Consider the following 65453-nt stretch of genomic DNA (forward strand, 5'->3'; position numbering starts at 1 on the left):
GTTACATTTTTAATATGCAAGCATAGGCGGGGCATCCATAAAGCTAGGGGAAGCTTTTCCTAAAGTAAATTGAATTGTCAAAATCAAATAGCCTTATTAGCCTACTCCTCTGTCTATACAGAAATAAATAAAAACATTCAAAATAGGCTACTAAATCATGACTTGGCCACAGAAGATAGGCCTATTTAGCTTATTTGAAACAAATTTATCGTGGATTGTTTTAAATTGCATCACCTATAGTTGGAAGGAAAGGCAGCGGCACAATATTTCAAAATACAATTGGGGAAAACAGTTTGGAAAGCAAATGGTTATTGCTGTAAATAGAAGACAATGAAAGGACTAATCTGTCTTTTAGTCATCAAAATTTTCAACTTAATTGAGCATTAGTATAGCTTATCAAATTGTCACAAGCAGAGAGCATTGGCAATATCCCTGGTGAGTGCCTACAGCTCTTTATCATTGTTTAGCGCTACTCAAGTTTTTGGGGGACAATAATTTCTTCCTCCAGTTTAGATGGACGTCATATTATATTTGCGTCTCCCATTTTAGTAGGCCTATTATATGGAGAACGTATTTTTTATTAATATATTTGTCACTGTCAGCAGAATAGTTAGGCTATCCTTTAATTTGTCATGTTAATAAAAGATTCTGATAATGTCTCCAGTCATATATAACGTTTTATTTTTTATAAAGGCCACATTTTTCCCATGCAAAGAAAGAAAGAAGGAAGGTATCTGTTATAGCCTAGACCTACCATATGCTTTTGGAAAGTATTCAGACCCCTTGACATTTTCCACATTTTGTTATGCTACAACCTTATTCTAAAATAGAAAATATAATTCTACACACTATACCCCATAATGACAAGGCAAAAACAGTTTATACATTTTTGCTAATTTATAATAAAAAACGAAATATCCTATTTACATAAGTATTCAGACCCTTTATTCAGTACTTTGTTGACGCACCATTGGCAGCGATTACAGCCTCGAGGCTTCTTGGGTATGACGCTACAAGCTTGGCACACCTGTATTTAGGGAGTTTCTCCCACTCTTCTCAGAAACTTGTCCCGAAGCCACTCCTGCGTTGTCTTGGCTGTGTGCTTAGGGTTGTTGACCTGTTGGAAGGTGAACCTTCACCCCAGTCTGAGGTCCAGAGCCCTCTGGAGCAGGTTTTCATCAAGCATCTCTCTGTACTTTGCTCCGTTCATTTTTGCCTCAACCCTGACTAGTATCCCAGTCCCTGCCGCAGAAAAACATCCCCACAGCATGATGCTTTCACAACCATGCTTCACCGTAAGGATTGTGCCAGGTTTCCTCCAGACGTGATGCTTGGCATTCAGGACAAATAGTTCAATCTTGGTTACATCAGACCAGATAATCTCATTTATTATGGTCTGAGAGGCCTTTAGGTGCCTTTTGGCAAACTCCAAGCGGACCGTCATGTGCCTTTTACTGAGGAGTGGCTTCCGTCTGGCCCCTCTACTATAAAGGCCTGATTGGTTGAGTGCTGCAGAGATGGTTGTCCTTTTGGAAGGTTCTCCCATCTCCACAGGGGAACTCTGAAGCTTTTTCAGTGACCATCAGGTTTTTGGTCACCTCCTTGACCAAGGCCCTTCTCCCCCGATTGCTCAGTTTGGCCAGGTGCCCAGCTCAAGAAAGGGTCTTGGTGGTTCCAAACTTCTTCCATTTAAGAATGACGGAGGCCAATGTGTTCTTGGGGACCTTAAATGCTGAAGAAATATTTTGGGTACCCTTCCACAGATCTGTACCTCTACACAATCCTGTCTCTGAGCTCTATGGGCAATTCCGGGCAATTCCTTTGACCTCATGGCTTGGTTTTTGCTCTGACGTGTACTGTCAACTGTCGGACCTTTATATAGACAGGTGTGTGCCTTTACAAATCATGTCCAATCAATTGAATTTACCACTGCTGGACTTCAATCAACTTGTAGAGACACCTCAAGGATGATCCATGGAAACAGGATGCACCTGAGCTTAATTTCGAGTCTCATGGCAAAGGGTCTGAATACTCATGTAAATAAGGTATTTCTGTTTTTTCATTTTGTTCATAAATTTGCAACAATTTCTAAAAACTTGTTTTTGCATTGTAATTATGGGTTATTGTGTGTAGATTGAGAAATACAATTTATTTAATTAATTTTAGAATAAGGCTTATAACGTAACAATGTGTAAAAATTCAACGGGTCTGAATACTTTCCGAATGCACTGTAGGTCCTTGTTTTATAGCCTACTAGGCATACATGTTGAAATGTTGAAGCTTCTTATTACGATAGCCCACTTCAAAACCAAAAGGTACTGTCATGAAAGTAGATGGGGAGTTTGTCAAATTATCTTTACAAACAAATAATTTACGGAGTGAATTTGGAGTAGCAGTTTCTTTTTTTTCTGTGAACACAGCGATTTTAACCGAATAGGGAAAAGGACTTTGAGTTCCGGAGCAGTGCAAAAAGATTGTCATGCCTAGATGGAATCCAGCTTTTGTCGAATGTACATTAAAAGTGTTTTTCTTTTTCATATTAGCTAACCATTTTCCAAACCTTAACCTAATTCAAATCAAATCAAAGTTTATTTGTCATGTGCGCTGAATACAATAGTTGTAGACCTTACAGTGAAATGTTTACTTACAGGCTCTAACCAATAGTGCAAATAGTGCAATAGTGCAAATTCTCCCAACCTACCAGGTGATTTATCCAAACCTGCTGCATAAGTTCTCAAATTTGCTATGAAAGGTGAATTCAGACAAAACCTGGATACCTTCTGGCCATGACCTGCAAAGACCACTCCTTGTGCATGAGTGGGATTTCCGATTGTCCTTGCTTTCAGGGATCCTTGGGACAAACATGGTCTCTTTCTTGCTTTCCGGAGTAAGGCAGCTCCAAAATGCAGGTGTTTCAGCCTAGCTCAGTACTTTCTGAGGTGGAGGGGCAACCAGTGGAAAATGCAGAGCGGAGGCATTGGTAATCTTCTCTAGTTGTGCCGTGATTGGCTCAGTGTTCTGTCACTCATGGGGACACTACCTCATCACAGAATCTACAGGGAGAGCTAGGCAGTTCAAGACCCCTTGGATGCTGACATAGGCTGTATTCCAAACACTTAACAGACACACCCTCTCCCCTCAGTCCTCAAATTAAGTGGACACTTCTGATGACGTATCATTACGTCAGACGAGTTTACACTTGCAGGGCAAGGGGTGAGGGAGGAAGGAATCCATATTGACGTGAAGGTTTTACGTTTTGGCTGACTTTTCTTAGCGGATATACAATCAAAGGGAATTGAATTATGGGGCGTTTCAGGCCCCGAAGTGAAGATAATTATACTCTCGCAAACTCCATTATAAACGAGGGCTGAGGGGCTTACATTGCAATCTTCCCTTTCTTGGCTAATCATTTGGACTGACGACAAATATGGCTGCAGGGACTCTCCCAAGATCATAAGGCAAGGGAAGTGGACAAGGGTGTGTCTTTTATGAGTTTGAAGCGCAGCCATAGATTTACATTAGAAGTGCCCATCCAAGAAGGCTCAAGGTCATTGGCTACAAATGAAATTATGTCAAATCATGCTATATCTACCGTAGCGTTGATTGGCCTGATCATGTCAACATTTTTTAAACTTATTTTTTACTGATCTATTTTGTACTTAACACTTTTTGTTTTTTATTCTTAAAACTGCATTGTTGGTTAAAGGCTTATAAGTAAGCATTTCACTGTAAGGTCTAAATCAAATCCAAATCAAATGTATTTATATAGCCCTTCGTACATCAGCTGATATCTCAAAGTGCTGTACAGAAACCCAGCCTAAAACACCAAACAGCAAGCAATGCAGGTGTAGAAGCACAGTGGCTAGGAAAAACACCCTAGAAAGGCCAAAACCTAGGAAGAAACCTAGAGAGGAACCAGGCTATGTGGGGTGGCCAGTCCTCTTCTGGTTGTGCCAGGTGGAGATTATAACAGAACATGGCCAAGATGTTCAAATGTTCATAAATGACCAGCATGGTCGAATAATAATAAGGCAGAAGAGTTGAAACTGGAGCAGCAGCACGGCCAGGTAGACTGGGGACAGCAAGGAATCATCATGTCAGGTAGTCCTGGGGCATGGTCCTAGGGCTCAGATCCTCCGAAAGAGAGAAAGAAAGAGAGAATTAGAGAGAGCACATGTGGGGTGGCCAGTCCTCTTCTGGCTGTGCCGGGTGGAGATTATAACAGAACATGGCCAAGATGTTCAAATGTTCATAAATGACCAGCAGGTCTACACCTGTTGTATTTGTCACATGCGCCGAATAACGATTTGATTTGATCCTACTTTCAAAATCTTAGCAAGCAAGCTGTCACATCTGTTCCTGCTACGCCCTCTGGTGGTAGTCTGGTGTCTCCTTGACCTACAGTTCTTTCCCTGTTCTCTATCTCCCTCTCTGTTTAATTGTGTGGTTGGAGACAGGTATGCTGGAGTCAGAGCAGATCCCTACCAGCTGCAACTCATCCATAAATCAAGACCTCTACATATACCCATTCCTGCCACTTCCACTCTGCCAGATTGTAATCTCTGCTCATTCAGTTATCATTCTAGCCTTTTGTCTATTCTCAAGATGCTGTTGCTCTGCTGTGCTCGTTTTCCTGCTTACACCAGTTTTTGTCCTCTCCTTGCAGTTACCTCTCTGGCTCCTGTCTCCTGTTCCACATCTCACCACCATTACCTTGGATTCCCCTCAGGACCTGTTCCCCTGTTCTACTCAGCCAACTCCAACCTCACTCTACACCCCTGGTTTTTGCAACTCATCTGAGCTATCCCGGTTCTGCACTCCCCATTTCTCTGTTCAATAAACATTTTTGTGCATTCATCCCGGCTTCCTATTCTGAGTCCGCTCTTGGGTTCCCCCCTTCGCTCATCGTAACACAAGCTAGACAAGCAGTCATCATCATGAATCACGTAGACTAATCTACTAGCAAATCCGTTTCAGTCCTTGTCATATAAAGAGAAATTATAGACAAAACGTATCGGTGCTCATCGGCCATTGGACATTACACAACAAGTCAGAAATGTAAAATTCAACAATGAGTGGTTCAGAAGTAATCCGTGTCTAACTGCAAGCGTTGCAAAGCAATCACTATGTTGCTTCCCCTGCCTGCTATTCGGTTAAGAGGGCCTCTTTCTAGAGCTTCAACCTGAAGATCACTGGTTCAACATTGTTTTCCCGGTAGTATTGAAAGGACCATAAATCCAGAGAATGACAGACTTTGATGACAGAGTTTGCCCACAAGAAGGACAGTAGCGCCACATTACTGTTCAAGTGAACATAGCACAACAACAGTCTATGGCTTGGGTGGCTGGAGTTTTTAACAATATTCTGGGCCCCCCTTTCACACCATCTGATATAGAGGACCTGAATGGCAGGGAGCTCGGCCCCAGTGATGTGATCGAGGGCAGTGCTGTTGCCATACCAAGCAGTGAGGAGGCCAGTCAAGATGGTCTCAATGGTGCAGCTGTAGAACCTTTTGAGGATTTGAGGGCCCATGCCAAAACCTTTCAACCTCCTGAGGGGGAAGAGTCGCCGTTGTGCCTTCTTAACAACTGTGTGCCTGTGTGTGGACCATTTTAAGTCCTTAGTGATTTGGACACTGAGGAACTTGAAACTCTCAACCTGCTCCAGTGCAGTCCCATTAATATGGATGCTTATCCCCCCTTTCCTGTAAGCCCACGATCAGCTCATTGGTCTTGTTGAGGGAGATGTTGTCCTGCCACACCTCCTACTTGTCTCATCGTCCGATGTGATCAAGCCAACCACCATCGTGTCGTCAGCAATCTTGATGGTGTTGAAGTTGAATGTGGCCACGCAGTCGTGGGTGAATAGGAGGGGACTAAGCACACACCCCTTTCGGGCCCCCATGTTGAGGGTCAGTGTGGCAGAGGTGATGTTGCCTACCCTACCACCTGGGGTCAGCCCCTCAGGAAGTCCAGTTTCCAGTTGCAGAGGGAGTTGTTCTGTCCCATGGTCCTGAGCTTGGAGGGGACAATAGTGTTGAACGCTGAGCTGTAGTCAATTAATGACATTTTCAAGCAATGCTTATTACAAGGTTATTACTTATTTATAAACTACATTATCCTATATTAACTAATGATGAACAGTCTATAACTACTTATAAACCATTTCCAAGCTCTTATTTGTAGTCAGCTGGCTATTATTTCCTTGGGCCTACATATGGGTTGAATGTCATGAATGAATTTCTGCATGATGCACTGCTTCTGTTGATCGCCCTGTATCCTACTTTGATAGGATGGTGGGTTCAATATTTTGTGGGTTGGTTGGATGATGCTCTGGATGAGTGAGACAGGGGCGGAGCACAGCGGCTGTTGGGATACGCTGCAGTGGAGCCAAAAATCTGGGGAACCAGACTGTCAAACCTAAGGTTATGGTCTATTCTCTCAATAACAATAAGCTTAAAAGATGAATGTATCTCTTCATCATTGTTTACCACGTATGGTCGGTCGGTCGCTGGTCAAACATTTTCAACAAGTTTTCCCCTTTTTTCTCCTTGCAGGTTGATTGCGACACTGACGTAAGGTTTCCGCCTCCTCTCCTTTCGGCACTGATTGAAATTCATGCAGATCAAAGATCGCTTTCGTTTACTGTAATGGTAACTCGCAGCTGCGGCAGTTGAGTTGGCGTGCTGTGGGGAAGGAAGGAACCCGGCGGGAACAGATAATGGCCTCCGAGCCGGCGGAGTAATGGGATCGGTCGCCTACCGCAGCCATGGCCAGATCAACAAACAGAAGCGCCAAGGATGGAGATTCAAGGGTGTCTGCTCCCACGGACCCGGCAGATGCGCGGGACCTGAGCGACCCCAGAGAACTGTCTCTTGAAGAAGTGCTGAAATCCTACGAGCAGCCCATAAACGAGGAGCAGGCTTGGGCGATGTGTTATCAATGCTGCAGCTGGTTGAGAGTGCCGCACCCGGCCACTGTGACTGGTGGAGTTTACAGGGTGAAGGACCCGTCCTCTATACTCCTACTCAGGGATGGGACGGTTTCCCCAAAGCAAGAACCAGGTAAGAGAGCTCTGTTAGCTCATCTTATTTATTTATCTAACTTCCTGACTGCCATGTGCTGCACCAAAATACCTTCATCTAAACTGTAGCCTACAATATAATTTATTATAGGCTTTTCAGCTATTGCTCAATGAATTTGATAGGCTATTGATTACCTATTTGTAGGCTATAATTGCAACATGGTATATTGTTTTGAATGGGCAATTTACAATAAATGCGTCAGTCGCACTCCCTCCCCACACAGGGATGGCTTGGATTGGCAATTATTATTACAGTGGAATTCCCCCATGTATCGATTTGTTACAGAAGGTTTAGAGTTTAGACATATTGTGCAGATCTGTTTACCATTCACAAGTGTTTCGGTTAAAGGATCCCTTTGGATGCCAAGAACATACCTGGGTGCACTATGGGCTCAGGGCCCAAAGAAAAACAATAAAAACAGAGTTGCTGGCATAACTATCTGGCCCATGGCATGATAAAATGAAGGGTACAATTGGGAGTGGAAAGAGATAGTAGGCTAGTAGATTACGAAATGTTGCAACATTATTAAGGGCATGGAAATAACACATAAATTAGAGAACAATATGAAGCCAGTTTAGCATTATGCTAATTTTCAATTTCATTTTAAATAGGTTACTTTGTAAGAGGTAATACAAGTAAAATTATGTCACAAGTTGGACAATAATTCATCAAATAGTTTAGGCTATAGATCAGTTGCTGAGACAGAGTTGTATAGGCCCGAATATATAAATACTTTGTCGTTTTTATTATTATTGATCAACGACAAAAGTATATAAAGAACAATGTAAATCACAATTAATAACAGAGACAGTATTGATAGCTCACTACAGCGTCACTGTGGTCATCTTGTCTTGGGAGTTGTTTACTTAGGAGGGGTGTTTCTTGGATGTTTTTGTTTACATTTATGGGACCATTTACAGAAGATAGTCAGTCAATTTAATGGGCTCAACAAAAGGATATTACTGCATATGTATGGTACATGTGTTCTTGCTGATGACCCAATTGTATTGCATTATTGATGCAGTATGGGTAGAGTTGAATACATATGTTGTTCTGAACTTTCATCACACATCACAACCTGTCTGGTCATCACAATTACTTAACCCTGGCAAATGAGTGCGTAATTGAAGTAGGCTACAGGGATGGTTGGTTAAGGGTTAAGGTTAGCCTACTAAGGGTGTGTTTTATACTGATTATGAATGAGGTCACCAGGAAGTTGGACCTGGTGAGGTCACTAGTAATCTCACTCTCTCTATATTCTGTCCCCGCCCTCTCTTTTCCCTATAGTTCTCTCTGATATGCTTGTATTTATTTTTTAACTCCCTCTGTTTTTTTTGTACATTTCTTGTCCCCCATATTTCCATGGCAACAGATGACATGGTCTATAATTTGAGTGTGGGGGAAACCACAGGGGCAGCAGAGATAAAACAGTACCAAAATAGATGAAATCTTGAAAACATTGCCTGAAAGAGAAATAAGGCTGTGTTTACACAGGCAGTCCAATTCTCATCTTTTTTTCCACAAATTGGTCTTTGGACCAATCACGTCAGATCTTTTTCAGAGCTTATCTGATTGGCCAATTAGTGAAAAAAATATCAGAATTGGGCTGCCTGTCTAAACGCAGCCAAACTATCATCATCAGACATGCACAAGATGAAAGACTCCATGTTCTCTCAGAGACGCTGTCTGTGATATTGGTTACATGAACCTGACCGGCCATAATGAAACCTGTCTTATGGTTCAGAAAGGATCTATTACTCTGCTTCTGATGGGCTTGAATAGAAATGTCTTCACCCTCCTGAAAGAGAACAGTACTACCACTTTGTGTCAGGCAGACTCTTTGCCCACGGCACAGATATATTTAGATAGTCTCTGTTTCTCTGGGCCTGGCCCTGCTTTCAGTGCTTTGTTCTGGACAGAAAGAGCAGCACTGACCCCTCACCCAGGCCTCTCCACCAGTCTCCGGTTCTGCAGGGCTGCTGTGCTGAACGTGTAGTTTCAGGCCTCCCAGGTGTCATGAATGACATCTGAGCCCTGCGCTTCCCTGTACACACAGAAAACTGAGCCGCTACTGGCTAGCTGAGTTGTGAATACAGCACATGAGATATATAGAATGTAATGACTGTGAAATGAAAAATGCGCATTCTAGAGCCATAAAGGGATCAAAGGTGGGAAAATGATGCATCTTGTCTGTATTTTCTTCTGTATATCATATTTTCTATTCATATTTAGACCCAAGAAATGCAAAGTAACCCAACGCTATATTAAGGGAGTTATAACCTTTTTCAGATCTAAGAAGCCAATATTTCTCAGATCAACACAGAATATATTGTATAAAAAATGTGTGAAATTAATGGAGATTTCCAGACCATGTTAGGGAGGAGAGCAGGCATAAAACACTTTGTTGCCAAGGTAATGCAGCTGCATGCCTACTTTCTTGTCTTCATAGATGACACAGATGGACCTCCCCTTCCACCAATCACAGAGCGCCAGGTGAGTTTCTGAACCCCTCATCCCCACCCTGTAATATACAACCCACTGTCATAGGTGAATGTCAGTCTTTTCCCTCTTTTATCAACTATAAGCACACGTCTGCTGTGCCAGTCTCCGTATTTGGAGCTGGCCCTTTTCCCTCCACCTCAAGGTCTCCAGTTGTTCAGTCCTATTTATTTCCTCTATCACTCGCTTCTGTTTCCTCAGCTGGTTCAGTCTCTGGGCGTGGCCATCTACCAGGCCCTAGACTGGGGACTGGATGACAGTGAGGAGCGGGAGCTGAGTCCTCAGCTGGAGCGGCTCATTGAGCGCATGGCAGGAGGAGATCATAGCCTGCAGGCTGACTCCGGCGGTGGCAACGGAACAACAGATGAGGGCTACAGTGGACAGGAGGAAGAAGAAGAGGAGGGAGAAAAGGGGGCTATAAGACCAGTGTGTACATTCAGCCAGGTGATGACGCTGTGCACCTCCAGATTGGCAAACCCTGTTCTTGCTCCGGAGCACTACCAGGCTGTGTGCAGAGCCTTGTTCGTTGAGACTCTTGAGCTGCAAACCTTTCTGATCAAAATCCGAAATGCCAAGGAGGTATGTTCCCGATTTGTCTCTGTATCAAAGATTACAGAGCCGTCATGTGTAAAGCTCTGGAGTAATTGTTAACTGAATAGTTGTGTTATCATCAGTGTATTATCATTTCACTGTAGATGCTGAAGAAGATCAATGGAGAGGATCCTCAGGAAGATCAAGCTGAGATTGATGCACTGAAACACACAGACTGGGTGAGATTCAGGGATTGTGTGTGTTGTCTGTGTCACTGTGTGTGTAGGTGAGGATATGTTCTTTCATTGGGTTGATGGGGTGTACGAGGTACATGAGGGCTTATGTGTGAGAATACACTGCCTTCAGAAAGTATTCACACCACTTGACATTTTCCAAATTTGATTGTTTTACAAAGTGGAATTAAAATGGGTTTATAGCTGTGAGGGTTTCTGGGTAAGTCTCTAAGATCTTTGCATACCTGGATTGTACAATATTTGCCTTTATTATTTTTTTAATTCTTCAAGTTGGTTGTTGATCATTGCTAGACAGCAATTTTCAAGTCTTGTCATAGACTTTCAAGCAGATTTATGTCAAAATTGCAACTAGGCCACGTAGAAACATTCACTGTCATCTTGGTAAGCAACTCCAGTGTAGATTTGGCGTTGTGGTTTAGGATATTGTCCTACTGACAAGGGGAATTTGTCTCCCAGTGTTTGTTGGGATGAAGCCTGAAACAGGTTTTCCTCTAGGATCTTTCCTGTGTTTAGCTGTGTTCCGTTTCTTTTTATCCTAAAAAACTCCTTAGTCTTTTCCGATGACAAGCATACCCTTAACAGCCACCACCATGCTTGAAAATATGAGGTGATACTCAGTGATGTGTTGTGTTGTGTTGGATTTTCCCCAAACACAATGCTTTGTATTCAGGACAAAAAGTTAATTTCTTTGCCACATTTTTTGCAGTATTACTTAAGTGCCATGTTGCAAACAGAATGCATGTTTTGGAATATTTTTATTCTGTACAAGCTTCTTTTTTTCACTTATTTTCACTATTAGTTAATATTGTGGAGTAACTACAATTGTCAGCCCTGACCATAGAGAGCCTTTTTATTCTCTATTTTGGTTAGGTCGGGGTGTGACTAGGGTGGGTGATCTAGTGCATTTATTTCTATGTTGGCCTGGTATGGTTCCCAATCAGAGGCAGCTGTTTATTGTTGTCTCTGATTGGGGATCATATTTAGGCAGCCATTTCCCCGCTGGGTTTTGTGGGATCATGTTTTTGTGTTGATGCCTGTGAGCTCTACAGAACGTCACGTTTCGTTGCTCTTTATTGTTTTTGTGAGTTTCAATTAATTAAACGTGGAACTCTACGTACACAGCGCTTTTTTTTCCCTTCCTCAACTGCAGCTGAGTTAGGAAGGACACCTGTATCTTTGTAGTGACTCTGTATTGATAGACCATCCAAAGCCTAATTCATAACTTCACCATGCTCAATGGGATATTCAACGTCTGTTATTTTTGTACTTTTTAAAAATGTACATTTATCAATCGCAAGGCATTGCAAGACATTAAAAAACCTCCCTGGTCTTTGTGGTTGAATCTTTGCTTAAAATTCACTGCTCGATTGAGTGACCTTACAGATAATTGTATGTGTGGGGTACAGAGATCATATTAAGAACTATTATTGAACACTGAATGAGTCCATGCAAGTTATTATGTCATTTGTTAAGCACATTGTTACTCCAACACTTATTTAGGTGTTAACAAAATATGTCAAAAGTAAAGGGGTATGAATACTTTCTGAAGGCACTGTATATGTGTATTTCAGACTCGTCTCTGGGTCCAGTTGATGAAGGAGCTGAGACAGGGGGTGAAACTGAAGAAGGTGCAGGAGCATGAGTTTGACACACTGCCCACTGAGTTCAGCCTCACTCCCTTTGAGATGCTCATGCAGGACATCCGCACCCGCAAGTTCCAGCTGCGGAAAGTCATGGTGAGCTGGGTATTGGTACTGATAGATTCTTGATCAATGGATTAGACCGAATTAACACAGAATTATACAACCTATAATTCAACCCATTTTCATGGGAAATTTAGTGATTAATGTATGACGGTAGTTATTTCTCCTGTATGTATCTCCCAACCCTCACTCATTTTCTCTCTGTAGGAGGATGGTGACATCCCCACACGAGTGAAAAGAAATGCCCATGAGTTTATTTTGGACTTCATCAGGTCTCGCCCTCCACTGAAACCAGTGAGTGTCCCTTCAATTACATTTTATTCTGTTGACTAGGGTGACCACATGTCCCGGATTGTGCGGGACAGTCCTGCATTTTGTCCCTTTTTCCCGCAACCAAACAACCATGTCCTGCATTTTATTAACAAATTCAAATACCATTAATTTGGAAGAAAAAAAAAGAGTTCATTTGTCCCATATTTCAGTTAGAAATTCCAACCTGTCTCTTGCAGTCACGTTGGCTTATGAACAAATGTATATAATAAGGATGTAGTACTGGTGAGGTTAAACACTTCTCCAATTGTTATTGCGATCTGATATTATGTGTAGCGCAAGACGAGACATAGGCAATGTCATAGGCCTATCATAAACCAATCACATTTTTTTAAATCCGTTCGGGCTAAATTCCAGCTAAACTTGGAGAGGACTATGGAAGTCCAAAGAGGACATATGAATAAAGAAAAGTAGTCACACCCTAACAGTAGTTATCTCTGTTTTCTTTATATTTTGGTTAGGTCAGGGTGTGACTAGCGTTTTCGTATTGTCTAGGGTTTTTGTATGTCTAGGGTTGTTGTAGGTCTAGGGGTTTTTGTATTTCTATGCTGGCCTGATATGGTTCTCAATCAGAGACAGCTGTTTATCGTTGTCTCTGATTGGGGATCATATTTAGGTAGCCATTTGGTGTTTGTGGGATCTTGTCTATGTGTAGTTGCCTGTCAGGACTCGTTTATATAGCTTCACGTTTCATTTAGTTATTTTGTTAGTTTGTTCTGTGTTCATTCTTTAAATAAATAAGAATGTACGCATACCACGCTGCGCCTTGGTCCGATGCTTACGACGAACGTGACACTCGTTATATCGAGATCAAGACTTATTTATCTCAAGATCACAACATAACAAAAGTTGTTTTGTTGACCTCACGAGATAAACTCTATAAATAGGAGTGGACGTATTGATGGTAGATTGACAGCAGTGTCATTGTGGACCAAAGACTCTACAAAGATCTAAGACCTTTCATTAGGGCACATCTCTTGTAGGTAGCCATGTGCTAGTGTATAGGCCTGGGCCTTCATATCAAAGCTCTGGCAATGAAAGGCAAACAATGGCATACTGAGGAATTACAAATTACAAACAAACTGCACATGTTACAGTATGTGTCTGGTCAGTAAGCTGATTTTTATAGCTGGATGAATGGTGGAGCTGTCCTTCAGCACCACAACATTTTGCCCACCATTTATGGCTGAAATGACAAATAGACTGTAATATTTAGAAACCTCAACATGTGATTCACTTCACCTGTTTTACTATTTATATTTTTCTGTACTACTTGTTAATTGTTGTTTGTAACTTTGTTTTTGCTGCTATTGACAGGCCAACCTCCCTATTAAAGAGATTAAAATAAATCTATAATGGTAGACTGGTAAACTTTCGTTAACTTTCATTGGTAGTCTGCAACCACAGTTGTGGTAACTTTTCTTGCACTGAACATTCCAGATTCAATCCGTTTAAAATAGTAGTGCAACTGTACTTTTACATCTTTAAAATGGTATTGTATTGGAGTCAAAACTGGAAGCCATCTGTAACTGACAGACATAATGCAAATTCTACCTGGGTTAATCCTTAATCAAAATAAAAATGGATGTGCTGATACACCATGGGCTCTGCCTCCCCAGCCATACTGTCAATCTATCATCAATAAGTCCACTCCTATTTATAATTGATCTGGTGATCTCAACAACAAAAAATGTTTATGTCCCAATCACAAGAAATGTATTTTGTGATGTCAAAATTAGGGATTTTTAATTGTTTTATTCATATGTCCGCTCTGGACTTCCATGATTGAATCAGAATACAGGAAGGCTATAAAGTTTGTTAACACTGCTCTAATGTGCTCACAAAACAGTAACTCAATGCAGATTTGGACGTTTCGCCGTAAAACGTGAAGAATTCTCATTTTCGAGAAAGTGATGATGGCCTATTTTGAAAATGAGGTATGCCTAACTTGGTGTTTGTGGGTATATGCCCACACAGTATTTCAGAAATTGCAATTGGAGGATGCATTTTATGCATATTCTATAATGATATTCAATAGGCTACATCTGTCGATCCAAATTTAAGAAATGATGATGTCATTAGCACTACACCATGAGCGGTGGGTGACAAAAAAAGGCTACACTGTGCCGCGAAATCATCCCGCATTTGAGTATTTTAAATGCGATCACCCTTCTGTTGATGTGACTGCACTGTGCCAGTACCTTGTGCATAGACTGGTCAGTGAGACACAGTCTGAGACTGGGTCCTGTGTGTCTGTGTTTGTTTCTCCTGTGTTCTCAGTCTACCTGTGTGTTGTGTTGTGTTGCATGCTAGGCGTCAGAGCGCAACCTGCCCCCTCCTCCTCAGGAGCAGCAGTCCCTTCACGAACGCGTCCTCGCTGAAATCAAACAGGAACGCAAACTGAAGCCTGTGGACTCACCCGGCTCCAAGAGATGTATGGGCATCACTGACAGTGCATTAACACTTAGAACTATATGGGTCGTTCTTCAATTATGGTGGAATTTTGGAAAAAATGTACTTCAGTTTTGTAGATTTTTTTAATTGAAATATATTCCCATTCTAAATCAACTAATATGGTAGCTTAATGATAACATTGTGCCTCCATTGTGCCTCCAGTAGGAGTAGTAACACTCCAGTAGGAGTAGAAACACTCCAGTAGGAGTAGTAACACTCCAGTAGGAGTAGTAAACACTCCAGTAGGAACACTCCAGTAGGAGTAGTAACACTCCAGTAGGAGTAGTAACACTCCAGTAGGAACACTCCAGTAGCAGTAGTAACACTCCAGTAGGAGTAGTAACACTCCAGTAGGAGTAGTAACACTCCAGTAGGAACACTCCAGTAGGATTAGTAACACTCCAGGAGGATTAGTAACACTCCAGTAGGAGTAGTAACACTCCAGATTAGTAACACTCCAGATTAGTAACACTCCAGAGTAGTAACACTCCAGATTAGTAACACTCCAGAGTAGTAACACTCCAGGAGGAGTAGTAACACTCCAGTAGGAGTAGTAACACTCCAGAGTAGTAACACTCCAGCAGGAGTAGTAACACTCCAGCAGGAGTAGTAACACTCCAGAGTAGTAACACTCCAGAGTAGTAACACTCCAGGAGGAGTAGTAACACTCCAGAGCAGTAACACTCCAGGAGGAGTAGTAACACTCCAGGAGTAGTAGTAGTAACACTCCAGGAGGAGTAGTAACACTCCAGGAGAAGTAGTAACACTCCAGCAGGAGTAGTAACACTCCAGCAGGAGTAGTAACACTCCAGGAGGAGTAGTAACACTCCAGGAGAAGTAGTAACACTCCAGCAGGAGTAGTAACACTCCAGCAGAAGTAGTAACACTCCAGCAGGAGTAACACTCCAGATTAGTAACACTCCAGAATAGTAACACTCCAGTAGGAGTAGTAACACTCCAGCAGGAGTAGTAACACTCCAGAATAGTAACACTCCAGTAGGAGTAGAAACACTCCAGCAGGAGTAGTAACACTCCAGAGTAGTAACACTCCAGAGTAGTAACACTCCAGAGTAGTAACACTCCAGGAGGAGTAGTAACACTCCAGGAGGAGTAGTAACACTCCAGGAGGAGCCGTAACACTCCAGGAGGAGCAGTAACACTCCAGGAGGAGCAGTAACACTCCAGGAGGAGTAGTAGTAACACTCCAGGAGGAGTAGTAGTAACACTCCAGGAGGAGTAGTAGTAACACTCCAGGAGGAGTAGTAACACTCCAGGAGTAGTAGTAGTAACACTCCAGGAGGAGTAGTAGTAACACTCCAGGAGGAGTAGTAACACTCCAGGAGAAGTAGTAACACTCCAGGAGTAGTAGTAACACTCCAGGAGGAGTAGTAACACTCCAGTAGGAGTAGTAACACTCCAGGAGTAGTAGTAACACTCCAGGAGTAGTAGTAACACTCCAGGAGGAGTAATAACACCAAGGTCATCAATCCTTTAAAAAATATATAATCACATTTTATTGGTCACGTACACGTGTTTAGCAGATGTTATTGAGGGTGTAGCGAAATGCTTTTTATATATATTTTTTTTCTTTAAAAAAACGAACCTATGGAGTTGTTTTAAGATGTTCATACCACGAATATGACCTTTACTACTATAGCCCATAGAAACGCATTGAATAACACATTCATAAATGGCAGAAAAGACAGTCAAAAAATAAATCATGAGGAATAAAGTATTGAAGTGTTTTTAAGAAAGCTCAGGAAATAGTTTTTTTGGACACGTTTAACTCCTTATTTTTGTTTTCATGAGGAGATTTCACGAGATTTCTCATGCATGGTGGTCTGACAAACACCTCTGTAATTCAGCCACCTTCCACTGCAGATGTGGATGTGGTGGATTGAGACACAGCCCAGGCAAAAGAAAGATATATTCAGCTTAAACTGACAGATTTTGATTGGGATTTTTCAAATTATGTTACTTAGATTGATGCAGGGGTGCATCAATACACTCTTAATGATTTGAAGCAATGCATAAACATAAAGTCTGGCAGTATAAAGGACTTGCATTATGTTTTATCATTGATAAACAGAACAATATAAAACAAAAACATGTATGATGTGTAACTGATAATTGTCTTCACTGATATTTTCACCCTTACCCAGTCTGTAATACCTACATGTTTCAAGCAGACCACCATAGTCCCTGTGCCCAAGAACACCAGGGTAACCTGTTTAAATGACTACGCCCCGTAGTACTCACATCTGTAGCCATGAAATGCTTTGAAAGCCATGACATACGTTTTAACAGAGTCCCACTCGGCCTATGTCACAACTCTTCTTCCATGGCAATAGATAACAGTAAAACTCCAGCCAGCATGTTTAAAAAGGTAAAAGTGACACCAAATCTCCCAGCTCACATCAACACCATCATCCCACACACCCTGGACCAGCTTCAATTTGCATATTGTCCCAACAGATTCACAGATCATCATACTTATTTTCCACCATAATTTGCAAATTAATTAATTAAAAATCCTACAATGTGATTTTCTGGATTTTTTTTCTCATTTTGTCTGTCATAGTTGAAGTGTACCTATGATGAAAATTACAGGCCTCTATCATCTTTTTAAGTGGGAGAACTTGCACAATTGGTGGCTGACTAAATACTTTTTTGCCCCACTGTATGTGAGAATGCTGTTCATTGACTACAGCTCAGCATTCAACACCATAGTGCCCACAAAGGTCATTAGTAAACTAAGGACCCTGGGACTAAATACCTCCCTCTGTAACTGGATCCTGGACTTCCTCCCTCTGCAACTGGACTTCCTGACGGGCTGCTCCCAGGTGGTAAGGGTAGGCAATAACACGTCTGCCACACTGACCCTCAACAGGGGGGCCCCACAGGGCTCCCTATTCACCCACAACTGCGTGGCCACGCACTATTCCAACACCATCATTCATTTTGCAGATGACACGACGGTGGTAGGCCTGATCACCGATGAAGATGAGACAGCCTATAGGGAGGAGGTCAGAGATGTGGCAGTGTAGTGCCATGGCAACAACCTCCCTCAACGTCAGTGAGACGAAGGAGCTGATCGTGGACTACAGGAAACGGAGGGCTGAGCATTCCCCCGTTCATATCCACGGAGCTGGTCGAGAACTTCAAGTTCCTCCGTGTCCATATCACTAAGGATCTTTCATGGTACACACACACCAACACAGTCGTGAAGAGGGCACGATAAAGCCTCTTCCCCCTCAGGAGGCTGAAAAGGTTTTGCATGAGCCCTCAGATCCTCAAAACGTTCTACAGCTGCACCATTGAGAGCATCTTGATCCACTGCATCAACGCTTGGTATAGCAACTGCTTGGCATCTGACCACAAGGCACTACAAAGGGTAGTGTGTATGGCCCAGTACATCACTGGGGCCGAGCTCTCTGCCATCCAGGACCTCTATACGAGGCAGTGTCAGAGGAATGCCCTAAAAATGATCAAAGACTCCAGCCACCCTATTCATAGACTGTTTTCTCTGCTACCACACTGCAAGAGGTACCGATGCACCAAGTCTGGAATCAACAGGACCCTGAACAGCTTATACCCCATGCCATAAGACTGTGAAAATAATTAGTTAAATAGTTAACCACAGGAGGCTGGTGGTACCTTAATTTGGGAGGATGAGCTTGTGGTAATGGCTGGATCAGAATAAGTAGAATGGTATCAAAAACATCAAACACATGGTTTGATCAAATCAAAATCAAATCAAATGTATTTATATAGCCCTTCGTACATCAGCTGATATCTCAAAGTGCTGTACAGAAACCCAGCCTAAAACCCCAAACAGCAAGCAATGCAGGTGTAGAAGCATGGTGGCTAGGAAAAACTCCCTAGAAAGGCCAAACCCTAGGAAGAAACCTAGAGAGGAACCAGGCTATGTGGGGTGGCCAGTCCTCTTCTGGCTGTGCCGGGTGGAGATTATAACCGAACATGGCCAAGATGTTCAAATGTTCATAAATGACCAGCATGGTCGTATAATAATAAGGCAGAACAGTTGAAACTGGAGCAGCAGCACGGTCAGATGGACTGGGGACAGCAAGGAGTCATCATGTCAGGTAGTCCTGGGGCATGGTCCTAGGGCTCAGGTCAGTTGAAACTGGAGCAGCAGCACGGCCAGGTGGACTGGGGACAGCTAGGAGTCATCATGTCAGGTAGTCCTGGGGCATGGTCCTAGGGCTCAGGTCCTCCGAGAGAGAGAAAGAAAGAGAGACGGAGAGAATTAGAGAACGCACACTTAGATTCACACTGGACACCGAATAGGACAGGAGAAGTACTCCAGATATAACAAACTGACCCTAGCCCCCCGACACATAAACTACTGCAGCATAAATACTGGAGGCTGAGACAGGAGGGGTCAGGAGACACTGTGGCCCCATCCGAGGACACCCCCGGACAGGGCCAAACAGGAAGGATATAACCCCACCCACTTTGCCAAAGCACAGCCCCCACACCACTAGAGGGATATTTTCAACCACCAAATTACCATCCTGAGACAAGGCTGAGTATAGCCCACAAATATCTCCGCCATGGCACAACCCAAGGGGGGGCGCCAACCCAGACAGGATGTCCACATCAGTGAATCAACCCACTCAGGTGACGCACCCCTTCCAGGGACGGCATGAGAGAGCCCCAGTAAGCCAGTGACTCAGCCCTGTAATAGGGTTAGAGGCAGAGAATCCCAGTGGAAAGAGGGGAACCGGCCAGGCAGAGACAGCAAGGGCGGTTCGTTGCTCCAGAGCCTTTCCGTTCACCTTCCCACTCCTGGGCCGTGGTCAGATGAGACTAAAATGGAGCTCTTTGGCATCAACTCAACTCGCCGTGTTTGGAGGAGGAGGAATGCTGCCTATGACCCCAAGAACACCATCCCCACCGTCAAACATGGAGGTGGAAACATTATGCTTTGGGGGTGTTTTTCTAAGGGGACAGGACAACTTCACCGCATCAAAGGGACAATGGACGGGGCCATGTACCGTCAAATCTTGGGTGAAAACCTCTTTCCCTCAGCCAGGGCATTGAAAATGGGTCGTGGATGGGTATTACAGTATGACAATGACCCAAAACACACGGTCAAGGCAACAAAGGAGTGGCTCAAGAAGAAGCACATTGAGGGCCTGGAGTGGCCTAGCCAGTCTCCAGACCTTAATCCCATAGAACATTTGTGGAGGGAGCTGAAGGTTCGAGTTGCCAAACGTCACTCTCGAAACCTTAATGACTTGGAGAAGATCTGCAAAGAGGAGTGGGACAAAATCCCTCCTGAGATGTGTGCAAACCTGGTAACCAGTACAAGAAACTACAAGAAATGTCTGAACTCTGTAATTGCCAACAAGGGTTTTGCCACGAAGTACTAAGTCATGTTTTGCAGAGGGGTCAAATACTTATTTCCCTCAATATTATTTATTTATCTATTTTCTTTCTCTCTGCATTGTTGGAAAGGGCCCATAAGTATAAATAAAATTTGATTGGACTATTTGTCCTTTTAAGTGTTTTTCATGGTTGCAAATACCACCGCGATTCAAGAACGACCCATACACGTAGCATCTACCTAGCGTGGCATGTATTCTAAATGTGTTTGAGAGTTCAGTGTTTGTGTGTTGTGTTTCATTCCCCAGCGTTTGGCTCCTTGCCCTGTCTGGCACCCACCTTCCCGTGTGATTTCAAATCTACTTCCTGCATTGACCTGTCAGTCTCAGAGCTTAGGTCCCGCCCCCCATCTCATCCTCGTGTTCTGCTCAAAGCTCCTACTCTTCAGGAGATGGAGGAGATGAGTATTTTGGAGGTGAGAGGAAAGAGAGAAGATAACTACAACACCATCTACCAATTAAGCCTCTCACACAAGATGTTCCATTTCCTCCTCCTCCTGTCTTGTTGTTGCTGCAGGATGAGGAGTCTCCAGGAGAGCTCTCCCGGGCTGAGAGTTTTCCCACATCCATGAAACGGGACCGCTCCTTCTCTGAACATGACCTGGCTGAGCTCAGGGGGGACATTCTCCCCTCACTGTCCGAATCCGCCCATCTGGGAAGGGCTGTGTTGTGGAGGGGGGAGAGACCACGGTCACACACGCTCTCAGGGGCTGGGCCACTCCCCACGCACAGAGGTCAGTATGCTCACTGAGCCTCCTTTCACTGCAGACAGTTTCAGGTCTTGGTCAACAGAGGGAGACATTTACTGTATTCATGTGATACTGTAGCTCCAGTCATCAAGCTAATTACTGTAATCAGTTTATGAAACAGATATTTTGGTATTTTTGTCATGTCAAATATTTATTTATGTTGAAAAGCAAGCCTGACAAAAAAATTATATAATTGCAAATAAAACACATTGGTGTAAACTGTTAAAAAATGTTAAATAAATAAATAAAATGCAATAGAGTTTGTTTTAGGGCTTCATGATGGACATAATAAACTTATAAAGCTGTACAGATAAGAACTAGATCCATAAAATGCTAGGAGGAAAACAGCTAATGGGTTTGATTGATTTCTTACGCCCCTTGATTGGTGAGATGAGGGAGATGTGTTGACCATAGTTAGTTAGTAAGTAAGTTCTCCATCTCCTTACACAAGCCTTAGCCAGAATGGAGGCCCTTACCCCCAATCTATCCCCTTAACTCTCAACTTACCAATCTCAGGGCGGACTCTGTAACCACAAGCCGACCGAGTTGGTTTTGACCTGGTTTTGACCATAGTAGGAGAGAACAAAAACAAATGGGGGTTCAGTGAGTTGTCGCCACTCTTTTAGGGGAATGTCAGCTCCTTCTCATCACAGACTTGTCCAAAATGTAGTGATGAGCAGCTGATTTACATTAGCCTACATTTAGCCTGCTGTTGTTTTCTAGTTGTTTGGTCCTTGGTCTAACCGTAAGACTTGGCTGTGGTTAAACCCCATAGGAGTCTACAGCCATGTCACAGGGTTAGTCCTCGCTCCTGCTTCCTTTACATTTAGCATTGGCACTTATTTAGTCTTAGAGGTTACATCACATACAAAGTCTTACTACTAATACCTAGCCTAATTTGGATTTACTCCGACCCCAATTTAGTTCCCCTCTTGAATGTCAAAAAAGGATCTTCTGTGATCTTCTTGCAAGTGTTCCTGCATGTGTTATACTCCACCAAAAACAAACAGATAAAAACACTAGATGTCACCACTCATTTATTTCATTGACAGGCCATTTTTTGCCTACAGCTTTAAATGTTCAGAGCTCTGACTCAATAGAAGAACATCATGGACTGTGATTCAAAGCTTTCTTCCTATTCGTCCTGTGTCTGTCTGTCTGTCTGTCTGTTTCTCTCCCCTTCCCTCTCTTCGTCTGTCTCCCTCCCTCCCTCTTCCTGTGCCAGGCTGGGTGCCCCTCTCCCCTGCCCGTATCTCTCTCAGCTCAGTGGATGAGACCACAGAAGGGGCAGAGACTGGCTCCAGCTCTCGGGGTGGCTATAAACCCAAGTGGATGGTGAGTGGCCCATTCTTTGATCACCTCTCCACACTGCTTCCCCTGGGTGCTCCACTTCAACCTGACCTGACTAATCTATGCGATCTCCTATCTACCTACTCAACCCCTCTCTATATCCCTGTGAAGGAGGAATTCAGTCACCCAGTGGAGAGTCTTGCCTTAACAGTCGATGAGGTCATCAATGTGCGTCGTGTGCTGGTGAAAGCAGAGATGGAGAAGTACCTCCAGAACAAGGAACTGTATTACAATCTGAGGAGAGGCAAGGTACAGGCAGTTACATCATATTCTTTCATATTGTTCTCTCAAAGCCTTATGAGCGAGGTTTTATTGATTGTATATGTATGTGTGTCCCAGGTGTGCTGTTGCTGCAGAATTAAATTCCCAATCTTTTCCTGGCCATCCACCTGCCTGCTCTGTAAAAGGTCAGTAAACACTACACAGTATGTAGTGTTGCATTAGTACATGCACCTTTTGAAATAACACCATATTAAATTCATTTAAACTTGGTCAAGAAAAACAAGAATAATGTTGCTTTTTCACATACCATTGTGGGTTTGATTGAATAGCGCCATATGTTTTGTTGGCAGTGTAATTCAGGGGATTCTTAGCTCTGTCCCTGTGGTTCTCTCTCCTTCAGGTCTGTCTGTGGATCCTGCAGTGCAAAGGTATCCTACAGCCCCTTCCTCTTTGACAGTGTAAATGCAAATTCATGTTTTTGGAATGTGTCATGTTTTCACAGTTCTTTCTGCTAATGTTATTCAATATACAGTATATATCTTTAGACGAGCAAAATATGTTCTGTGGTGGCTCATAATATTATTCTGTGCTTTTAATCATGTCAATTATTTTAATTTGTACCTCAGTCATCAGACCATTTGGATTTGTGTTTCTGTGCTAAATAGGTTTTAGGTCTGGGCTGTTGTAGTTTGTCGTGTGAGATTGTGGTTTGTCTTTACTGTGTTGTTCTGTTTTGTAAGTTCATGGTTCTGAATATATACTGAACAAAAATGTAAACGCAACAATTTCAACGGTTTTACTGAGTTACATTTCATATAAGGAAGTCAGTCAAATTAAATAAATAAATTAGGCCCTAATATATGGACTTCACATGATGCAGTCATGGGTGGGCCTGGGAGGGCATAGGTCCACCCACTGTGAAGCCAGGCCCAGCCAATCAGAATGAGCTTTTCCCCACAAAAGGGCTTTATTACAAACAGAAATACTCCTCAGTTTCATCAGATGTCCGGGTGGCTGGTCTAAGATAATCCCGCAGGTGAAGAAGCTGGATGTAGAGGTACTGAGCTGGTGTGGTTACATATGGTCTGCGGTTGTGAGGCCAGTTGGACGTACTGCCAAATTTTCGAAAACAACGTTGGAGGCAGTTTATGGTAGCGAAATTAACATTAAATTATCTGGCAACAGCTCTGGTGGACATTCCTGCAGTCAGCATGCCAATTGGACACTCCCTCAAAACTTGAGACATTTGTGGCATTGTGTTGTGTGACAAAACTGCACATTGTAGTGGCCTTTTATTGTCCCCGGCACAAGGTGCACTTGTGTAATGATCATGCTATTTATTCAGCTTCTTGATATACCATACCTGTCAGGTGGATGGATTTTCTTGGCAAAGGAGAAATGCTCACTAACAGAGGAGAAATGCTCACTAATGCTCACTAACAAATTTGTGCACAACATTTCAGAGAAATAAGCTTTTTGTGATATAGAACATTTCTTGGTTCTTTTAATCCAGCAACATGGGACCAACACTTTACATGTTGTGTTTATTTTTTTGTTCAGTATAGTTTGTGATTGTGCTTTGAGGTTCTGTTGAGGTTGATGTTTTGTGACATAGTTTCTCCCTCATTCTCGCAGCTCTGTCTTCTCATATTTCCTAATCTTATTAAGTCTGCCATTTCCTCTTCACTTTCTCCTGCAGATATATGATCTCTCTCAGTTCTTCAAACATCCTACTCCTCTTCCTCTTCCTCCTCACCCATGCCCATTTTAACTATCTATTTTCCCTCACCCTCTGCCACAGATGAAGATTCCTTCCAAGAAGATGGCCCACATCCCAGTCTACACTGTGGGCTTTCACAGCAGCCCAAAGAGCCATGGTCGCAAGAGTGAGGTTTACAAGTGAGTCTTGTTTACCTGTACAGTATATATTTCAGTCTATTTGAGTTACTTCATGGCCACTGAACTGGATCTCTTTACCTCAGCAGAGGACGTCTTTGCTCATCCAATCACTTGCCATCCTCTAGATCTCTCAGCATTTGTTATGTAACTCCTCCATTTCACTCAGATCTCTAAGTAGCCATTATGTAATATTTACCCATCTGATTACTCCGCAGTCCGTCTTTAATGTCCCCCTTTAGGCCATTATAGATGGGTAGGGCCTAGAGTTGTTCCAAACCATGTGCCCTGACTGGGAAAAACTCCAGGCCAATGTGACCTGATCAGAGTGTTCCTGGTCATGTTATATACTCAGAGCACTCCACTGAAGGGTTATAACACCTGTCTCCCTCTCCACAGATCTTTGCGTACTCTCTCCCGCCGGTCTGTGGAGGAGGAGTTCCCCCACCTGTACGCCCATGGCTGCAGCCTGCGGGATGTCTGTGTGGACTGCACCAAGTTTGTGGCTGATGTCATCTCGTCCAGTCGCAAGAGCCTGGACATCCTCAACAACACTCCCAAGAGGGAGAGTGCTACGCCCAAGACACACCCCCAACCTCATGCGTCACCACATCCGCCCACCTTGAAGAGGAAGAACAAGTGAATAGATCGACTGTTGGTTTTTCCTGCGCCTCCTTAACAGGGTTGCACCTGTGCTGCACGACTAGCCTACTCAAATACCCCACCATTCCCCCTAACCTGCAAGTATCCCCTCCTCCTGCTGAAGTGCTTGTTAAGGGTTGTTCCTCCCCCACTCCACTGTGGAGGTTCATAGGAGGAAATGGCCTAGGAGCAACAATAAGTCTGCCTCATCACAGCAGTGATTACTACACTCACTGGTCTGATGCACAGCTGAAACTGAGAGAGAGGACATAAGGGAGAAGTGGAGGGCAAGCAGAGAAGGGAGGCAAAACAGAGGGAGGAGGAAATAGGTGAGAGAGGAAGAGGTAAGGATGATTGGAAAAAGGAGATATATCTACTGTAGGAGCCAAGAGTTTGGTTTAGGCTAAACATTTAGCTCCCTAGTTGCCTTGTTGTAGTTGTGAAACACCAAAATAACACATTTTAACTGTAAACGCACCTTGCCATGACACACCTTCTTAGAACACCGGATTTTTTTTCTGGAATTTTAAAATAACACTATGGCAAGCTCAATAGAAGAGATATTTCACTATGACAATAGTTGTTGGAATGTGCTAGGATTGTCTGTGGTCCAACTTAATGACGCATGGTGACATTGTCTGTACGACTGTTTGAATGTAACCGGGTCTGAGAGGACTAGTAAAGGTCAGTTCTAGGTAAAAGAGATCCTGAAAGAGACCATTCCTGTTGGCACCACACGGGACTGGACCCCAGCCGTCTATCTCTGCTGCTTCAGAATGACATTTAAGCCCCCTCTCTCACCCTCGATGGTCCTGTGAGATCTGCTCTAATTTTCTAAACACTAAGTAAACCTCAACTGCAATAAATCTAATGTAACCATGAAGTACTATGTCTACAGTGTGGATCTGTCCATCCTTCCATAGAAGGCTAAGTAAGCATTATACTGTATATTTCTATATAACTGTTGAAGCCTAGTTTTCCTGTTGACCGTGAGTGACCATGTGAAGATCTTAAGCTTTGTTAGATAGGGTAAAAGGTCAGAGAAATTCTTCACTAATAAAATGCGCTAGCCTACATGTTAAAACACTATGATCGTTCATTAAACTTTTAGATACACCTATACAGTGGGGCAAAAAAGTATTTAGTCAGCCACCAATTGTGCAAGTTCTCCCACTTAAAAAGATGAGAGAGGCCTGTAATTTTCATCATAGGTACACTTCAACTATGACAGACAAAATGAGAAAAAAAATCCAGAAAATCACATTGTAGGATTTTTTATGAATTTATTTGCAAATTATGGTGGAAAATAAGTATTTGGTCAATAACAAAAGTTTATCTCAATACTTTGTTATATACCCTTTGTTGGCAATGACAGAGGTCAAATGTTTTCTGTAAGTCTTCACAAGGTTTTCACACACTGTTGCTGGTATTTTGGCCCGTTCCTCCATGCAGATCTCCTCTAGAGCAGTGATGTTTTGGGGCTGTTGCTGGGCAACATGGACTTTCAACTCCCTCCAAAGATGTTCTAATGGGTTGAGATCTGGAAACTGGCTAGGCCACTCCAGGACCTTGAAATGCTTCTTACGAAGCCACTCCTTCGTTGCCCGGGATCATTGTCATGCTGAAAGACCCAGCCACGTTTCATCTTCAATGCCCTTGCTGATGGAAGGAGGTTTTCACTCAAAATCTTACGATACATGGCCACATTCGTTCTTTCCTTTACACGGATCAGTCGTCCTGGTCCCTTTCCAGAAAAACAGCCCCAATGCATGATGTTTCCACCCCCATGCCTCACAGTAGGTATGGTGTTCTTTGGATGCAACTCAGCATTCTTTGTCCTCCAAACACAACGAGTTGAGTTTTTACCAAAAAGTTATATTTTGGTTTCATCTGACCATATGACATTCTCCCAGTCTTCTTCTGGATCATCCAAATGCTCTCTAGCAAACTTCAGACGGGCCTGGACATGTACTGGCTTAAGCAGGGGGACACGTCTGGCACTGCAGGATTTGAGTCCCTGGCGGCGTAGTGTGTTACTGATGGTAGGCTTTGTTACTTTGGTCCCAGCTCTCTGCAGGTCATTCACTTGGTCCCCCCGTGTGGTTCTGGGATTTTTTTATCACCGTTCTTGTGATCATTTTGACCCCACGGGGTGAGATCTTGCGTGGAGCCCCAGATCAAGGGATTTCCCACAGTTGATTTCTTCAAACCAAGCTGCTTACCTATTGCAGATTCTTAGCCTGTTGTCTTCCTAGCCTGGTGCAGGTCTACATTTTTTGTTTCTGGTGTCCTTTGACAGCTCTTTGGTCTTGGCCATAGTGGAGTTTGGAGTGTGACTGTTTGAGGTTGTGGACAGGTGTCTTTTATACTGATAACAAGTTCAAACAGGTGCAATTAATACAGGTAATGAGTGGAGGACAGAGGAGCCTCTTAAAGAAGTTACAGGTCTGTGAGAGCCAGAAATCTTGCTTGTTTGTAGGTGACCAAATACTTATTTTCCACCATAATTTGCAAATAAATTCATAAAAAATCCTACAATGTGATTTTCAGGATTTTTTTTCTCATTTTGTCTGTCGTAGTTGAAGTGTACCTATGATGAAAACACATTTCAGTTGAAGGCATTCAGTTGTACAATTGACGAGGTATTCCACTTTCCCCTTTCCCTTTCTAATATACCAACCACTATAGTGAGAAGGGAGATGGACTGGTCAACATAACATAAAAAGTAAAGCTAAGCCTGTCGAGAATTTTTAAAACCCCGCCTTTCATGAATAAGTAATTTAAGGTCCAATCACACACTATTGAATGTATTGGCTGTTTCTGTCGTCTGGCTCCAAGTTTTCACGCCACAGACAGCGGGCTTAAGCGCGCTCAATAATAAGGGAGAGAGTCCGTCAGAGGCAACTGTTTTCCCTTCAGTTTTCCACCATCTGTGCGTAAGTGGGTGTGTCAAATGTAGGGTAGGCTAGCGCTTGGGTACGCGCTCTGAAAAGAAGAAAAAGTTCATAATGAGTTTAGTCTGAAACCCGCCCCGGATTTACAGGATGGCTCTCTGGACACGAGCGGGCAAAAATGGTCAATTAGACCTTTTGCTCCGGGACCGCTGGATTCGGGTAGCGGGCGAATTGACCATTGAGACTTTCACATTAACGGCCGAAGCAGAGATAAGTGGGCACGCGAACAACTTGCATTGCAACAATTCAGCGGACCTACGAAATGGAATATCAAACGGAAACGACCCAGGGTTAACGTCGGGAAATTCGAACCATGGTCAAATCTCGAACCCAGAACAACATCCGAACCATGGTGCGCTAGGACGAAGCAGTAGCCCAGCGCACGGGGGAATCAACAGGGGTCACTACGAAGGTTTTAGCGCAGGCTCTAGCAAGTATAATCGTGATAACGGTACGAACTCTGATTTTGGCAGCCCGGGGTCCAGTTACGGTAGTCCTAGATCTAGCTTCAGTTCCAGGCATGGCGAAACTTCCATCAATTTAGAATCCTGCGCATCGGAAGCTGTGCGTAAAGTTCGAGTTGTAAAACAAGAGTCGGGCGGGTTGGGGGTCAGCATCAAGGGGGGTCGGGAAAACCGAATGCCCATCCTAATATCCAAGATCTTTCCCGGACTTGCAGCAGATCAGAGTCGAGCTCTTCGGGTCGGTGACGCGATACTGTCAGTCAATGGAAATGACCTCAGGGAGGCTACGCATGATCTAGCGGTGCAGGCTCTAAAAAAGGCCGGGAAAGAGGTTACGCTTGAGGGTAAGTTTTCAAACGCAATAGCGGGGATTTGAGGCCAGTCATTCTGACAGCTGCCTCAACCAGGCCTATTATCCTAAACAATGTGCGCTTGATAGCTAAATAAAACTTCTGCTATTCTGCTTCGTTCTTGATGAAGGCCTACTATTGAGCTGTGGGCCAAGTATTGCATGTTTTTGACAATCAGGAAATAGACAGACCTAAATAAAAGATGATTACGAACAGCCAGTTGGATGATTAACATTCAGTATGTTGAATTTATTGATGCCCAGGATACTTTTTCAATTATTTAAAATTTAGGCAGGATTCAGGCCAAGCTTTAGGCTACAATGTTTCCTTTCTATTACATTGCCAGACTACAGCACATAGCTATAGGCTACAATGTAACCAGTTCACAGCCACTGACTCATTAGGCTTATTGTAAATAGAAAAGTAAGAACAGTGATTACAAAATTAGCTACATTGTATGTGGCAGTGGTTATTCTATATAAGTCATTGTAGGCTAGAACAGTTAATCATCATGTTTGTGTACTCTTATATTGATTTTGGAGCACTTTGGTGTGAAGCCCTGGGGGTTGGAAACAACTGGTCAGGGGCTGAAATGCACTGTGTGGTGGATAGGCTTAATGCTTTGGAAATTAACCCTTTATGGGTGTAGAGAGTTGGTTTATGTGACACAGTTTGTCTCATTCTGTCAAATGAGGTCTCACTGTAACCCCCAAAATAAAGTAGGCTTCATTTTCTGCTTCTCATCTCAAAATAGGCCTAATAGTTCAAAATAAGACTGTCTCTCCACTGAGGAATCTAGGAATTTGTTTAAGGAATGTGCCAGTTCCCTGTCAATGTTTGTTAGACTGACAGGGAGTGAGTTGTGATGTTAGTAAAAGGGCCCCCATTCCAATCTGTCTGCATTTTCCTCCTCATCCTCTGAAGACTCCCATAGGCCTAACCACAGATGGACAAGGTCGAAATTAGATTTCAATTTCCAGACCACTATGTGATGTACACAATACATAAACCCTAACCTACATAAAACTTGCACACAGGCATGAATGTTGTGTTTCTAACAAATACAATAGCTACTTTATTGAGCTTTTCCTAATAAATATGAGCCCACGGTAATGGAAATGTAATAACTGAATAACATTAGTCAATTGGATCGTGGCTGTCTGTGTTTAGTTTGCCTGCTTATTGGTGGATAGAGGAGGAGACCATTGTCCGGTTAAAAGGAATAATTAAAACAGTACAATGAGACAGACTCTAGTCATAAAATGGGGACAGGCCCAATTAGAGAGAGTTAGTTAATTTGTTGTTCACAAACCAAAACTTACTGACCATTGAACATTTCACTTGAGTATGCAATGCACTATGAGTCAAAGCATTAAAAAAGGGCATCACATATAGAAGTGTGAATACAGGTTAATGTTGTAACACTACCGGTTCTGATTCATATCAGTGGAACAAGCACGTTTGCTCTCCTTTCCCTCTCTCTCTCAAGTTGTTTGTGTTTGTAAACAGAAATGGATATCCACAGAAATATCTGAGTATAACCTACTTAGCTAAGATATTTGTTTATGTAGCATTCATTGCAGGACCAGTGTAGCAGCATGCACCTTGTGCATAGTGTTTGTGTAAAAAAAAGATCCACCTACTGGAGATATATACACTCTTTCCACTAATTTCCATGCCCTCCTTTTGTGATCCAGGTCAGTGTGATCAGAGGTGAGGAAGGGGGCAGGTTTGTGTGTTTGAAGGGGAGCAGCAAAGGGGGGCTTTTTTTAAAAATTGGCCAGATATGTACAGTACCAGTCAAAAGTTTGGACACACCTATTCAATCCAGTATTTTTCTTAATGTTTTACTGTTTTCTACATTGTACAATAATAGTGATTACATCAGCACTATGAAATAACACCTATGGAATCATGTAGTAAAAAAACAAATGTTAAACAAATCAAAATATATTTTAGATTCTTCTAAGTAGCCACCCTTTGCCTTGATGACAGTTTTGCACACTCTCATTCTCTCAACCAGCTTCATGAGGTAGTCACCTGGAATGCATTTCAATTAACAGGTGTGCCTTGTTAAAGGTTAATTTGTGGAATTTCTTTCCTTAATGCGTTTGAGCCAATCCGTTGTGTTGTGACAAGGTAGAGGTGGTATACAGGAGATAACCCTATTTGGTAAAAGACCAAGTCCATATTATGGCAAGAACAACTCAAATAATCAGAGAAATGACAGTCCATCAATACTTTAAGACATGCAGGTCAGTCAATCTCGAAAATGTCAAGAACTTTCCAAGTTTGTTCAAGTGCAATCGCAAAAACCATCCAGCGCTATGATGAAACTGGCTCTTATGGGGACCGCCACAGGAATGGAAGACCCAGAGTTACCTCTGCTGCACAGGATAAGTTCATTAGAGTTAACTGCACCGCAAATTGCAGCCAAAATAATTGCTTCACAGAGTTCAAGTAACAGACAAATCTCAACATCAACTGTTAAGAAGAGACTGTATGAATCAGGCCATGGTCGAATTGCTGCAAAGAAACCACTACTAAAGGACGCCAATAAGAAGAAGAGACTTGCTTGGGCCAAGAAACACGAGCAATGGATATTAGACTGGTGGAAATCTGTCCTTTGGTCTGATGAGTCCAAATTTGAGATTTTTGGTTCCAAAAATGTGTCCTTGTGAGACGCAGAGAAGGTGAACGGATGATTTCCGCAAGTGTGGTTCCTACTGTGAAGCATGGAGGAGGAGGTGTGATGGTTTAGGGGTGCTTTGCTGGTGACACTGTGATTTTATTTATTATTCAAGGCACACTTAATCTGCATGACTACCACAGCATTCTGCAGCAATACGCCATCCCATCTGGTTTGCGCTTAGTAGGACTGTCATTTGTTTTTCTACAGGGCAATGACCCAACTCACCTCCAGGTTGTGTAAAGGCTATCTGACCAAGAAGGAGAGTGATGGAGTGCTGCATCAGATGACCTGGCCTCCACAATCACCTGATCTCAACCCAATTGGGATGAGTTGGACCACAAAGTGAAGGAAAAGTGCTCAGCATATGTAGGAACAAGTGCTCAGCATATGTAGGAACTCCTTCAAGACTGTTGGAAAAGCATTCATCATGAAGCTGGTTGAGAGAATGCCAAGAGTATGCAATGCTGTCATCAAGGCAAAAGGTGGCTACTTTTGAAGAATCTAAAATTTTAAAATATATTTTTGATTTGTTTAACCATTTATTTTGGTTACTACATGATTCCATATGTGTCATTTCATAGTTTTGATGTCTTCACTATTATTCTACAATGTAGGAAATAGTAAAAATAAAGAAAAACCCTTGAATTAGTAGGTGTCCAAACTTTTGACTGGTACTGTATATTTGAAAGGAGCCTCTCCAGAGCCTTCTACAAACCCCCTCCCCACCTGTGGAGTCTGACACACTGTTCTCATTAAAGGCCTGGCAGCAGACAGTCTGGGGCAGGAGGAGAGAAAGACGTTCATGGGGAAGAGAGGAAGGTAGAGCTGAACAAACCACAGGAGGATTGTGGTCAGAAGAAAAACAGTGGTCAGGATCTGGGGTGTAGCCAGGCACATAAAGCAATACCCGGGTGAAGTCTACAAGAAGAGAAGAGCAAATATGTGCATGATCAAACCATGGGGAATGGAGGGGGGTACACAACAGACCATGGGTTTGAACCTCAACTCCTTCAGCCAAATAATGAGTTGGAGTCTGTCAGATTCCTCCAGCTCTCCCCTTCCTCCTCGGTCTCATTCCTCTGCATTGCTGTGGCCATATAGGTATGGAGGGAAGGAGGAAAAATGAGCTCTAGCTATGTGTGATGGCACCTCTAGGGACCCAGTCCCATCTCTTTCTCTCAAACACACACACCTCTGTGTACTGCCCTAATTAAAAGCAGTACGGTAGCTAACAGTTCTAATGAGATCTTTAAACAGCGCCAGCGAGGGACAGCAAGAGCAGCTTCTGGAACCAACTATCTGACTCTGAACTTTTCACAATGGTTTAATGCCATGGTGGGACTGGGATTAACCTCTTCCTTGTTTAGTTTATCAGAAAACACTGCCATAAAACACAACTAGCCCAAACCGCAGTCTGCACTCACTCAAGCAGAGTATTGACAAATGGAGATGGTGTGGTAAGCCTCCAACATGTATCTTTCCTCTGAGTGTGAGCCAGTGTCATGTTCTTTAGTCACCTATTCTTCAACCTGTGATGGCTAAAGCGTATCCGTAAAGATGTACCAGAGCTACAGTACAGTGGGAACGGAGGAATGAGACCGAGACCAAGCCTGTACTTAAACGTTCCATGGCATTTATAACCACACTGGAACACTGCAGTGATATTGTGGCTGGAAGTCTTGACTGAGCATCTTTACAGAATCTTTTCAGTACATTGAATCTAGAGTTGTCATTCACTACTTCATGTGGCTGTGTGTATTGGACATATGACACTCGGTGTAATGTATACTTTGCTACCTCAGGATTGCGCTGTATAACTGTAGGCAGCTCTGCCCATCTTGATCTCTTCAGGGTTGGGGTTAGGTGGTTTCTAGTCATGCTCTGGCCCATGTCCAGAAGGCCAGCCACTTTCTAAATCATGCATGCACACACATACACTCCAAAAGACTTGGATAAGCAGACATATTCACTGACACTGTTAGTAAGAGCAGTGTGGTTAGCAGGGACTTGGAAAATAGGTTCCAATCCTTGGCCCAGTGCCTTACCATGACTTCTCTCCTTCTGTCAAACACACACACAGTCCGCCCATACTTGTACTAGCAGATATTTGGGACAATTACTTTCACAAGCCTAACCTCGCCTACATCCGACAATGACCTTGTCTCTTCAGCTACTCGTTTTGAGTTTCTCAGTCAGAGCAGAGCGACCCAGAGCACTAAAGGAAGAGAGAGGGAAAGAGAATGTGTGAGGTCGAATGGGCCACGGGACCAAATTTGGAAACTGAATCCATGATTTCAGTCAAAACTATTATTCTCCAAGGAGCTGACCTGCTAAGCACACAACTGCCCCACCAACTCTCCAACTCAGAGCAACTCAACAAGAGACTAATACGTCCTTATAAAACATTTATTACTCTTTAATTGAGCGTTGCAACTTTTTCAACCACTGTCGGAAATATATGATCAATCTTGTGTTTCTTTTGGATGCACTTTTTTTTACAACTTGAGGTCTATGCATATTTAATCACTGTTTATTTATTTTTTCTGTGTTTCTGTAGTGAAATATATCAGGGAGGTTTCCCCACTGTTTAAGAAGCCGTCCTTGGTAGCAGACCTACCGTGGGATGGGGTGCGTCCTCAATCCCCCAACTTCAGTGGCAGTGAGGACTCGGGGTCCCCCAAACACAGCGGGGCCAAGGACCGAAAGGTCATCCCCCTCAAAATGTGCTTCATCAGCAGGAACCTGACTATACCTGACCTGGAGAACAGGTAAGACCTGCGTGGGGGTGAGTGTGAGAGAGAATACAAAGAGGAGGAGTGTTGGTTTGGTATGTTTAGTAAGATAATGATAAGAATTAATCATTGAAATTAATAAGTTATTGTATTTTGTAAATTGGTTTTAATTTATACAGAATAATCTTGAAGTGCGTATAATTACAAATTAAAACCAAACAGAAAAAAAATGGGCACAACTAGACACTATGATGATGAGTACTGTTGATTCCTACAGGCTCTTGGAACTGCACTCTCCTGATGGCCAGCACACGGTGGTGCTGCGCTGTAAGGACAGCCCCAGCGCCCATTCCTGGTTCACAGCCATCCACACCAACATTGCTTCCCTGCTGCCCCAGACTTTGGCCCACATCAACTCCTACCTGGGCTCCATCACCACGGGGTCACACCCCCAACTCAAACATATCAGCTGGCTGGCAGAACAGGTACTACACTCATAGGCCTTCTGAATAAATTACACAAACAAAACATTATTTAGAAATAACTAAATTATACTAAAAGGTACTGTATACTGTTGTGAAATACACTTATGTACAGATGCACACATACAGTATTGTTTTGTTGTTCAGTCGTGTACCTTACTGCATGTGTACTGTAAAGAGTTTGTTTTATAGATGGTCACTATGCTTGTTGTGATATTCTGTAGTCTTTTAAATGTGCCGTCTTATACTTTTGCTGTGCAAATCAGAAACAAATCAGAATTTATTTTAAATGCATTTGACATGGGTACACATCATTTAAAAGAACAATAGAGAACAACATTGAAGAAATTGGAACAATAGGGAAAAGAGGGAAACAGCTGAACAAAATTAAAGCAGCAAATAGTCCACAAAGCAGGTAGTGGTGTAATGTCGGTACGCCTGTTTAATGTATGGATATTGTCTGTGCAGGGTTGTTTACTTGGCCTTGTTGGGGGTTGACAGGAAGTACTTTGAGACAGAAAACCACAGGAAGCTGCTGTTGCATTAACTATTTCCTCTGGGCCCACCTAGCATGACACACACACACCTACACAAACAGACATGGAAAACCTTATCAGTAATGACATAAGCACTTTGACACCTTCTCTCATGTTGTCTCTCTTTCTTTATGGTGTAGGTCCAGTTGGATGGTGGGCGGCACCAGTTCCGACCAATCGTCATGGCACTGACAGAGAAAGATATCCTGCTGTTTGAATCAGTCCCATGGAACCGTGAAGCATGGTCCACACCCCTGCTCACACACCCACTACTCGCCACAAGGTACGTCAACAGGTTGGCCAGACAGCATTAGAATGTAGGTTGTATCTCTCTGTCTTTTTCTCTCTCTGCCTCTTTCACTCTGAGATGTGTTGGCGTTTTGTTATCATAACTTATGAATCACTTAACTTGATAAAGATCACTCGTGGGAGGAGCAAACGATGAGCTGACCTTGTTTGGTGTGTACCCGTTTCTATGTAGACTGGTGCACTCTGGCAGTGCCCGCAGTTCCCCGGCGCAGGGGGCAGACCTGGTGTTTGCCACACGGACAGGTACAGGGCGAGGCATTGAATCCCATGTGTTCCGGGTGGAGACGCACTGGGACCTATCCTCGTGGACCCGGGCCCTGGTGCAGGGGGGGCATTCTGCTGCAGAACTGATTAAGGAGATCTCCATTGGTGAGTGGATGTGTATGTCTGTATCAGTGGAGGCTGCTGAGGGGAGAACGGCTCATAATAATGGCTGGAACGGAGCAAATGGAATGGCATCAAACACCTGGAAACCATGAGTTTGATATATTTGACACCGTTCCACTGATTCAGCTCCAGTCATTACCACGAACCCGTCCTCCCCAATTAAATCAAATCAAATTTTATTGTTCACATACTCATGGTTAGCAGATGTTAATGCGAGTGTAGCGAAATGCTTGTGCTTCTAGTCCGACAGTGCAGTAATATCTAACAAGTAATCTAACAAATTCACAACGACTACCTAATACACACAATGTAAGGGGATGGAATAAGAATATGTACATATAAATATATGGATGCGCAATGGCCATTCGGCATAGGCAAGATGTAATAGATAGTGTAAAATACAGTATATACATATGAGATGAGTCATGTAGGATATGTAAACATTATTACAGTAGCATTATTTAAAAGTGATTTTAAATGGCCAGTGATTTGAGTCTGTATGTTGGCAGCAGCCTCTATGTTAGTGATGGTTGTTTAACAGTCTGATGGCCTTGAGATAGAAGCTGTTTTTCAGTCTCTCAGTCCCAGCTTTGATGCACCTATACTGATCTCGCCTTCTGGATGATAGCAGGGTGAACCGGCAGTGTCTTGGGTGGTTGTTGTCCTTGATTATCTTTTTGGCCTTCCGTGACATCGGGTGCTGTAGGTGTCCTGGAGGGCAGTTAGTTTACCCCCGGTGATGTGTTGTGAAGACCGTACTACCCTCTGGAGAGCCTTGCGGTTGAGGGCGGTGCAGTTGCTGTACCAGGCGGTGATACAGCCCGATAGGATGCTCTCGATTGTGCATCTGTAGAAGTTTGTGAGGGTTTTAGGTGACAAGCCAAATTTCTTCAGCCTCATTCTTCACCACGCTGTCTGTGTGGGTGGACCGTCTCAGTTTGTCCGTGATGTGTACGTCGAGGAACTTAAAACTTTAACTTTAAGATGCCACCAACCTCCTGTGGTCTGCATATCTAACATTGGTCAGTGGATGTATGTATAACGTTGGTTTGTCTAACTATCTGTGTATATTATTGAGTGAGGCTTTGGAATCACATGATTCACTTCTCACTGTGATACAGGAAGTGATGATAGAAAAACGTTAATGTTCAAAAAAACTACTGTTCAATGGTAAAAGAAGGGGGAATGCTTCCACTCACGTTGAGTCTTTTCATTCCCTATTCCAGTGCAACACAAACATATTCAGACTTCTCACACAGGCACACACATACTATTCCAATTACACACACACACACACACACACACACACAAAGTTCTCACCCTCTCCTCTGTCCCTCAGGTTGCATGCTGAACAGGCAGGACGTTCGCCTCACGCTTCATTATGAGAAGGGCTTCACTGTGACCCGGGAGTCAAGGGAGCCTGCAGTGGGCACTGTGCTCTTCAGATACCCCTTCGAGAAACTCAAGATGTCCACAGACGATGGGATCCGCAACCTTTACCTGGACTTTGGAGGTCCAGAGGGTGAAATGGTACATCGCTGTTGGACACATTAGTGCATTTCAGAGAGTAATGGTCTAATAGTCCCTTTAATGTATTGATTGATCTACTGTTTCGTATGTTTTATTTGGTCTTTGTCTTTTTAGGTGTTTGACCTGCACTCTGGCCCCAAGCCCGTGGTGTTTGTTCTTCATTCCTTCCTGTCGGCCAAACTGTCTCGTCTGGGCCTGCTGACGTGAAGAGGCTGGGGTCAGGCACATCAACAAATATTCCTCTTTTTACTATGCATCATTCATCACAAGCGTTCCAATGTATATGTGCTCTTTTTATGCATGTACTTTGTTCTTGTCAGTTGAATGAGTGATTTTTGTGAAGAACAGAGTATGTATTTGTTCATCTAAGTATGTGTAAATGCGATTGGGTTTGCAAGTTGTTGATTGAGTGTAAATGACCAAGAGCATACTGCCAGTGTGAATGGGTTTATACTTTTGCATTTGTGTTGGCTTTATAGTGCATGTTACCCAAAAACAGATAATCTAGCACATTATCTAAAATGACTTATAATCAGGATTGCCAACTGTGCCTTGTTACATGTAGTGATAAATGCTATTTTTATTGTGTAAAAGTTATTTGTCTTCAAAAGCTAATAGGTTTTAAAGCAAAGTAAGCCTTAAACATGCACAGCAATAGTATTATTCTTATACTGTAAACATGTTATTTCTGTATTGTTTATTCTTTGTATGTATATCCTATGTTTAGCATGACTTGACTATGGAAAAAGTTCTTCTTTTGGAGCATTTACAAAATCACGGTGTAACACCAGTGACCTCTATGTTACCTGCCTCACCCTTCCCTCCAGTAGGCTAGCCACACCGCCAAACCATTGTCCCATGCTGCCTGAGAACACCACTTCCCTTAACCACTCCATTCTGCATTGGCCTTAAGCCAAGTCTTTCTATTAGAGTTCATGATATGAGGTCATACCTAAGCTTCTCTGCCTTTCTACTCTCTTCTTTTTCTGTGTTTCCTGTGGAAGTTCCTCATACACACCATGCAAACATGAGATGTACTGTCAATATGCATCCACAGTAAAGTCCCTGAGGGGTCTGGGTCATGTTTTTGCCCTATTATCATATTAAAATAAGCAAAATACTTAAAGAACGTTCAAAGATGTTCATTCAGAACTATGATATCTGGGAAAATGTCATTTCAGCTGCATTATGGCTCATTTGTCTCAAGCCTTCTCTCTCTGTCTCATCTTCAAAACAGGCTTCAGGTCCAGTTAGTAAAAGCTTTGGATACTTTTAATAGCACAAATAGGATGCAATTATTTTGTTTTATCCCTGTGTAAGCTTATCATGCTGTATGTTACCACTGGCTCTGATTGCTACATTATGTCATGGCTCTTCTTCGGACCCTGCTTGACCACATGATCCCCCAGCTTGACTTAATATGTAAGCAGATACTGTAAGTGCCTAGTTGATGCTGCCAATTGTATGTCTGAACTCTATCCCACTTCAGTCTCTGTACTTTTAATAATTTGTAGGTATCAATACACATCTGTCAAACATTGTTTAAAAAAAATGTTTATCATATCTTTCTTCCATTTTGTTTCGAGCAATGTACTGTTCTTGCAAAGCATTTTTTTTTAAAGAAAGAGTGTTGAACCAAATGTATCTGTGGTAGCTTTGCGTTTGACACAATCATTTAGCAGGACCGCATTGAAGAAACATTGCTGCGGCAAACCTGTTACATGCTAAGAATTTTAGACTCCCAAGCCTGCACTCTAAAATATATACGCAATGTATGATCATCTAAAATGTAAATATCTATAAGAATAAAATCTGTTAATGGCCAGCTGTAACAGATGGTTTTGTTGTCTGATCATTACAGTGGAAAGAACTGGTTTAGAAAACCACACGGGGTAAAAATGACAAAGATTTCGAAATAACTTCCCTTCCTACCCTCGTTTTTTTTCCTGACTCCATGTCCGCTAGGCGGCAGAACCTCTTTTCTCTCTTCGGAGAGATGCAGGCGTTCTCATGTCTATGGTGTTATTGTGGTAACTTGTGAAAACCGTTGCTGGGCCGCGGCTGTCACAGAAAGAGGCAAGCGTAGTTACCTTAGTCATGCAGCAACCTCCCCTCTGAAAATATTGCAAACATATTTTGAAAGGTAACTTGAATTAGTATCAGAGACAGGAATTTGGGTGGAGTGCAGAGTGAGATGAAATGACAACGTCAACATTACAGGTAGGTTAGCTAGATAGTTATCTAATGATAACTGTGTAAAAAATCTCTCACCATTGATGTGCTAATACTGCATTCATTATGTGTAGTGTGATTAACCAGGCTGTAATAAATTCATTGTTATATACAGCCTGAATCTAATGTCTGCAAATCGTGTAAATTACAAGACTTACAAGCCAGAATGTTATATACAATTACATTGGTCGGTTTGTCTTTCAGCTGCTTGTAATTTTAAACAAAATATCTACAGCAAAATATTGTTTACCCGACTTCTGAGAGCGGGTAGGTAGTTATATGGACGGTTCAGCACCCAGGTAAAATTTGTTTTATTTTGGATTTTCGGTCTTCTCTCGTCAATTGTTATTGAACCATGCCATGACAATGAAAACACTAAATTAAATACAATTTTATTTGTCACATTTAACCTTTATTTAACTAGGCAAGTCGGTTAAGAACAAATTCTTATTTACAATGATGGCCTACCCCAGCCAAACCCTAACCCAGACAACGCTGGGCCAATTGTGCGCTGCCCTATGGGACTCCAAACCAGGGTCTGTAGTGAAGCCTCTAGCATTGAGATGCAGTGCCTTAGACCGCTGCACCACTCCGGGGTTGAATACAACAGGTGTAGATGACCGTGAAATGCTTACTTAGCCCTTTCCCAACAATGCAGTTTAAAAAGTAAAGAAATTGGCAAATAAAAATAGAAAATAGTAAATAGCAATTGACCAGTCACGAGTCAATGATAGCAACACACTGAAAGTCAATATATATAAAAAATATTTAAATAAATAAAAAGAGTTCTTAACAGGGCGTGTTTTTTTTTACCCTAGCAGGTGTCGTCTCCTTCAGACATGAGCAGATGTTGAGTACAAGGTAGTTGAGGTAATATGTAGGTAGGGGTTAAAATGATTAGGCAATCAAGATAGATAATAACAGAGCAGCATCAGCAAATGTAGAGAGTGTAAGGAGTGTGTGTTGTCACGATAGCAACATTTTCCTAAGGACTTGATACCAGGGCAAGTATCACGATACCGAGTAGTATCACGATAGTGAGTAGTATCGCGATACTAGTGGGGAAATTGAGTGGCTTAGCTTTCTGTTCGCCCCATCCCCCCAATGCTTATTCCCGCTTTCGAAACGTTATGCGCATTTGCTTGGCTACACAAAAAACCTGTCACTGATATTCACACTTCTACTCAATGCAGCACATATTGAATTTAACTTCACACTGTTTACTATAACAGAATACTGCATAGCATGGCTGATTTGCTAATATTTGCAAAGGCCTACCTGTGATTTGGCTGGAGGAATAGGAGGAAGGAATATACATGCATAATGATCTGCATGTCATTGTGGCAGTAAGGAGAAAACACTGAATGAAACCTTCTTTACTCTTTAAAACACACACACTCTCCCTCCCTCACACACTCTCTGTCTCCCTTTCTCAAATAAACACACACACACCACTCTCTCCCACAAAAACACAACCTACACACACTGCTCCCAACTTGAAAAACATTAGGCAACAAACAGAATGTAAGGAGCACCAGAAGGAGATTTATTTTGTATAAATACTGAACAGAAATATAAATGCAAAAGGGAACAAATTCAAAGATTTTACTGATTTTACTACAGTTCATATAAGGAAATCAGTCAATATACATGAATGCATTAGGCCCTAGTCTATGGATTTCACATGACTGGGCAGGGATGCAACCATGGGTGAGCCTGGGAGGGCATAAGCCCACCCACTTGGCAGCCAGGCCCAGCCAATCAGAATTAGTTTTTCCCCACAAAAGGGCTTTATTATAGACAGAAATACATAATTGAGTAACGCAATCCATTTTTAGATACTTCAGAATGATTTGGACAGGAAGTGTAAAAGTTTATATACAGTGGGGCAAAAAAGTATTTAGTCAGCCACAAATTGTGCAAGTTCTCCCACTTAAAAAGATGAGAGAGGCCTGTAATTTTCATCATAGGTACACTTCACCTATGACAGACAAAATGAGGGACAAAATCCAGAAAATCACATTGTAGGATTTTTAATTAATTTATTTGTAAATTATGGTGGAAAATAAGTATTTGGTCAATAACAAAAGTTTATCTCAATACTTTGTTATATACCCCTTTGTTGGCAATGACAGAGGTCAAACGTTTTCTGTAAGTCTTCACAAGGTTTTCACACACTGTCGCTGGTATTTTGGCCCATTCCTCCATGCAGATCTCCTCTAGAGCAGTGATGTTTTGGGGCTGTTGCTGGGGAACACGGACTTTCAACTCCCTCCAAATAGTTTCTATGGGGTTGAGATCTGGAGACTGGCTAGGCCATTCCAGGACCTTGAAATGCTTCTTACGAAGGCACTCCTTCGTTGCCCGGGCGGTGTGTTTGGGATCATTGTCATGCTGAAAGACCCAGCCACGTTTCATCTTCAATGCCCTTGCTGATGGAAGGAGGTTTTCACTCAAAATCTCACAATACATGGCCCCATTCATTCTTTCCTTTACACGGATCAGTCGTCCTGGTCCCTTTGCAGAAAAACAACCCCAAAGCATGATGTTTCCACCCCCATGCTTCACAGTAGGTATGGTGTTCTTTGGATGCAACTCAGCATTCTTTGTCCTCCAAACACGACGAGTTGAGTTTTTACCAAAAGTTATATTTTGGTTTCATCTGACCATATGACATTCTTCCAATCTTCTTCTGGATCATCCAAATGCTCTCTTGCAAACTTCAGACAGGCCTGGACATGTACTGGCTTAAGCAGGGGAACACGTCTGGCGCTTCAGGATTTGAGTCCCTGGCGGCGTAGTGTGTTACTGATGGTAGGCTTTGTTACTTTGGTCCCAGCTCTCTGCAGGTCATTCACTAGGTCCCCCCGTGTGGTTCTGAGATTTTTGCTCACCGTTCTTGTGATCATTTTGACCCCACGGGGTGAGATATTGCGTGGAGCCCCAGATCGAGGGAGATTATCAGTGGTCTTTTATGTCTTCCATTTCCTAATAATTGCTCCCACAGTTGATTTCTTCAAACCAAGCTGCTTACCTATTGCAGATTCACTCTTCCCAGCCTGGTGTAGGTCTACAATTTTGTTTCTTGTGTCCTTTGACAGCTCTTTGGTCTTGGCCATAGTGGAGTTTGGAGTGTGACTGTTTGAGGTTGTGGACAGATGTCTTTTATACTGATAACAAGTTCAAACAAGTGTCATTAATACAGGTAATGAGTGGAGGACAGAGGAGCCTCTTAAAGAAGAAGTTACAGGTCTGTGAGAGAGAGAAATCTTGCTTGTTTGTAGGTGACAAAATACTTATTTTCCACCATAATTTGCAAATAAATTCATTAAAAATCCTACAATGTGATTTTTCAATTGGTGGCTGACTAAATACGTTTTTGCCCCACTGTAGGTACCATTAACCAGGTTTCCATCCAACCATTTTATGCGAGTAAAGTACATGTTGGATAAAAAATGTCACGACAGGGCTGATGGAAATTTGTCAGGAAACTTTCCAAAATACGCTAGACCAGATGGGATCGTTTTGTGTCGGTAAAATTAATTATGTGAGAAATTGCGTTGGAAACACCTTTATGCGCAAATATTCAGATAATAACCATCATATCGAAGTAAACTTAGATTCACGCAATGTATGTTGTGTGGTCCTCCCACTACGACTGGGGAAAGCATTCAGTTTATTAGGCTACTGATTAAATAAGTTATGATGAACTTCACAGAGTGGTGAAAGTGCACGGGTATAAGCTTGATGCTCCTTTCCAATAAATATTGAGGGTCTTATTCTGGTGACATGATGATCGAAGCTTGGCTGCCGTTTGGCAAATAAAAAGAATCTCACTCCTTTGTCCGTAATAATCTCATCATGCACGATATTCCCACTGTATCTGCGAGCTGGTGGCTAGAGTACACGTGCCTAGACCAGAATGAGCACATTCAATATATAATATAACACACAGTTTATGACAAACAATCAGTACAGTTGAAAATATGATGGAAACCCATTTAACTTGTAGTTTTTATTCAGTACATGAGAATTTATCTGCAAGTTATTTTTATGTGCACTATGTCATCACACACATCCTTTTATCCGCAACAAGTCAATTTTATGGAAACACATCTCTGTTGGGAAAATGTGCATATTGTTTTTCATTCAGATTTTAGAATATTCGCATTGAAAATCTGTCGCCAATTGGATGGAAACCTAGCTAATGACTTGCATCAAGCTATGACTTTGCATTTTAAACAGTGGACAACAAAGCCAACGCATGGATTGCTGTCAAACCAATGTGTCATTTGGGTGAACTAGCCCTTTAAAGTGTGTGTGGGGGGGGTATTTAAATAAAAAAATCACCTAGAATAGCACCATCTTGTTGTCAGAACCTGGTAATATCCGGATGTAGGATGCAACAAAAACCTAACGACTGACTCAACCATGACTCATTTCTCAGAACAGGGGGGGGAAAACTCACCAAGTTCACCGGGAATACATTACATAGGATGAAGAAACAATATTCAGAGCCGAAGCTCCATACTACATTTCAGACATAGAAAACTGAGATTGTATACTCATTGTTGGGGTGGGATTGGCATGGGGTGTGAATGGTCCGTGGGTGGCTTTTGGCCGTTTCTTTGGATTCCTCATGTCTAACTCATTCTTAGAAAAAGTTTGGAACAAATCGAATGCTAGTAATATATTATTGTAAAATTATCCAAAAAATTGCCAATTTGGGTGTAGTCAATTTGCTTAATTTCTCAGAAATCCAATTATATATTTTTGAGGCAGGACTGTTAATTGTATATGTTTCTAACAAAAACAAAAAACATTTCAGAACTATCTGAGATGGTGTGTGTCGAAATCCTCATTCTTGTGCTTTTTAAGGTGGAACGAACCCAGGTGCCTTTTGGTCCCAGACTTGGTTCAACGGTACCACTTGCCATGTGGTAGCAGAGTGAACAGGCTGTGGCTGGGGTCATGACAATTTTCCATGCCTTCCTCTGACACCTCCTGGTATAGAGGTCCTGGATGGCAGGGAGATCGGCCCAAGTGATGTACTGGGCTGTCCGCACCACTCTCTGTAGTGCCTTGCGATCAAGGGTGGTGCAATTGCCATACCAAGCAGTGATGCAGCCAGTCGAGATGCTCTCACTGGTGCAGCTGAAAACTTTTTGAGGATCTGAGAGGCCGTGCCAAATCTTAACATTCACCTGAAGGAAAAAGAGGCGTAGTCGCGCCTTCTTCACGACTGTGTTGTGTGTACCATGATAGATCCTTAGCGACGTGGACACGGAGGAACTTGAAGCTCTCAACCCGCTCCACTACAGCTCTGTTGATGTGGATGGGGTCTGTTTCCTGTAGTCTACGATCAGTTCCTTTGTCTTGCTGAGGGAGAGGTTGTTGTCCTGTCGCTACACTGCAGGGTCTCTCCGACTTCTTCCCTGTAGGCTGTCACATTGTCGTTGGCGATCAGGCCTACCACCGTCGTGTTGTCAGCAAACTTGATGATGGTGTTGGAGTTGTGAGTGGCCACACAGTTGTGGGTGAACAGGGAGTACAGGAGGAGCCTAAGCACACACCCCTGTGAGGGGCCTCCGTGTTGAGGGTCAGCGTGGCAGATATGTTGTTACCTACCCTCACCACCTGTGGATGGCCGTCAGAAAGTCCAGGATCCAGTTGAACAGGGAGGTGTTCAGTCCCAGGGTCCCGAGCTTGGGGATAGCTTGGAGGGGACTATGGTAGTCAATGAACAGCATTCTCACGTACAGTAGGTATTCCTATTGTCCAGGTGGGAGAGAGCAGTGTGCATTATTCAATGGACTATATTCTCACATACATTGCATTCGGAAACTATTCAGACCCCTTGACTTTTTCCACATTTTGTTATGTTACAGCCTTATTCTAAAATGAATTCAATTGTTTACACACAATACCCAATAATGATGAAGCAAAAACATGTTTTTAGAAATATCTGCAAAATGTATATATCTGTAAAAAAATATATATATATCACATTTACATAAGTATTCGGACCCTTTACTAAGCACTTTGTTGAATCACCTTTGGCAGCGATTACAGCCTCAAGTCTTCTTGGGTATGATGATACAAGTGTGGCACACCTGTATTTGGGGAGTTTCTCCCATTCTTCTCTGCAGATCCTCTCAAGCACTGTCAGGTTGGATGGGGAGTGTCGCTGCACAGCTATTTTCAGGTCTCTCCAGAGATGTTCGATCTGGTTCAAGTCCGGGATCTGGCTGGGCCACTCAAGGACATTCAGAGACTTGTCCCGAAGCTACTCCTGCATTGTATTAGCTGTTTACTTAAGGTTGTTGTCCTGTTGGAAGGTGAACCTTCGCCCCAGTCTGAGGTCCTGCGTGCTTTGTAGCAGGTTTTCATCAAGGATCTCGCTCTGTGCTTTGCTCCGTTCGTCTTTCCCTCGATCCTAACTAGCCTCTCAGTTCCTGTCGCTGTAAAACATCCCCACACCATGATGCTGCCACAACCATGCTTCACCGTAGGGATGGAGCCAGGTTTCCTCCCGACGTGATGCTTGGCAATCAGGCCAAAGCGTTCAATCTTGGTTTCATCAGACCAATGAATCTTGTTTTTCATGGTCTGAGAGTCCTTTAGGTGCCTTTTGGCAAACTCCTATCGGGCTGTCATGTGCTTTTTACTGCGGAGTGGCTTCCCTCTGGCCACTCTACCAGAAAGGCCTGATTGGTGGAGTGCTGAAGAGATGGTTGTCCTTCTGCAAGATTCTCCCATCTCCACAGAGGAACTCCAGAGCTCTGTCAGAGTGACCATCAGGTTCTCGTCAGCCTTTTTACCACAGTTGCTCAGTTTAGCCGGGCGGCCAGCTCTATGAAGAGTCTTGGTGCTTCCAAACTTCTTCCATTTAAGAATGATGGAGGCCACTGTGTTCTTGGGGACCTTCAATGCTGCAGAAATGTTTTGATACCCTTCCCCAGATTCCTTTTACCTCATGCCTTGGTTTTTGCTCTGACATGCACTGTCAACAACTAACTAACTAACAAATATAGACAGGTGTGTGCCTTTCCAAATCATGTCAAATCAATTTAATTTACCACAGGTGGACTACAATCAAGTTGTAGAATCATCTCAAGGATGATCAATGGAAACAGGATGCACCTGAGCTCAATTTCGAGTCTCAAAACAAAGGGTCTGAATACTTACATTTAAAAAATCATCTAAAAACCTGTTTTCACTTTGTCAATATGGGGCATTGTGTGTAGATTGATGAGTCAAAAATATAATGTAATCCATTTTAGAACAAGGCTGTAACACAACAAAATTTGGAAGAAGGGAAGTGGTCTGAATACTTTCCGAATGCACTGTAGGTATTTCTCTGTGTTCAATAGAGATTGTGTCATCTGTGGATCTGTTGGGGCGTTATGCAAATTGGAGTGGGCCTAGGGTGTCTGGGATGATGGTGTTGATGTGTGCCATAACCAGCCTTTCAAAGCATTTCATGGTTACAGATGTGAGTGCAGTCATTGCGGTATTTAGCATTGGCTGGCAAAACTACCTCTAACTTCCTTAATACTGCCTGTAATCCTTGGCTTTTGGTGAGAGTACATACATATGGTCACTGTGCGGACGACGTTGTCGATACACTTATTGATGAAGTCCGTGACTGATATGGTAAACCCCTTAATGTTATCGGATGAATCCCTCAACATATTCCAGTCTGTGCTAGCGAAGAAGTCTTGTACCTTAGCGTCAGCTTTTGTCAGACCAATTCCGTACTGAGTGCGTCACTGGTATTTCCTGTTTGAGTTATTGATTGTAAACAGGAAGGAGTATGGAGTCATGGCCTGGTTTGCCAAAGGGAGGGTGTGGGAGGGCCTTGTATATATTTCTCTAGGTAGAGTAAAAGTTGTCCAGATTGTTAGCGCCTCTTGTGGCGCAGGAGACATATTGGTAAAAGTGGGGTAAAATGCATTTTAGGTTTCCCATGTTAAAGTCTCCGCTCACTGCCTCTGGGTGTGCATTTTCTTGCTTGTTTATGGCCCTGTACAGCTCTTTGAGTGCCTACTTAGTGCTATTCTCATTTTGTGGTGGGATGTAGACAACAGTGATGATTACAGATGAAAGCTCAGGTAAGCAAAAGCTTGTGACTTCCTTCACACTTGAAGCAGCGCACCAGTTGTTGTTTATGAAGAGGCCCACTTCTCCCCCTTTAGTCTCAAATTTCGTACAGCTGAAGGACAAACTGCACAGAAAACCAACAGAGTAAATAAAAATGTTATTGTATTCAACATTCTGGCTTGTAAGGAACATTTTTGTTTTTTACACGATTTTGCAGGCATCAGTTTCAGGCTGTATATACCAATGTATTGTCTAGCTTGCTAGCCACATCATAAATTAAACTTATAGTTAGCGTAGTTACCAGTTAACTTGTATGCTGTTATTTAGCCCAATAATAGCCTAACTTTTTTTCCCTTTTTTTGTTGTTGATTTTTACCCCCTTTTCTCCCCAATTTCGTGGTATCCAATTGTTAGTAGTTACTATCTTGTCTCATCGCTACAACTCCCGTACGACCTTGGGACAGACGAAGGTCGAAAGCCATGTGTCCTCCGAAACACAACCCAACCAAGCCGCACTGCTTCTTAACACAGCGCGCCTCCAACCCGGAAGCCAGCTGCACCAATGTGTCGGAGGAAACACCATGCATGCACCAGTCGCTAGTGCACGATGAGACAAGGATATCCCTACCGGCCAAGCCCTCCCTAACCCGGACGACGCTAGGCCGATTGTGCGACGCTCCACGGACCTCCCGGTCGCGCCCGGCTGCGACAGAGCCTGTGCACGAACCCAGAGTCTATGGTGGCACAGCTAGCGCTGCGATGCAGTGCCCTAGACCACTGCGCCACCCGGGGGGCCCCTGTAGCCTAACATTTTATAGTCTCTACTTACATATCACATCAAAATAATGTCACAAATGCAAAATATACACTTAATGTACACTGTTTTAACCGGTTTTAACTTAGTTCTAGCCAACAGTATTTTTCAGTGACATGTTTTTGCGTCCGTCTTCCATTTAAACACAGGTGTTCGGAGATGCAGAAACTAATTAGCACAGATATGCCTCTTATCTTCCGTCTGTTTTGCGTAAACAAGCGCTGTAACATGGAAATACGGCCGTGTGGGAACCCTAACCCTGTAAAGGTGTAGTAATTTAACCTTTATTATTATTTCTTGCTGATGTGAAAGATAAATTCCTTATGTTTCCAAAACCGTACTGCAAGTTCTGCGTTTTAACATTCAGAATGAGCGTTGGGGCTCTTAATAAAACTTCCCCGGCCAGAAGATACTATCGTCAATAGGCGCTAAAGGTAGTTAGCATCGATGAATGGGTTAGCTGTTATTGAATTGTACATTATTAGCTACCAACCATAGTATGTTTAATCTAGCTAGGTAACTAGCTAGCTACACTTGTCAGTGACACATGTAACTGTTACTTTAGCTGAGAAATCTCAACTCTCCACGTACAGTGCCTTCAGAAAGTATTAACACCCCTTGACTTTTTCTACAGTTTATTGTATTGCAGCCTGAATTTAAAATGTATTAAATTGAAATGTCACTGGCATACACACAATACCCCATAATGTCAAAGTGCAATGATGTTTTTAGAGATGTTTACAAATTCATTTTTTTTTTTTAAAGCTAAACTGTCTTGAGTCAGTAAGTATTCAACCCCTTTGTTATGGCAAGCCTAAATACGTTCAGGATAAAAACGTGTGCTTAACAAGTCCCATAATAAGTTGCATGGACTCACTGTGTGTAATAATAGTTTTAACATGATTTTTGAACGACTAACTCATCTCTGTATCCCACACATACAATTATCAATAAGGTCCCTCAGTCGAGCAGTGAATTTCAAACACAGATTCAACCACAAAGACCAGGGAGGTTTTCCAATGCCTCGCTGTCACAGGCCAGCTCATAGCCTGTGGCAAAAATGAGGGGACACGAACAACAGGTATAGGCCAATCAAAAAGGTTCTTTATTATAAACCAAACTATTAACTTTAAACAAAGAAAAAGGAATGAGGTGTGAAAGTATCATAATGTAAGGTGTATGTAAAGTGCAGGGATGCGTGAATCTGTGTGTGTGAATGACTGAGTGAAAACTATGCAAAACTACATAGGAACAAACAAAACAGGATCATACCTGGAGGAGCAGAGAGAGAGAGACAAGAGTGATTAGTGAAGCAGTTTAAATACCCTGAGCCCAGGTGACTCCAATCACTAACGACCCTCCTCTGCCTGCAGGAGGAACCACCCCTGCACTGCAGAGGGGCCGTGACACTCGCAAAGAAGGGAACCGATTGGTTAAAAAAAAGCAGACATAGAATATCCCTTTGAGCATGGTGAAGTTATTAATTATACACTGGATGGTGTATCAATATACCTAGTCACTACAAAGATAAAGACTTCCATCCTAAATTGCTGGAGTGGAAGGAAACCGCTCAGAGATTTCACCACTAGGCCAGGTGACTTTAAAACAGTTGCAGAGTTTAATGGCTGTGACAGAAGAAAACTGAGGATGGATCAACAACAGTGTAGTTACTCCACAATACTAACCTAAATGACAGAGCGAAAAGAAGGAAGCCTGTACAGAATAACAAATATTCAAAACATGCATCCTGTTTGCAATAATGTACTAATGCACTAATGTAAAACTGCAAAAATATTAATGTTATGGGTATGCTTGTCATCAGCTAGCATTAGGGAGTTAAAAAAAAAAAAAAAAAAAAAAATTGAATAGAGCTAAACACAGGCCAAATCCTAGAGGAAACCCTGGTTCAGTCTGCTTTCCAACAGACACTGGGAGACAGTCACCTTTCAGCAGGACAATAACCTAAAATACAAGGCCAAGTATACCCTAAAAAAATGGTTTACATTGACATTATGGGGTTGTGTGTAAATTGGTGATAAAAAAAAGTATAGTTAATCCATTTTGAATTCAGGCAGTAGCACAATAAAATGTGGAAAAAGTCAAGGTGTATGAATACTTTCTGAAGGTACTGTACAAGTACAAGGACGTTGAGTGGCGACGAGTACAAAATCTTAAATTCATACTATTGTTTCTGTTTCTCTTGTGTAAAGTCTGGGCTTTTGTTTGCTGAAATCCATATTTTTTAATAAAACGTTTGTCAAATACAGCCACCGACTGTTTCCTCATTTGGACAATGAGTGTTTGTAGACGTAGGCCTATGTAATCTGATATTCAACTGGCACATGCATTTGCGCTGAGTTGCCATTTTAGGCTGCATTTACACAGGTAGCGAAATTCTGATCTTTTATTCACTAATTGGTCTGTTAGCTCTGAAAAAGATCTGATGTGAAAAGAAAGGGGATACCTAGTCAGTTGCACAACTGAATGCATTAAACCAAATTGTGTCTTCGGCATTTAACCCAACCCCTCTGAATCAGAGAGGTGAGGGGGACTGCCTTAATCAACATCCACGGCGCAGGCAGTTGTCGGGGTTAACTGCCTTGCTCAAGGGCAGAAAGGTAGATCTTTCCACCTTGACTTGCTCAGGGATTCGAATCAGAGACCTTTCGGTTACTGACCCAATTAACCGCCAGGCTACCTGCCTGCCGCCCCCAGATCTGATGTGCTTGGTCAAAAGACTAATTAGTGGGAAAAAAGATCAGAATTGGGCTGCCTGTGTAAATGCAGCCTTAGAGCAACAGAAACGAGAAAACAGTCAGTGGTTGTATTTGGCCAAAGATTGATTAAAAGTATGGGTTTCAGCAAACGTCGAAAGGCCTCTTTACACAGGACAAACATAAGTACACAGTAAGGCTTTAAGATTGTTTACAGCTAGTAAGTATCGACTGACAGTGACTCGGTGTAGTCGGAGCACCAGTCCGCCCACACTTGTCACCACTCAAATTCGTTGTACTTGTACATGGAGAGTTGGGATTTCTCAGCTACTGTTACTTAGGCTATGTATTCCTTAATGGATTGTCTAGTCAAGTCTATTTATTATAGGTATTAGACTAGTAGGTAATTACTTCTGTCAGTGGAGGCTGCTGAGGGGAGGACGGCTCATAATAATGGCTGGAATTGTCACACTCGTCTGAATTAATGGACCAAGGCGCAGCGTACTTAGAGTTCCACATGTTTAATAAATATGAAACTCACCAAAAACAATACGGAAGAAACATGATGTTCTGGGCTACTCACAGGTAGCTACACAAAAACAAGATCCCACAAACAACAGGTGGGAAAAGGCTGGCTAAATATGATCCCTAATCAGAGACAACGTTAGACAGCTGCCTCTGATTGGGAACCATACCAGGCCAACAAAGAAATAGAAAACGTAGATTGCCTACCCTAGTCACACCCTGACCTAACCAAATAGAGAATTAAAAGGATCTCTAAGGTGTGACAGGAATGAAGTAATGGCTGGAATGGAGTGAATGGAATGGTATCAAACACATGAAAACCATGTGTTTGAACCCATTCCATTCACGCCATACCGGCCATTATTATGAGCCGTCCTCCCCTCAGCAGCCTCCACTGTTGTCTGTAAATGTCAGCTTTTATTTATCACAGTTACTGGACTCTACCATGATGTTTTCATGTATATCGTTCATCCCTTCCTTTCTCTTCACATACGCAGAAAGCGATAGATCTTGTTACCAAAGCCACAGAGGAGGATAAGAACAAGAACTATGAGGAGGCTTTGCGCCTTTACCAGCATGCAGTGGAGTACTTCCTGCATGCTATCAAGTGTGAGTGTAAAATGTCATCTTCTCCTGGCCGCAAGTCCAATTTTTTTAAGTGTGCAGAGGGGAACATAGCTTGTGTTTTTGGGAGGTAAACATTGATTTAGAAAATACTTAATGGATGGATGGTGGTTAAAAATTAATGTTTTTTCAATGTATTTTCTCCAGATGATGCACACAGTGACAAGGCAAAGGAGAGCATACGTGGGAAGTGTATGCAGTACCTAGACCGGGCAGAGAAACTCAAAGATTACTTGAAGAACAAAGAAAAAGCAGGGAAGAAGCCTGTCAAGGAAGCACAGAGTAATGATAAGTAAGTTGTCACACATTTGTTCACACAGACACTGTCTTGCATTAACAAAAACATACCTAGGAAATAACACTTTGAAAATAGATCATGACAACTGTGCATGCATGCATGCATTGCAGACAATGACAAGGGCCACACAGTCACCAGCACCAAGTAGTTTGTTTCACATTTAGAAATGTATATTCCTTCTAGGAGTGACAGTGACAGCGAGGGTGAAAATCCAGAGAGAAAGAAACTGCAAGAGCAACTAATGGGTGAGTGTGTTTGTCTCCTCTTTCACATGTCGGCTGTCTAAACTGTGTCTCATGTACATGAAGGAAATTAACTTAGATGCTTCACTGATTCTTGTCCTGGTACAGGTGCCATTGTAATGGAAAAGCCCAATGTCCGGTGGAACGATGTGGCTGGACTAGAGGGAGCTAAGGAGGCCTTGAAGGAAGCCGTAATCCTGCCCATTAAATTCCCTCACCTCTTCACAGGTTAGAATGTCTTTATTTCTCCCAAACATAATCTTTCTCACTATCTTCAGCGTGGACGTGTCACCATAACGATATACTACTGTATGTGTATTCTGTCTATTTGTTCATTATGCTTGAATTTGTCTCTGTTTGCAGGCAAACGCACTCCATGGAGAGGGATTCTTCTCTTTGGACCCCCTGGGACGGGAAAGTCTTACCTGGCCAAAGCAGTAGCCACAGAAGCCAACAACTCCACCTTCTTCTCTGTGTCATCATCAGACCTCATGTCCAAGTGGCTTGGAGAGAGTGAGAAGTGAGACATCATTTTTACTTGTAATTCTACTGTTTGTGTAAATCCCCATTATGCATGCATCAACAACTGATTAGAACCATTTTTTCTCAATGATTCTTTTGTGTCCTGTGAAATGTTTGTGCCTCTCTTTCTCTCTCCATCCGTCAGACTGGTGAAGAACCTGTTTGATCTTGCCCGCCAGCACAAGCCCTCCATCATCTTTATTGATGAGGTGGACTCACTCTGTGGCTCCAGGAATGAGAATGAGAGTGAGGCAGCCCGGCGGATCAAGACAGAGTTCCTGGTGCAGATGCAAGGTGAGAGATTAGCCACTACACCTACTCCCCACCATCTGCCAAGACAGCTATTACACTTCAGACCAAACAAACACCTCATCAGAGAAGACTTTAAACCTAATCCTCTCCATCAGTGGACTTGAACCTTTCTGATTAAATGCACGTTCCATATGAGCAACAGGCTTATATAGAGTTCTCATTCCTCCTCTCTGATTGACAGGTGTGGGCAACAACAATGATGGAATCCTTACCCTTGGGGCCACTAACATTCCCTGGGTTCTGGATGCTGCCATCCGCAGAAGGTCAGTGGTCAAAATAAGAGGACAGGGTCAAGTTGGGATGGGACATAGGTTTGTTGTTTATCATATTCACAGAAGTAATGATAAATCCTGAATATATGCTGAAACTGTGTGTACCTATTCATGTAGATTCCATTGAGTGGAAGACCAGACCTGGATTTTTTTATTAAATGTTTGTAGAACAATAGATACGTACCCAAAATGGGATTTTTTGGTTTTGTATTGTTCAAGCTAAAATCATTTCCTAATTTCGTAGAAATATTGGTCCAATAATATTTCTCAGATACCGGTACTTTACTAGACTTTACTACAAAGTAACAAGCCGAGCTGGTCCGTGGATCAACTGTTTTTCCCAGCCCCAGCACACTCCTTTTATACAGTTTCATCCTTACATTACATACATAGTCACTCCTCTCTATGTAAATGATCAACTATTTTTGGCTTCGCACCACTATTGTTTCCCACCCACAAATCATTTAACACTCTACAAATCACTTAACCTATTATATTTGTGGTGCAACTGTGAAAGTTTGGTAAAAAAATAATAGGGCCCCCTACCAGGCTGCAGTCACAAGTACATTCATTATATAGATTATATCAGCACCCACCAGGCTAAAGTCATAAGTACATTCATTATATTGGTTATGACACTTCTTATCGATGCATGCATCTGGATTACAATGTGTGTCTATTTCTTTTGTATATTGGCTTTTCTTATGCTATACAGGTGTGGTTACAGGTTCCTTTAAAGCTTTTAATGATTCTGTTTCATTACATTATTATTTCACAATATGCTACTGAAAAATCACCATACTAACAGATGCAATAAAGTAATCATCAAGCATTCTCATCAGTACATTATGTCACTGTCAGGTTTGAGAAGCGTATCTACATCCCTCTCCCAGAGGAGCCTGCTAGGTCCCAGATGTTCCGTCTGCACCTGGGCAACACGCCCCACAGCCTGAGTGACGCAGACCTTCGTCAGCTTGCCAAAAAGACAGGAGGCTACTCTGGGGCTGACATCAGCATCATTGTACGAGATGCCCTCATGCAGCCTGTCAGGAAAGTGCAGTCAGCCACACACTTCAAAAAGGTTATACACTTGATATAGTAACTCCATTGTAGTCGACTCATATCTCTTTCCCTACTATTAAGGATATTTAAGATAGTTTGTTATGCTATTCTAGGTGCGAGGGGCATCCCGCGCCAACAGTCAATTGATGGTGGATGACCTTCTGACCCCGTGTTCGCCTGGGGACCCGGCTGCCATAGAGATGACCTGGATGGAAGTGCCTAGCGACAAGCTGCTGGAGCCCATCGTCTGCATGGTGACAAGCACGCATCCACAACCAGGGCTCTAAAGTGTGACCATTGTGGTCACATATGCTCCTAAATATTTTGCGATGCAACCTGACATTTTATTTTGGGAGCGATGTGCGTCTAGATGAATTGTCACCCGGATAATAGTTGTTGTGTTGATAAGGATTCGCTGTACAGTTGTTTTTGAGTGCCCAAGAGAGAAAGTGAGTGAGTGCAGATTCGTTACTGTCACGGTTGCACCATTGCTACAGGGAAAACGGATTGTAAAAAGGTAAACAGGTAAAAAGATATGATCCATATTACCAACGCAATGTTTTTTATTCCGATCGTGAATTGGCTATACATTCATAAACCATTTAGCGGGCTGTTCCAAAACCACTCGCGGGAATTAGTTTGGACATTGTTCAATCATGTAACCTCATTAGCTAGCTAATAACCTGGTTACTTAATTTCCAGTATATCCATACATTTGGGGACACAGAAAGAAAGGAAAGGGGATAGATAGCTTCTTCAGTGATCATAACTAGGGCCAGTTGTTTGTATTTTTGTGGGGGTTTTACCAGTAATGCCAGCATTATCCATTAGGTTTGCTGCAGGTTAAAAAATCCTAAGAAATGTTCTTTATTTGCGTGAGTGTTTGGTGGGGGATCGCCTAAGCCAGGGAAGGCGGAGCTCTATGAATCTTAATTGCACAAAGCCTATTATTTGTCAGGGAATATTATTTGTAGATCAGTGATTTTTTTGATTGAACCTTTATTTAACCAGGTAGGCTAGTTGAGAACAAGTTCTCATTTGCAACTGCAACCTGGCCAAGATAAAGCATAGCAACAACACAGAGCGACACATACAACAACACAGAGTTACACATGGAATAAACAAAACATAATCAATAATACAGTAGAACAAAAGAAAACAAAAAGTCTATATACAGTGAGTGCAAATGAGGTAAGATAAGGGAGTTAAGGCAATAAATAGGCCATGGTGGCGAAGTAATTACAGTATAGCAATTAAACACTGGAATGGAAGATGTGCAGAAGATGAATGTGCAAGTAGAGATACTGGGCTGCAAAGGAGCAAGATAGATAAATAAATACTGTATGGGGATGAGGTAGGTAGGTAGATGGGCTGTTTAGAGATGGGCTATGTACAGGTGCAGTGATCTGTGAGCTGCTCTGACAGCTGGTGCTTAAAGCTAGTGAGGGAGATATGAGTCTCCAGCTTCAGAGATTTTTGCAGTTTGTTCTATTCATTTGCAGCTGAGAACTGGAAGGAAAGACGACCAAAGGAGGAATTGGCTTTGGGGGTGACCAGTGAGATATACCTGCTGGAGTGCGTGCTACGAGTGGGTGCTGCTATGGTGACCAGTGAGCTGAGATAAGGCGGGGCTTTACCTAGCAGAGACTTGTAGATAACCTGTAGCCAGAGGGTTTGGCGACGAGTATGAAGCGAGGGCCAACCAACGAGAGTGTACAGGTCGCAATGGTGGGTAGTGTATGGGGCTTTGGTGACAAAACGGATGGCAGTGTTATAGACTGCATCCAGTTTATTGAGTAGAGTGTTGGAGGCTATTTTATAGATGACATCACCGAAGTCAAGGATCGGTAGGATGGTCAGTTTTACGAGAGTATGTTTGGCAGCATAAGTGAAGGATGCTTTGTTGCGATATAGGAAGCCAATTCTAGATTTAATTTCGGATTTGAGATGCTTAATGTGAGTCTGGAAGGAGAGTTTACAGTCTAACCAGACACCTAGGTATTTGTAGTTGTCCACGTATTCTAAGTCAGAGCCGTCCAGAGTAGTGATGCTGGACAAGCGAGCAGGTGCGGGCAGGGATCGGTTGAATAGCATGCATTTAGTTTTCCCTGCGTTTAAGAGCAGTTGGAAGCCACGGAAGGAGAGTTGTATGGCATTGAAGCTCGTCTGGGGGTTAGTTAACACAGATTCTACACTTCACTTTGCTCAAGCTGATCCTCTCCAATGGACTTGGAAGTTGTAGTAAAACATTTGTCAATTAGGGGCAGTTTAAAGGGAGAGGGATTAGCTAGGTTTCTATCCATTTGACAACAGATTTTCATGCGAATATTCTAAAATCTGCATAAAGAAAATGTTCCCACCAGTAGTGCTTCCACCAAACAGAGTGGTTGTTTGGTGGAAACACTACTGGTGGGAACATTACACTCAAATGTGCCTACTATGGTATTGGCACGTGCACTCTAGCCAACAGCTCACAGATACAGTGCCGGTAGGCTAGTCTACATTTCGGTATTTGGTATTTTATTAGGATCCCCATTAGCTGCGCGAAAGCCGCAGCTACTCTTCCTGGGGTCCACACAAACATGAAACATAATACAGAATGACATAATACAGAATGACATAATACAGAACATAAATAGACAAGAACAGCTCAAGGACAGAACTACATACATTTAAAAATGGCACACACAGCCTATACAGTATAACAATACAAACACACAAAATATATTTGACAAATAGGGGAGAGGAGTTGTGCTGTGAGTTGTTGCTAGATCTGTTTTTTGAAACCAGGTTTGCTGTTCATTTGAGCAATATGAGATTCATAGAGCTACGCCTCCCTTGGCTTAGGTGACCCCACCCCCCACCAAACATTTATGCACAACCAGGCAGACCGATTGATTTATTGATTAATTGATCATGAATTAATGCCCATTTCCTAGGATGTTCTACCTGTAGCAAACCTAGTGGATAATGCTGGAAATACGGAAAAAAGAAAGAAAAGAAACACAAAAACCAACCAAAACAACTGGCCCTGATCATGTTAAAGCAATGAACTTGAAGCTCTTAAAGAAACAGTGTACAATGTAATGCATCTCAATAGGTAGTGCTTTAACACAGTGTAGAAACCTAATATTACAAAATTACCTTAACTTCAATAACAGGTGTTTGTATCAATATTTTTGCTTTTTATAATAAACAAATGTCTTTATAGGGTTAGTTTCTAGGGTTCAAAATATCAGTTTCTATGGTTCAAATGTAGCTGGAAATTAATATAGGCCCAATATTGACTGTATCTATAATAAATACAATAATTTAGAGCCACTCACAATGTTCAGTCACATTCTGTTCATACAGACAAGCTGTTTTTCAACATACACATTGAGGTATTACACATTTATACAAATGCTAAACCATGCTCATATGTTTGTCCGCTGTGTGTGAACAGTGCTAATGGTTTGTTATCTGCTTTGTGTCCTCTGCCCTCCAGTCTGACATGCTGCGGTCCCTGTCCACCACGCGCCCCACAGTCAACACGGAGGACTTGTTCAAGGTCAGGAAGTTCACAGAGGACTTTGGACAGGAGGGTTGAGAGAGCCTTGTCATCTGGAGCTTAACAACTCCTTACCCTGTGTGGTGGAAATTAAATATTAATTACATACTATACTGTTTAATTAGACATACTATGCTGTTTTACCTAGGGATTTGTCTATTGTTATATGTTAGTATTTTTACTGATACAGACTTGTCTTGTGTGACCTAGTGGGAAGTGCAGGGAGGAACAGAGAGTGGTGGCGATATCAGCTATCTTGATCTACACAGACGAGCTAAATTACATTTTATATCTCTGTTCCCCGGGCCTGTTTCTGCACATCTGCTAAACTGCCACATAGACAAAATAGGTTGTACTTTTTCTACGAGAGGAGAGATACAACTCTGTTCATTGCACTTTCCTAACGATGCACTTTTTGAGTGGTTGTTATTGATTGCTTCATTTTGGCTAATCTTATAATGAAGTTGAAGAATACATTCTCTCTCCTTTTGGTTAGAATTACCACCACACCTGCCACTTCTTCTCTCAAGCCCCATGCATGATGGAGCATTTTAACTTCATGTACAGTATATTCTTTCCCTCCGATCATTCACTATTGCAGTCCTGAAGACAGAAATACTTTATTTCTCTGCCATTTTGCACTTTCTTAAGTTATTTGAAGTTATTAATTATGAACGAGAGGTATTGAAGCACTTTTGAACAATTACATATTTCATTGTTTTCTTGTCTCTCGTGTGTAAGTGCATACATGTCTTTTATTCAATGTGTCAGTCTTAATGTATGTCTTTTATGTGTATGATTTCTCTGTTTGCTTTTTCATTGATTGAGTATTGACTGACCATAGCTGCTCCAGTGTTGCCACCTCTCCCAATCCCCAACACTCCAGTGTTGCCACCTCTCCCAATCCTTTACACTATTTATGATTATTTATTTGTATTATATTTCATCTTGTCAAGATTTTTGTGCTGACTGACTGAGTACAGTTGTTGATTGGGGGAGGCGTTTACATTTGAGTATTTCTCTGTTGACATGTGAGTGAAGATGGGGATGAGCATTTTTGTATTTCTGGATTTGAACATTGAAAATAATATTTCCACGACAGACACTATCATATTGTTCCAATACTGTTGTCATAATAGTATTGCCGTGTCTCTGTATAGATGGGGGTATCGGTTCAGTAATACTTAAGTCAGTTCTGGTCCCAAGGGGATCTCACTCCTGTTACATGTAGCTATGATAACCAAGTTACCCTGACTTAATAAATCCTGAATTCAAAAAGAACAAGATGTGCTTTTCATGATTCAATTTTAACTTTTTATTATCCCCTTTATAATATAGATCACCGGCTAATATTTACACCCTTTCCTTATTAATTTCTACCCAAAGAACGATACAACATAGGAGTAGCGTCTGAACATGGAACATAAACAATATTGCCTGGGGAATGAAACTAAGGGAGTGCCAGATATAGGGGCATTAATGAGTGATGTAATGGAGTCCAGGTGTTTAAAAACATTTTTTTAACCTTTATTTAACTAGGCAAGTCAGTTAAGAACAAATTCTTACTTTCAATGACGGCCTAGGAACAGTGGGTTAACTGCCTGTTCAGGGGCAGAACGACAGATTTGTACCTTGTCAGCTCGGGGATTTGAACTTGCAACCTTCCGGTTACTAGTCCAACGCTCTAACCACTAGGCTACCCTACCTTCAGGTGCGCGTAATGATAGATGCCAGGACCAGTGGTTATTAAACCGGCAACGTCGAAAGCCAGAGAGGGAGTAGATGTGACAGTACCCCCAATCCACCCTGGACGCACTGCTCCAGGATCAGGACAATGCCTGCCAGAGGGACGGCCCTGAGAACGAGGAGCGGACAACAAAGATGTAATTAACAGATGATGTTGGGATCCAGAATGTCCTCCACCAGAACCCAACACGGCTCCTCTGGACCGTACCCCTCCCAGTCCACCAGGTACTGGAGTCGACCCCCACAACGTCGGGAGTCCAGTAGAGATCAGACGGTAGAGGCGGGACCTCCCTCAACATTTTGGGGGGCGGGGGAAAATAGAGGGGTGTCATGGGAGACAACCTCAGCCAGGGGACCAGGAACCACCGGCCTAAGAAGGAGGGTGAGATACGGTAGTCAGAGGAGAGCTGTAATCTATACGTCACCTCATTGACCCTCCGGAGAACCTTGAACGGCCCCCAAACCGGGGGCTCAGCTTCTTGCAGGGCAGGCGTATATGTCCACATATATGTCCCAGAACACAGGGGCTACGACACGAGAGGAGGGAAATATGGGTGAAATCGTAGAGACAGGACAGGGCATCGGTTTTGGTGTTCTTTGAACCTGGGCGATAGGTCAGTGTGAAGTCAAATCTAGTAAAGAAAAGGCCCACCTTGCTTGGCGCGGATTCAGCCTCCTCGCTGTCTGTATGTACTCCAGGTTCCGATGGTTGATGAGGCTGACAAATGGGTCCTTGGTGCCCTCCAGCCAGTGTCTCCACTCCTCTAATGCCATCGATTGCCAAAGTCATCATTCCTGTCTGCAGGGTACAGTTTCTTAGGGTAATAACATTTTTGTGGATTACCTTTTCGTTGAGACAGAACAGCCCCCACGCCCACCTCTGAAGCATCCATCTATCAACAAAGGGTAGCATGGGATCTGGGTGTTTGAGCAATAGTGCGGAGGTGAAACATCCCTTCAGTAGGCGTAAGTCCTCGTCAGCTGCTGGACTCCACACCAACCTACGGGGACCACCCTTGAGGAGAGAGGTGAGAGGAGAGGCGATGGAGCTAAAGTTCCTGATGAAACGGCGGTAGAAGTTGACAAATCCCAAAAACCGCTGTAACCCCTTTATGGTGGTTGGGACAGGCCATGACCTGACCGCATCTACCTTCTTGACGTCCATCTTCACTCCTTGCGGACTGATTTGGTAGCCTAGAAAGGAGACAGCTTCCTGATGAAACTGGCACTTCTCTGTCTTGACATACAGTTGGTTAGCCAGGAGGCATTCCAGAACTACTCAGACGTGAGTGATGTGATCCTCGAAAGGTAGCCAAGAACACCAGGATGTCGTTGATATACATGACCACGGCCTCCCGGGTGGCGCAGTGGTTAAGGGCGCTGTACTGCAGCGCCAGCTGTGCCATCAGAGTCCCTGGGTTCGCACCCAGGCTCTGTCGCAACCAGCCGCGACTGGGAGGTCCGTGGGGCAACGCACAATTGGCCTAGCGTCGTCCGGGTTAGGGAGGGCTTGGTCGGTAGGGATGTCCTTGTCTCATCGCGCACCAGTGACTCCTGTGGCGGGCCGGGCGCAGTGCGCGCTAACCAAGGTTGCCAGGTGCACGGGGTACCCTCCGACACATTAGTGCGGCTGGCTTCCGGGTTGGATGCGCGCTGTGTTAAGAAGCAGTACGGCTGGTTGGGTTGTGTATCGGAGGACGCATGACTTTGAACCTTCGTCTCTCCCGAGCCCGTACGGGAGTTGTAGCGATGAGACAAGATAGTAGCTACTACAACAATTGGATACCACGAAAATTGGGGAGAAAAAGGGGTAAAAAAAATGTAAAAAGAAAGATATACATGACCACCTGACATCCGAGCATGTCCCAGAAAACTGCATTGACAAATCCCTGGAACACTGACGGAGCATTGGCTAAACCAAAAGGCATCACCAAGTACTAGTAGTGACCAGACATGTACAATGCTGTCTTTCATTCATCCCCCTCTCGGATGCAGATGAGATTGTATGCACTCCGATTGTATGCACCCGGGCCCCACGGAGCTGTTCTATGGCTGCCGGCACCAACGGGAGAGGGTATCGGTACTTGGTGGTGATCTCATTCAGTCCTCTGTAATCAATACACGTCCGTAAAACCTCCATCCTTCTTAGCCACAAAGAAAAAGCCTGCAGATGCAGGAGAGGTGGACGTGAGGATGAAACCTTGTTGGAGCGCCTCATAGATGTACTCTCCCATGACCTTGGTTTCAGCCACCGATAAAGAGTAGATGCGTCTGCACGGGGGAGCCTGCAAGCAGGTTGATGGCACAGTCCCAGGTGCGATGAGGAGGGAGACAGGTGGCCCAGGTTTTGGAAAATATCTCCCGCAGGTCCTAGTATACCTCTGGGATGTTGGGCTCTCAACCACAGAGGACGGGAAAGTAGGCATTCAGGTGCCTAGTCCGTGATCTTAATAATGACAAATATATATACATTTATATTTATATATTTTTTAATTTTTGCAAATGTATATACAGTACCAGTCAAAACTTTGAACACACCTCTCATTCAAGGGTTTTTCTTGAGAGAATGCCACGAGTGTGCAAAGCTGTCATCAACGTGAAGGGTGGCTACTTATAAAATATAAAATACATTTGGATTTATTTAACACTTTTTTGGTTAATAAATGATTCCATATCTGTTATTTCATAGTTTTGATGTCTTCACTATAATTCTACAATGTAGACCATGTCAAAAATTAAGAAAAATCCTTGAATGAGAAGGTGTGTCCAAACTTTATGCTGGTACTGTGTACATCACATTTACGTAAGTATTCAGACCCTTTACTCAGTACTTTGTTGAAGCACCTTTGGCAGCGATAACAGCCTTGAGTCTTCTTGGGTTCTTCTTCTCCCATTCTTCTCTGCAGATCCTGTCAATCTGTGTCAGTTTGGATGGGGAGCATCACTGCACAGCTATTTTCAGGTCTCTCCAGAAATGTCAGATCGGGTTGAAGTCCAGGCTCTGGCTGGGCCACTCAAGGACATTCAGAGACTTGTCCCTAGGCCACTCCTGCATTGTCTTGGCTGTATGCTTAGGGTCGTTGTCCTATTGGAAGGTGTACCTTCGCCCCAGTCTGAGGTCCTGGAGCAGGTTTTCATCAAGGATCTCTCTGTACTTGGCTCCGTTCGTCTTTCGATTCTGACTAGTCTCCCAGTCCATGCCGCTGAAAAACATCCCCACAGCATGATGCTGCCACCACCATGCTTCACTGTAGGGATGGTGCCAGGTTTCTTCCAGACGTGATACTTGGCATTCAGGCCAAAGAGTTAAATCTTGGTTTCATCAGACCAGAGAATCTTGTTTCTCATGGTCTGAGAATCCTTTAGATGCCTTTAGGCAAACTCCAAGCAGGATGTCATGTGCTTTTTACTGAGGATGGTCTTCTGTCTGGCCACTCTACCATAAACGCCTGATTGGTTGAGTGCTGCAGAGATTGTTGTCCTTTTTTCTGGCGCTCTATCAGTGTCCATAGGGTTGTTGGTCACCTCCCTGACAAGGGACAAGGGGGGCTAACATGGGAGTGGTCAGAGGGGGTGGGATCCCCTGGGCTTGGGGTTCTTAATTTGTCTGTCCTGCTGTTATGTCGAGGCTATGGCCAGGGTCTGGGGCGAACTGTTCTGCTGTGGTGTCGAGACTTTGGTCAGGATCTGAGATGGGCTGTTTGTTGGCTTTCCTGCGGGTGTGGCCAGCTTTCTAATGGGTTGTTCTCTGTCACACCTCATCTTTCTCACCCTCTCCTCCAGCACTCTCACCTTCTCTTCTAGTGCTCTGTTATCCAGATCCTGCTCTTTCTCCTGTTGATGATGTCTCACCACAGTCCAGAGTATCTCTCTCTCTCTCTCTCTCTCTCTCTCTCTCTCTCTCTCTCTCTCTCTCTCTCTCTCTCTCAATTTTGAGTGGTTGTGTTGAATCAATGACATGTGTTCTCTATTTGTATTTGATTGTTGCCACTTGTGTTTACCAGTATGGATGACATGTGCATTAGAGTGCAGAATGTGTTTTGAGAATGAGAATGTGTTTAGAGTTTGCTGAAAAGTCTAAGTGAGATCTGCAAATTGTGTTTTACCATGTGAAATGGTTTAAGGTATTGACAACAGACTGCATAATTAGCTAAATGAGTCCAGGCAACTGAGAACTTTGTTCAGCCAATGGGTTTTAGTGTTTTAGCAATTGATAAAAACTGTAAACAATCCAAAAGGGGTAGGCAAGAGAATGGTCGTGGACAGGCAAAAGGTCAAAACTAGTTCAGAGTCCAGGAGGTACAGAGTGGCAGGCAGGCTCGAGGTCAGGGCTGGCAGAAGAGTCAGGCAGGCGGGTACGGAGTCTATAAAACAGGAAAGGGTGGAAAAACCTGGAGGATTAGCAAAACAGAATAAAAGCAGGAGTACGGGAAAAACACTGGTTGACTTGAAAGGCATACAAGACGAACTGGCACAGAGAGACAGGAAACACAGGGATATATACACACCAGGGAAATTGGATCTAATCCCAGAGGCCGACACAAAACAACGTCGCCACAGGAGAGGTAGACGGAGCGGCCTCCTGGTCAGACTTCGAAGGCATACCAAAGTCCAGTCTCTAGACAACAAGGTGGATGAAATTAGGGCAGGGTTTGCCTTCCAGAGAGACATCAGAGATTGTAACATCCTCTGTTTCACGGAACATGGCTCTCTCTGGGATATGTTGTCAGAGTCGGTACAGACACCGGATTTTTTCATGCGTCGCGCTTACAGAAACAAACATCTCTCTGGTAAAAAGAAGGGCGTGGGTGTATGCCCTAATGATTAACGACTCATGGTGTAATCATAACAACATACAATTCCTTCTTTTCACCTG

The 65453-nt window shown here is 43.0% G+C and overlaps 3 protein-coding genes across 5 annotated transcripts; all 3 read left to right on the forward strand.

Moving 5' to 3' along the window:
* Positions 1 to 6345: 6345 nt before the first annotated feature.
* On the forward strand, positions 6346 to 26011 carry LOC109867404 (protein spire homolog 2). Its single transcript, XM_020456551.2, has 16 exons — positions 6346 to 6424; positions 6557 to 7063; positions 9534 to 9577; positions 9785 to 10162; positions 10279 to 10353; positions 11940 to 12104; positions 12279 to 12365; positions 14715 to 14835; positions 20516 to 20682; positions 20784 to 21000; positions 22241 to 22350; positions 22477 to 22614; positions 22705 to 22772; positions 22988 to 23015; positions 24389 to 24486; positions 24883 to 26011. Exons 2-16 carry the CDS (start codon positions 6769 to 6771, stop codon positions 25124 to 25126), a joined length of 2235 nt encoding a protein of 744 aa, XP_020312140.1. The 5' UTR covers positions 6346 to 6424; positions 6557 to 6768; the 3' UTR covers positions 25127 to 26011.
* A 1967-nt stretch (positions 26012 to 27978) lies between these two features.
* Positions 27979 to 39393, forward strand: LOC109867429 (beta-2-syntrophin-like). Its single transcript, XM_020456587.2, has 7 exons — positions 27979 to 28887; positions 34143 to 34353; positions 34595 to 34802; positions 35476 to 35618; positions 35817 to 36013; positions 37371 to 37561; positions 37676 to 39393. Exons 1-7 carry the CDS (start codon positions 28170 to 28172, stop codon positions 37766 to 37768), a joined length of 1761 nt encoding a protein of 586 aa, XP_020312176.1. The 5' UTR covers positions 27979 to 28169; the 3' UTR covers positions 37769 to 39393.
* A 156-nt stretch (positions 39394 to 39549) lies between these two features.
* Positions 39550 to 60112, forward strand: LOC109867324 (vacuolar protein sorting-associated protein 4A-like). 3 transcript variants are annotated; one of them, XM_031801369.1, is made up of 12 exons: positions 39571 to 39781; positions 48311 to 48977; positions 52447 to 52558; positions 52721 to 52865; positions 53055 to 53116; positions 53222 to 53341; positions 53477 to 53633; positions 53781 to 53929; positions 54129 to 54210; positions 55081 to 55300; positions 55395 to 55535; positions 58769 to 60112. In XM_031801369.1, exons 2-12 carry the CDS (start codon positions 48870 to 48872, stop codon positions 58868 to 58870), a joined length of 1398 nt encoding a protein of 465 aa, XP_031657229.1. In that variant the 5' UTR covers positions 39571 to 39781; positions 48311 to 48869; the 3' UTR covers positions 58871 to 60112. The 3 variants fall into 3 exon arrangements, with proteins under 3 accessions (XP_020312022.1, XP_031657229.1, XP_020312023.1); XM_020456433.2 differs by lacking the exon at positions 48311 to 48977 and having other exon boundaries at positions 39550 to 39781; XM_020456434.2 differs by lacking the exon at positions 48311 to 48977 and having other exon boundaries at positions 39602 to 39704.
* The last annotated feature ends 5341 nt before the right edge of the window (positions 60113 to 65453 follow it).

Source organism: Oncorhynchus kisutch, linkage group LG22 (genome assembly GCF_002021735.2).
Source record: "Oncorhynchus kisutch isolate 150728-3 linkage group LG22, Okis_V2, whole genome shotgun sequence".
Lineage (NCBI taxonomy): Eukaryota > Metazoa > Chordata > Actinopteri > Salmoniformes > Salmonidae > Oncorhynchus > Oncorhynchus kisutch.

Excerpts from the sequence above, each read along its gene's own strand:
- LOC109867404 (XM_020456551.2), top strand. The coding sequence starts at position 6,769 with ATGGCCAGATCAACAAACAGAAGCGCCAAGGATGGAGATTCAAGGGTG. Across the intron at positions 14,836-20,515 it reads CTCACCCGGCTCCAAGAGAT|CGTTTGGCTCCTTGCCCTGT; the intron begins GTATGGGCATCA and ends TTCATTCCCCAG. Across the intron at positions 22,773-22,987 it reads ACCTGCCTGCTCTGTAAAAG|GTCTGTCTGTGGATCCTGCA; the intron begins GTCAGTAAACAC and ends TCTCTCCTTCAG.
- LOC109867429 (XM_020456587.2), top strand. The coding sequence starts at position 28,170 with ATGGCTCTCTGGACACGAGCGGGCAAAAATGGTCAATTAGACCTTTTG. Across the intron at positions 35,619-35,816 it reads CACCCACTACTCGCCACAAG|ACTGGTGCACTCTGGCAGTG; the intron begins GTACGTCAACAG and ends GTTTCTATGTAG. Across the intron at positions 37,562-37,675 it reads GAGGTCCAGAGGGTGAAATG|GTGTTTGACCTGCACTCTGG; the intron begins GTACATCGCTGT and ends TTGTCTTTTTAG.
- LOC109867324 (XM_031801369.1), top strand. The coding sequence starts at position 48,870 with ATGCAGAAACTAATTAGCACAGATATGCCTCTTATCTTCCGTCTGTTT. Across the intron at positions 55,301-55,394 it reads CAGCCACACACTTCAAAAAG|GTGCGAGGGGCATCCCGCGC; the intron begins GTTATACACTTG and ends ATGCTATTCTAG. Across the intron at positions 55,536-58,768 it reads TGGAGCCCATCGTCTGCATG|TCTGACATGCTGCGGTCCCT; the intron begins GTGACAAGCACG and ends TCTGCCCTCCAG.